This window comes from Arvicola amphibius, chromosome 1 (genome assembly GCF_903992535.2).
Source record: "Arvicola amphibius chromosome 1, mArvAmp1.2, whole genome shotgun sequence".
Lineage (NCBI taxonomy): Eukaryota > Metazoa > Chordata > Mammalia > Rodentia > Cricetidae > Arvicola > Arvicola amphibius.
The window spans coordinates 96,887,130-96,959,218 of record NC_052047.1 but is presented as its reverse complement, the minus strand read 5'-3'; the positions used below and the strand labels follow the sequence as shown (position 1 = coordinate 96,959,218).

Below are 72,089 nucleotides of genomic sequence, written 5' to 3'. Positions count from 1 at the left end.
ACAGAAATGGCATGACTACTGGGCTGTGGTGGTGCATGATTTTAATATCAGCACTTGGGAGGCAGAGGCAGGCAGATCTCTATGAGTTCAAGGCCATCCTGATCTATAAGAGCTAGTTATAGAACTGCTCTGGCTGTTATACAGAGAAACCCTGTTTCAAAAAACCAAAAAGGAAAAAAGAAAGAAATGGCATAACTGAGGGACAAAATGAACTTTGGACATCTTGCCCATTTGCTCCCAAGGAAGGGGAGATTTCCAGATTTTCTGTGAGAAAACCTGGTGGTACTATTCATAGACCTTAGGAGACTGAATAGCAGGATGAAAGCAAATGATGGATCCTAAGATGCTCTAGAACCATATCCCCAGAGACAGCAATCAACAGCTCAACTGAGGGGAAGAGGTAGACAGAGCCTCCCTCCCAATACCTCCAAGACAATCGGTGTTTCCGTCTTCCTGATCAAGGCACAGGTGCCTGAGAGGGAAAAATTTCAAACCCCAACTAGCACTTAAATGTTATGATTTTAATTAAGAATGTAGCAACACTGGATTATAAAAATGTTACTACAGGAAAATCAAGCCAATGCAATTATTACATGCTATAATATAAATAAATTTCTTTGAGGAAAAATCCCAAGCCTGAGCCATAGTATGAAAGTGAAATCTATAATAGAAAATTCAAAATTGGAAGATACAATATCTCTTTGTGACCAAGTTTTCTCATGAATTCAAACAGCTCTAAACATGTTTTAATTTTAACAACAAAAATGAACTCTAAATCATTGAAACACCCAAGAACAGAAGGGTTGGTCATGGATTTACTTGGTAATTCGCTATGTATTTCTTCTTAAACAATTCTAATTTTAATTGACACACACACACACACACACACACACACAAATCTTTTTTGGTTGAAGAGTCTTGAAACAGAAGTTTTTAAACTGTTGGTGCCAATGTTAATTAACAAAAGCAATGTGGAGTTTCCTCAAACTTTAAATTGTTACTCATACTTCTTTTTTAGCAATTCTCTTTTAAAGAGTCATTTGCTTATTTATTTATGTGTATGTCTATGTGAGTGTGTGTTCTTGTGTTTTCTATGCTTGTGTCTGTAGGCAGAAGCCAGAATCAGGCTCCTAGTATTTTCTTCCACCACAGTCCATTTGCTTCTCTTAAACAGGGTCTTAACAGGGTCTTTCCCTTAATAGATGAGTATTTTCTCAGTTAGGCTGAAAGTGAGCAAGCCTCAGGTGCTCTTGTGCCAGCATCCCTTAGCACTGAAATGATAGTTTGTTTGGATGGCACTAGGATCTAAACTTTAATCCTCCCGAAGGAAAAGCATGTACTCTTAACTACTGTGTGATCTCTCCAGACTCATTTTTCTAGAAATTCGTGTATTGAAAATATTCAAAGGAGGGAAATAAGGATTTCAAATAGATACCTATCCTTCTTATTAACAACAGACTAGATATGCAACCTATTGAAAATGATTAGGAAATTCTTATTATCTACGACAAAGCTGAAAATCAGTTACTAAGATAGCTGATAATTAAAAATGTGTCAGATGCTTAGTGATTTAAAACAATTATCTTCTTGTTCATGTCAAAATTGATGAATAACTTTTAAACTAAAATAGAATGTAGAGTGCAATCATGAAAAATGGTTCTAATAGACTGTATGAAAGGAACACATCTTCACAATGGCCTGGACCACCTTAGATTTATGCAAGTGCTACAAGTGGAAATGACTCCATCTGAGGCTCATAAATATTATATCTAGTTATATTTTCCCTTAAATGATAGGACTGAGGACTTTTAGAAAGATGTCTTAAATTACCTTTATCAAACACTCAGTTGGATTTGTGAATTTGTGTTTTACTGAGTGGAGAAAACCTTGTGATTTCTGAAACAGATTTTCAAGAGGTTGTATCTATGCTGTATCATCAAACAAGACAGATATAGTCCAACTCCAAGATTTTTAAAAGGTCTTTGATTCCAAGATTAGTACTGGCAGAAACAGCTTCACCTTGGAAACTTGTTCTTCCTTATAGAAACCAGATGATTGCGTAGGGGAAGAAAAAAAAACGTGGAATCCTAAAAATGAAGACAAAAGCATTCAGAAATTTTTCCCTGCAGAGGTCTATTAAAGAATTTCAAATGCTGTATTTTGAAAAGCAAAACAAATCTGTGACTTCTGGTATCTCCAGTTATGAACTAGTTTAAGCACACATTCTGCAGATTCTCAATTTGTCCCCAACGCTGTGTGTTGGGGGGCATACAAAATGGGTGGAGGATGACTGTTCCCTCAGCTCATTCTTTCACTCCCTGAGCTGATCTGCAGAATCCATGAACGAGTCTCATCTACACAGAGATATCTTCTATAGCTCCTGACCTCAAGTCTGATCCTTGTGTAAAGTGCTACAAGGTCCTTAGCCGTACTTCACTTCATTTAACTTGCATGAGGCTGTACTTTAACTTGATTAGAATAAAATGTGGTATATCATATTTTATAAAATCACCATGGAGGTATATTCATTACTGGTCTGTCTCCCTTTCATTCTCTACTGAATCTACAGACTCTACTTTTCTTTCTAAAATGGGATGGATTTTTTTTTTTTTTAGTGAACATGAAGAAAATGAAATATAAATACCAGTTAATAATCAAGGCTAGAGATCAAGATGGTTTGGACAAGATTTGCTCTTCAGAGACACATATGTAAATTCTGAGACAGCAATGGCAGCAGCCCTTGATTTATCACTGACCACAGTAATTATTGAGCATCCAGTGAAGCTGACCTGTAGACAAGGGCTGGGAACAGGGGACAGAAATAATGCATTAACTCAGTAAAGAGAGTGGACACTGGCTGTGCTCACTTTGCTGGTATCTGACTGAGGTGGAAAGATACACGCATAAAAGGCCAGTAGCCTCACACATGTACAAGGAAGTGTAAGGATGATGTCACATGCTAATCACAAGTGTGTCATGGTCATGAGCAACATTCCTTAGAGGCGATCAGGGCTTCCTTGCATATCTTAAATCTACTCACTTCTACCCTGGAAATTAGTACCAAATTTCCTGTCTGGAAACACACACACACACACACACACACACACACACACACACACTTAGTCTGGCTTTTATGAATGATAATTCAAAAAATCACTCTGGGCCAAGTTAAAATGGCAATAAAAGATATAAGTGGAGCATAGAAGCACATTCAGTCAACGTGGTAAGGCACTTTTGATAAAACGGAACTAGAAAAAATTGCTGTAAAGGAGGGGAAATGAGGCCTCCAGGTGTTGAAAAATTATGAAATCATCAATAGATAATAAAGTGGCATTTCATAGCAACACCTATAGAGGAAGTAACTTCAATGTCTATATTAGACATTAAGAACTGAAAAGTAAATGGTACCAATAGATAAATAAAGAGGTCAAGGTAGAAATTTATAAAATAGAATAATGGATGACATTATGTTCCCATGCAATTAGGTAGGAAGGTCATAAAAGTATAATTGATCTGTAGTAAGTTTTATGGGTCTCACTATAGGTTTGTTGTGTTCATTTTTACCAGTTTTTATCTCTGTAGCAGTTGTTGCTGAGATATCAATATTTACCAGTGACTAGGCAATTTATAAAGCACAGAAATTTATTTGGCATTGAGGTGGGATTTCTGTCTGTATGCTGTGAATGTATTTTATTACCAATGGTTGATAAAGAAGCTGCTTTGGCCTATGACAAGGCAGAATAGAACTGGGTAGGAAATCTAAACTGAATGTATGGAGAAAGAAGGCAGAGTCAGAGAGATGCCATGTATCTGCTAATGGAGAAAGACACTGGAATCTTACCAGTAGGCCACAGCCTCATGGTGATACATAGATTAATAAAAATTGATTAATTTAAGATGTAAGAGCCAGGAACACACCTAAGCCATTGGCCAAACAGTGTTGTAATTAATATAGTTTTTGTGTGATTATTTGGGTCTGGGAAACAAGGAAACTAAAGTGCACTCTCCTTTTACAAGTGGTGCTTACCATCTGGCATGGATCCCCCTTAAAATAAGTGTAAAATTTTGCCTGGCGATCATGTCTTAGACTTTAATTTCCTTGCTTCCCAGACCCAAATAATCACACAAAAACTATATTAATTACAACACTGTTTGGCCAATGGCTTAGGTGTGTTCCTGGCTCTTACATCTTAAATTAATCAATTTTTATTAATCTATGTATCACCATGAGGCTGTGGCCTACTGGTAAGATTCCAGTGTCTTTCTCCATTAGCAGATACATGGCATCTCTCTGACTCTGCCTTCTTTCTCCATACATTCAGTTTAGATTTCCTACCCAGTTCTATTCTGCCTTGTCATAGGCCAAAGCAGCTTCTTTATCAACCATTGGTAATAAAATACATTCACAGCATACAGACAGAAATCCCACCTCAATGCCAAATAAATTTCTGTGCTTTATAAATTGCCTAGTCACTGGTAAATATTGATATTTCAGCAACAACTGCTACAGAGATAAAAACTGGTAAAAATGAACACAACAAACCTATAGTGAGACCCATAAAACTTACTACAGATGGGCAAGACTGGGCCAAGGGAAGATGGGGAGAGAAAAGTGTGAAGGGGAGAATGGGGGGAGCTCGGAGGAATGGGGTGCTTGGGATATAGGAAGGGTGGATATGGGAGCAGGGAAGCATATATCTTAATTTAAGGAGCTACCTGAGGGTTGTCAAGAGACTTGACCCTAGAGGGGTTCCCAGGTTTCCAGGGAGACGCCCCCAGTTAGTTCCTTGGGCAGCTGAGGAGAGGGAGCCTGAAAAGGCCAGTTCCTATAGCCATACTGATGAATTTCTTGCATATCACCATAGAACCTCCACCTGACGATAGATGAAGAAAATGACAGAGCCCCACATTGGAGCACCGGACTGAGCTCCCAAGGTCCTGATGAGGAGCAGAAGGAGAGAGAACATGAGAAAGAAAGTCAGGACCGTGAGGGAACCTCCATCTGGCGACAGATGGGGAAGGTGACTGAGCCCCACATTGGAGCACTGGACTGAGCTCCCAAGGTCCTGATGAGGAGCAGAAGGAGCGAGAACATGAGGGAGAAAGTCAGGAACGAGAGGGGTGCGTTCACTCATGGAGACGGTGGGACAGAACTAATGGGAGATCACCAACTCCAGTTGGAATGGGACTGATGGATCATGCGACCAAACCCGTCTCTCTGAATGTGGCCAACAGCGGGGGCTGACTGAGAAGCAAACGACAATGGCTCTGGGCTCTGATTCTTCTGCATGGACGGGCTCTGTGGGAGCCTTCTCAGCTTGGTCGATCACCTTCCTGGACCTGGGGGGAGTTGGGAGGACCTTGGTCTTAGCATAGAGTGGGGAACCCTGATGGCTCCTTGGCCTTGAGAGGGAGGGAGGGGAGGTATGGGTGGAGGGGAGGGGAGGGAAGGGGGAGAAGGAGGGGAGGGAAGGGGGAGGAGGAGGGGAGGGAGGGAGGAGGAGGAGGGAAGGAGATGAAGGAGATGGAAATTTTTAAATATAAAAAAAATAAACCATGAGAAAAAAAAAAGGAGCACTGATGGCTGTTCCTGAGGACCCAGGTTCAATGCCCAGCTCTTACTGGTGGCTCACAACTATCTGTATGTAACTGCAGGCATAGGGGGTCCAGTGTACCCTTCTGCCCTTGGAGGACAGCAGGCATGCCCAAGATACACAGACCTATGTGCAGGCAAAGTACTCATATATATATAATAAAAATAAATAATAAAATAATTGGAAAAGTAAAAAAAAAAAAGTGTAAAAAAAGAGGGCTTCTAGATCCACAAAAATGAGAGCCAAGTGCAGCTTCTCATTTGTCATATTTCTTTCAGACAGGATCTGTTTGCAGGCAGCAAGCAGAGCCACGGCTCCTTTAAGAACCAGCTTCCTGGTTCATACTGGCAGCATGGACAGTTCTGGCTTTTTCAGGAGGTCCTTCTACAAAGCACTTATGGTTTGTGAACAGAGTCCTAAAAGTTGCTTAATCATGACATAGACCTGCTATATCCCTGAAGCTGGGGTGGTGAGCATGGCTCGCAGAGGCATTAAACATACCTCTGCCATGTTAGATGGAGTGGAGCCAACAGGCAAAGCTGCAGCATTAGTCATAGCCACGCCTTCTTAGCCTTAAAAAAGAAGTGCTCCTGGTCAGAAAATGATTACAGATTCAGAAAAAATAAAACCTGAAACAGTTCAGAATCTGTTTTAAAAATGTACATCGGCTTAAGAAAACAGAAAGGAAAGTGGATATAGGCAGCTATAGAATGAAATAATTTTAAAAATAAATAAAACAAAGTCATTAAAGAGACAGTAAAAATAATATAATATAAAATCATACAGTCATATATTAAAGGAGTAAATATAATAAAAATGTTAAAAAGTAATAAAGTAAAAAATAAGCCATATCAATATGGAAAATACAAAAAAAATTCTGAACTATGTATATTATTGTGTTTTCTTTGAATTTTTTGACTGTTTATGAGCTAACTGAACAGAGACATTTGATTCTAGGGCTGCTAAGCTAAACAAACACAAAGGTATCTTGACTTCAAAATTTGAGTCTAAAGAACTGTTACTTTGGAAAAGAGGTTCTGCTTTTATTTCCAAAGAAAGTGAGAAACTGTGAATTTCTTCCAGGCTAATTTGGTTTGATGGATCAAGATCCCCTGAAAGGTCTCTGTGAACCGTAAAAATACTTCGGCCAACAAACAGAAGGAATCAGTTTGGAGAAAACAATACCCAAATTTCCAAACTGATTGTTTATAAATATCTGCTTTCATTTAAAGGGGGTTATGATACAGAAATGAATACTTTATGTTGATATGGACTTTGATGTATTAAAACAAATTGAAGATCAATTTTGTTATATGTATATTTCTAGTTTTGTTTAAGGTATTATATTTATGCAGCTCATTTAAAAATGTAATATATAATTAAAATTTTTGGATTAATAGATAGTTATCTAAAATAGTCAAGCTTATAGTCATATTAGTTAGGTTTCCTAGATATACAGAGACATATTTTAGATTGATTCTTCAGTCCTTTCAAAGCATTCTTCAGGCCTTTCAAAGACCTACAGAATATGGTATTTAAAATGTTATAAGAACTTAGACTTTTCTTGGCACTGAGACATGTCTGCTTCTGGCAGCACCAAGTAATTCAGAGGGGTTGATGGGCATTGAAGAAACTCATGGAATTTGCCTTCTATGTGACAGGGCTAGCCATTTGGGCAAGAAACTGCTCTTGTCTGAACTACTTGATGGTATGCTGTATATTTTGGATATGCAGGACTTACAGAAAAATAACTGCTGAACTTGCCAAAAAAAAAAAAAAAAAAAAAAAAAGGTGAGATACTCCTGCTTCATGAAAGAGGTTGCCAGACATTGTGCGGGATACAAAAAGAAGTGACTGATAAACTGCCCATATAGATAAAACAGCCTTTCGAATTTCCTGCTCCATGAAAATGTCCATCAAATACTATAGGCCTGTCGGCTGAAGATGAATTACCTACATGACAGAAGAACTTTGGGTGACTGCCCAGACAGTAAAATGTGTCTTTCAGTTCTAGAGTTTTGGAAGCTGCTTACAATAAACTTCCTGTTTACTTTGGTAATATTATATCCTTCTGTGTTCTTTGATGGAGTTGAAGACAGATAGTTAAAGTTATAGTTTTCATTAGTTATGATAAAACATAAATAAGATATGAAACTTTCCAGATGCAAATAGACTAAATATTGAAAGTATAATTCTTGGATGATATCAGTTTTGTTACATGTAATTTTACTATGTTAAAGTTAAAACTTTCCTTTTAATTTAAACAGAAAAGGGAAGATGATGTGGGATTCCCCTCTGCATACTGTGAATAAGTTTTATTACCATTGGTTAATAAAAAAGCTACTTTGGCCTATGGTATGGCAGAATAGAGCTAGGCAGGAAATCTAAACTGAATGCAGGGGTAGAAGGTAGTGTCAGAGAGATGCCATGTAGCTGCCGAAGGAGAAAGACATCAGAACCTTATCAGTAGGCCACAGCCTCATGGTGATACATAGGTTAATATAAATGGGTTAATTTAAAATGTAAGAGCTAACTAAGAAAACATCTAAACTATTGGCCAAACAGTGTTGTAATTAATAAAGTTTTTTTTATCATTCAAGTCTGGGCAACCTGAAAAACCAAAATCTCTTTTTACATGGCATATTTCTGAGCCCTGTATGTACATTTTGTCAGTACTTGTCAGCCCAATGTGAGGGTCTTGTTGAGTTATTACATGGTGTAGTGTGTGTCAGGCTGAGGTGTAGCATATAGGCTAGCTTGGTTTTACATGACTCACTGATGTCATCCATAAAGTTCCATTTTTAATACCTTACCTAGTCCAAAATAAATGCCTAAAACCATACAACTTATATACAACAATGTGCAAAATTACTGTTTAGTTTTCCTAGACATTGATTTTGGATGCTCCATTAAACCATAGCCAGAGATAGAAACTGAGGGTTGTAGTTAAGTGAAACCTGAATCCAAGAAGTGCTCATCCCAGTCTTTGCACTGGTCTCATGATTCACATGCAGTTCATGGTGGAGTGCCGACCTCCCTGAGTCCATGTTGTCATGACTCAAGAAAAGCTTTTCAGTGATCGTAGAACACAATGTCTGGAATACAACTTCAGCAAAAGTTTCTGGGAGACATACTGTTCATTCCAATACAGATAAGGTTTTCCAGAAACATACCTTCATAGGGTTTATGGTAATCAATAGATTGTTTATCTACCTTTAATATTAAATGCTCAATGCTGGTAATAACATCATGTTTAATAAATAATGTCTCATGCCAAGAGACAGAAAATGAACTTTAAAGTAAAAGGGCAACTGGTAATTTTAAAACAACCTTTGAACAAATATACTTAAAATTAGCAAATACTAATTTTGTTGGGACTTTCATATTTGTGATTACATTCTTTATGTGTGATTTTTAGAATTTACAAAAGAAATATCAAATTATAGCAAAGGGCTAATTGAGCTTTAGAATGTTCTCTAAGGAAAATGAGTAAGTGGCCCAACAAAAAACAATATCTGTCTATTCATATTATGGATTTTAAGAATAAAATGAATGAACAAAAACCATGTGAAAAATTTAACTCATAAAATATACCTCTTCACATACCATTGTTCTGAAACAATTTAATTTTATTAATATAAGCTTTAGATAAGCTTTGAAAATAGAGCTATTGATTGACATAAGTTCATAGGAGACCTCTTAATGTAAAGAACACATCCATAAGCAAAGTGTACATGATTAAAGAAGCAGGGTAGTCTCTTAACACCTTTCACTTAATATCTTCTTCTAATGCAGCTGGTTACAGAGGAAAGAACGGGAATTGACTTTACAAACCCACCAGGATTCAGTTAAAATAAGTGCAATAGAACTGAATAATTTGACATGTGAAAATTACAATGACATCAAATTAAGAAACTTTTCTCACAGCTATACATATTTCTAAAATGAAATGAATACACGTGAGAATGTGTGTGCCAGATTCAGATATGTTTACAAGAATACTAACTCCCTCAGTCTAGTGTTTACAGTAATAAACTGGGTTGTTATATAAACAACAAGCAATTTTAGTGGAAAAGAGTGTGTCATACCATCACAGTGCTAAGTTAAAATACATATTTATTTGTATTTTTGTGCAATATAAATCAGTCTGAAAACTCCCTAATGTCAATGTCATTGACTCCGTTCACACTGTCATCCAAATTCAAGTGCAGTTATGACCTAACAAATAGTCTTCCCTTGGGAAGGCAATGTTCAAAATATATAATTCTTATCTGATTCTCTCCAGGTCTATATCATGCTGATTGTAATTTCTGAGTTCAATTATAAGCAGTTTTCTCATGGAAGGAACAACATTTCCCAAAGTTCCTGGAAATAGAAGAACGATTACCATTCATGACAGAGAAAATATTAAATAATTTTTCAAGAAAATCAATTTGTTAGTTCACTAATATAGCATCTTATCTAGTAAGGAAGAACATAATACTGCCTTTCAATGAATAGAATATATTCAGGTAAGTGTTGGGAGTTTTCAGTACTTTTCTAATGAAGATTTTACATTATGATTCTAAGTTCAGTAGATCTTAGAGAAACTGTATTATAAGATTTTATAGAATAGCCAATGATAACTCAATTCAGTCCTAAGATCCTATTTAAAAGACCAGCTCAAAGAAAGTTGAGTGCAGATGTATGTGTTTCATAAAAACTTGATGTTACTCAGGCATCAGAGAGAATGCTATCATTTTTCTTAGAGGAATAATCCTTTATTTATGAATTTATAAATGTCCACCTTTCAACACATCTCAAAACTATTGGACTTTAAGACTAGATAGGCCTATGGAAAACCAAATGTTGTTCCACCAAAGATCTTTAGCAATAAAATGACACCTGATGACATTCTGCTATATTCTTAGGTCAGTGCCCTATTCAGCCATCATCAGAGAAGCTCCTTCCTGCAGTAGATTTGAACTAATACAAAGATTCACAGATGGACAATATTCAGAGAGTGAGAGTCATTGGAAAACTTAATGCTAAATGTGAGGTCTCCATAAAACCTATTTCCTCCTTGGGTCTCAGTAAACTGAGAAAGGAGAGGTGAAAAGATTGTAAGAACCATTGGGGATGGAGGACACTAAGGGAATAAGACACTGTAGACAGAACAGGACTGATGCAGATATGAATGCACAGGTACTGAACAAGTCTAACCCAGATGGGAACCCAGGACTGTGAAAGGAAACGGGCATAAGCCCCATCCCAACCCAGATACCGTCTCCAGGTGCTATTGGCTCACAAAGAAAAAAAATTAGTTATCGCTCTTAGAGTCTCATTGAGTATACAAACTCACATAAGAGTGTGCCCCATGCCCTAAGTAGATGTCCAACACAAAATGAACTCAGTAGTATTATTGGAGGGTATTTTATTTTAATTTTTTGTCTCATAGTGTTTTGTATAGTTGTGGGTTTTTTCTATTTTATATTATAATTTCTGGTTTTTTATTCATATGGGATTTTTGTGTGTGCAAATACATGTATCTCTGCATTTACATATATTTCTTGTGCTTTTTCTTTGACTCTATTTTCTTCTGTTTATTGGTTTGTTTTGTCCTATTCAGGGTTTTGTTTTTTTTTTTTTTTTTTTTTTTTTTTTTTTTTTTTTTTTTTTTTTTTTTTTTTTTGTCTCTTCCACACCTTTGTCTCTTAAATGCCTGTTCGTTTCCTAATGAGAGAGAACAAGAAGAGGTATGGATTTGGGTAAGTGGAGAACTAGGGAGAAGTTAGTATTTGGAAAGTCGCAGAATATATTATATGAAAAAATTCTACTTTTCAATAAAAAAGAAAAAACAAATGATGGTTCCTCAACAAAAACACTGTAAAGGTGAAATAAATACCTAAGCATCATGTTATTTTAATACAAAATTTTAAGGCAAAAAAAAAGAATTGGCATTTGTTTACTAATCCTATTCATCCCCTAAATTTTTATCTGTATGTGATATTTCCAGTACCAATTGTCAAGTCTAACAGTGGGAGGTGACCAAATACAGACACGGTGTCTATTTTTATATCTTCTTGTGCTAGCTCTTGGACTCTAATGCAGTTGTCTTTGCTACTTCCCAGAGTCAAGTCAAACTAGCAATTTAAATTGAATATATAATTTCATAATACCTACCTTAGTCTAGTCAAGCTGCTCGGACAAACTGCCAAACACCAAACAGCTTATGAACAATATGATTCTTTTTTGTTCAATATTAGAGGGCTCCACGTAGCTGGACCCTCATGAGACCAAATTGTCATAGCATACCTTTCTGGTCTTTGAGAAATATACTAACTTCATGGCTTCCACCTACAATATCATCAACTCAGTAATACAGTTAAAGTACTAATAAGAATTGTCACATAAGCTAGTCTGAGCTTCCAATTTTAGAAAGTTAGACCATTGGTAGAGGCTCATGCCGATTTCCCTTTGGGCAATTTTAATTATTATTTAGTATTTCTCACATTCTTAATGAGGTTTCTGCCTCTCTTCTGCAGTCACTAAAGGTGGATAATGATTTGAAACTTCATTCCTGAATTCTGCCTTCCTATGAGCTCTAGGCACTGACTCCCCTGTCTCTTTCTGCTGTTGCTCTGAGGCTCTGCTTTTGCCCATGGAGTATTTTACTTTGCACAGGATGTACATGCAGACCCAAGGATAATATTCAGAGTAGTTTCATAGCTGTATCCAAGAAGATTCAAAAGATTGAGGAAAAGGCAGGCAACTTCTGCACCAACGTGATAAGAAACTGGAACCAAGATTAGATATAATAATGTACAGCTTGGAGCCACATTGGCGATTAGCACACCTGGAAATGGATAAAGCCGGATGGGTGAAATTGTCTCTAAAGATTAGCTCACTCTAAGCACTGTCATTTCAGACAGGCCTCAGTTTGTAGGGCTCATTAACACACATTGCAAACACCGCAGTCATTGACATGACGTCATGTTTAATTTGACAGGATCTAGAATCAGCTAGGGGAAGAACCTCAGGGCACAAACAAGGGGCTTTTCTAAATTGGGCTGCTTGAGGTGAGAAGAGCCACATTAACCATACGTAGGAGTATCTTGTTGGAAGTACAGAAGTGAATGGAAAAGGCAAAGAAAACCAAGCACCAGGATTCATCTCTCACGGTGTTCTCAGTCTTGATGCTTTTCCCTGTTCCTGTCAGGACTGCCCTAGCATAACAGGGTACATCCTCATTGTACCTAGAAAGCAAAATAAATGCTTACTTTCTTAAGTCACTTTGGACAGGTTTTGTTAGAGTTAGAACAATAACTAATATGCATGTCTTAATGAGGAATTATCATGGGCAAATATTCGTTAACTTTTCATGTCTGCAATTCAGTCTCTGTATGGAGGTTTAGGTTAAAGTGGGAAATTGACTGCTACTCCAAGAAGGTAACAGTTAAAGTGTTCTGGGTTCTAACCATGGCTATAACTGATGCAAACTGACCATCCTCTGGTCCTAACTCACATGTCATGATGAGTCAAGATGTTGTTCATGTCTTTGCACAAGTATTTTGAGCAAAACTGTCCCTCGAGGTAGACAAAGGTTAGAGTGATTATTGAAAAGGAAATAAATGAGTGAACTTTATTTCTCAGCAGATTTTAATTATAGGTTCTTTATATGCTGGGTTTTGTAATGGCAGAGAAATATGAACATCCTTGAAGTCTGCAGATGCTAATACACACTTAGAGAATTTCTAAATCTTGCCATTTTTCAAATTCTGACTGCATAATATATTTCTGGCTGACAATTATGATCTAAACATTACAACAGAAAAGATCATAATGAATCCAATCTATTTAACTGATGTATTTCAACTCCCTGTGTAATAAGGAACTATATTTAGACAAAGAAACTGATTGTAAAGATGTGGGAATAAATGCTGTTTTGAGAATAAAACCACAGATGAATACTCTACAGAGGCAAATATATTTTCTTCTCTTCATGTGTAATTTACAATCTAATTTAAACAAATAATCACATGCAAGTAAAATTAGAATTGTGGCTCTTTCAAAGTGCAGATGTATAATGTCTCTATTATTACAGAAAAGAAAAATATTTCTTCCTGAAAATACAGGAAAGATATTGGCAGGAGTGCAAGCCTTAGCTGAAAATAAAGGCACATCATTGGTGAGAGTTAAAGATAAGCATGAAGATTAGAGTGAGATTTTTATTGTGATCTGATGAAAAATATATTAGTTGACAGAGGCAAAATGCTTTATCTCTTTATTTTCAGTATAAAAGATATGTACTTCAGAGAGCAGGATACTTCCTTCAAGAGAAAGTAATGGAAGCTATCACCTAACTTATTGTAGACCTTTAGATGGATTTCTGGAATTGGATTCCATACTTTATGTTGCACTTTGTAAATACTACATAAAAGATATTGAGATGGTCTACAAGTGCTTGAAGAATAAGAAAGCAGCCTAGACCTTAGAAATCTAAAATAATCAAGTGTTGCAGAGAATGAGAAGAGAAGAAGTGTCTGCTACACTCCCTAGAACTAGTACCTAGACACACACTAAAAGAAACATAGTATCAGACAGGAAATAGCCATCATAGAAAATTAGGTTTGGTCTGTCATCATACCTGAAGCTCTTGGAATCCTTTCCTCTGCTAGATGCACCATCTTGCTGTTTTGAACACCAAAGACACTGGTAGAATTAATGCCTGTGTTTTATGCTGGGGTAGTCGTGGAAACCCAGTTAACTTATTCCAATATGGGAGTATGAAGCCCAGGAGCTTTGTTATCTCACGAGACTGACATCTGTCTGTCAGATCCTTGAACTTACCTTTTCCCCTACCACCACTAAATCTGTCTCACAAAGTTAGCTTTGCCTTGGATTTTTAGATAAAAACATGGCATTTTATGATAAACAGTAAAATATGAATGATAATATCCCCTATATTATTTGTTCTTGTATGACACAAAAATGACAGACTATGTACCTGAAGAAATGACAATAATATCTCCCTTCAGGGGTCTGGACCAGCATGTGATATTTTACAAGGATTATAACACGCAGAAAGTGGTCACTCTAAAAAATCATTATAGATTGATTTCTACAATTTATTCCTCAGCTGGGGGGGGGGGCGGACAAGTAAAAGTCTTAAAATTGCCAAAGAATTTCGTTAGTACTTTTTAAAATTAAGAAGAGGCTATAGAGATTATCTAATTAATGTCCCACTTAAATTTTTAGCCCTATATAAATGCTTTAAGTTGTAATACAAAAATATCTTGAGGGACCAATTTCTCAGTGAATTTTTATGTAGCTTATTATATCAGGATCTTTGGTTGTAAAACAGTGTATTTCTCTAAAGAGTCCCACCAGCAGGAGGAGAGCTCAGGTCACATAAAATGTTAGGCCTCCTTCTGCCATTCTTCTTTCCCAGGCTGAACTTAGCCTCACTCATTCATATGTCTGGTCTAGTCTATTTTCTTTAAATAAATATCATTTAACTATACAGTTGCTGAAAAATGTTTCCCTGTGAAGATACCATTATAGCAAAGATATTTTTATCACTGTAGAGTGTACAATGGCTCTGCTGAATAGGTTGAGTCTTTAAGTGCTCTCTAAAGACTCCTTGGTATCCCAAGCTGAAGAGAGTTGGGGGAGAGGTGAGAGGTGACTGGGTCACAGAGTTAATTCAGCCACTTTGCCAGGGAATTAGAGACCCTATACCAAGAACCATGACAGATGCAATCTCTTGTCCTGTGAGAACATAAGTGGACAGGTATACCCAAACAGAAAAGTTTGCCCTCACCACACTCCAAGTCTGCCAGTGCCTCCATTCTGGAATTCCCAGGCCCCAGAACTGTAGAAATGCTTGTTTTCTAAATATCCCATCAGTGGCGTTTGCAAACACACCACAATCACATCCTACATCACTGCCACTGAAACCTTTCTCCCTTCTCCCATTAGTACTGAAACCAGGCCTCTGCATTCAAGAGCTAATCAAAAGCTGTAAACACTCAGACTGTTGCGGGATTTTGTGTTTATCTACTCACTTTACTTAAACATAAATGTTGGGGAATATTATTTCTGACTGCTGTTTAGGCTTTTTGTCTCAACATTTCCAATTCTCTTCTGTCAAGTCACTTGCATACACAGGGGATCATGAGAGCAGTCAACGGCTAAAGACTGTAACTGCAAACCTAGGATAGTTTCTCTTGAAGACTCAGTCACAAAAGCAGCTATGCCTTCTTGTTCTGCTGCACTGTGGAAGGGTCAGCAGTGGCCAAGCCCTTGCAGACTCTCCTTTCTCTTCCTTCCAGATGATGTTTATTCTGTTGTAACAAGAATTCAGTTCACTCTTCACTGATCAAAAGGGTCTGCCGTGTTTTGTGTTGTTTGAAGATCTGAGCTAGTCCTAAATAGCAACTGTGTAAGTGAAACAGGCACCAAGTCAAGAGTGGGACAAACGCATTCTCAAAGTCTGTGCTGTGGTAGAGGACTGGCAGAAGTGCTGTAAAGATGATGACAGGAGATGTGGAAGAGCTCAGTAGAAACCCAGTTAGTGAGTCTTCATGTCTTCCCTGTGTCAGTGGCTAACCGACCTTGAAGAGTCCAACAGCTTCAGAGTGCTTTAGTTTCTTAACTTTGGCATCAATTAGAAATGACCCTATTCCTTTGAAAGTTGGTCCACAGTGAACAATATTCTGTTATAATAAATTCTGGTTTAGTATGTATGTGTGGGTATGTGTTAGGGGAAAATTGCAGGTATGGGCAAGATTCTTGTCATATTGAATAAATACATTAAAGAGCTCATTTTTAGTTTTCGTTTTAGCTGTGTGTGTATGTGTGTATCTGTGAAAGTGAGTGTAAGTTCCCCAAAGAGGCATTTGATCCTCTGGAACTGAAATAGCAGCAATTGTGAGCCAATTGACAAGGGTTGGTTCTGAGAACAAAACTTGGGTCCTCTGAAAGAACAGCATGAACTCATAACTGCTGAGCCATCTCTCTGGGCAAAGGTGCAAAATTTTATATACCGTTCTCTGCTGGCTACTTTATGTGTGAGTGTGTATGTGAGTATGTGAGTGTGCATATGTATGTGCTTGGGGTTAGATGGTTGCAAGGAAGGGAAAGTGTGTTAGTGAGAACCAAGACTTACACAGTATATTTTAGAGTTAGGAACACCCACACATACTAACACACACACACATACACACACACACACACACACACACACACACACACACACACACACTGCCCTTTATCTGTACATTGTAGAAGCAAATGTTTGTCTATGACTTGAAGGAAAATGAAAATATAATTTCATATCCCATTTAGATATAGAAACGTAAATAAAAAATTAACAAATTTTATACTATTTAAAAGTGAATACTGATTGAAAAATTTCATTCATTCAGTATGATAAGAATTACCTAAAATACATTGGTAATTATGTTAGGACACCAGGCTCACTGGCTCAAAGCTTCTGACATTCTCCTGTCTCTGACTCCCATCATGCGCTGACTTTATGTGGGGTCTAGGGATTTGAACTCAGGGTCTCATGCAGGCATGGCAAACATTTTTTCCACTGAATCATCTGCCTCATCCAGTCTTCCATATTTATGAATACTATTTTCTTCTTAATCAATAATTTCCAGACACTACCATAATAAGTTGAATGAAAAGAGAAAAAGTGATTAAAACCTACCCACACATGAACCAGTCTCTGCAGTTTTCAGAAATGAACATTCAAATACCACGGGTAAAATTTGAAGAAAACAAATGGTAGAATTTAAAATTTCCTATAGATAATATAAGTCACTTCTTAATAAGCGTAGTCATACCTTAAAAACATATACTGAGCATATTAAATTAAAAAAAAAACAGATGGAATGTTTAAACAAAACATTCAGTAAAAGTAGGACAGTGCACTATTAAATAAGTCAACTGAAGATAAATAGCTAACAAGTGAAGAAGTGAAATATGCAAAAACCTACTAAAGGACTATGGTCAGATGGGAGAGGTCTTCTCGAGGCTTTGGGTTGTCCTAAGAGAAAGCAAAGGAATGGTGGAGGGGGGGAGGCAGGGAGCTATTTGACGAGGTACACAGATGCTTCCAAAATACAAAAAATAACTCGTTAGAAATCATGAAGTTATAACGAATGCCAGCAAATGAACCCAAGAAATCATCTCCCACCTGTTATAACAAATAATCCAAAACTAAAACCAGGGAGGGAATTTAGCAAAATAACTCTTCATAAAGACATCCTAACATCAAAGAAAGTAAGGTCATAACATACTGCTCAGGAGAACTGAGGGAAATGAGACAAACTTGGGAACAGGCTTTAGAAAACCATTTTAAACCACCAAACACCACCTACAAAAGTTAAAATGTTCCTGATAGCTTAACTGAGCTTTAATTATATAGAAAAAATAGAGTGACTATTTTCCTGACAGAATAACTCTGAATGGTCACATGGTAACTATTAACTCACATGTTATTAAAGGCCAAACAGTCAAGCCATTGCATTATCATCTCTACCCTTCTAATGTCAAAATATACAGCTTACGGCAATTGACAGTTAAATTTTCAACCCACCAGATGCTGATGGGGATAATCCCCTCTAACAAGGCTATTGGGACCCCTAACTCTAAAAAACGTTTATCTCTGTCTGTAATTTATATCTTGTGACACTTCATTTCTTCCCTAAGAATAGCCTTGCATATATTCCCACTGCTTGTGTTTATCTCATGAAAACATTCCATCTACTGGGCACATATACATCTGTGAATGGTCAGGAAGATGACTTTTTATTTATCTGTATAGTTTGATACACAGAATATATACTAAGACATGCTTCATAAGTAGAATTATTTGTCTCATCAGGACTGTAAACACTTAAAAGCCTGTTTTGGTCTTTCTACTCAGACTAACTGCACAAAATTAGCTCACTTTTACCTCAGAGAAAGTTCAAACTAGACTAAAGGCTTTCTTTAAACAGATCATAAGTTCAAAACTTTAGAGCTATGCACAAGGTCAGAGCCACAGGTGTTCAACTAAGGTTGCTACACAAAGCACACTAAGAAAACCGTGCCAATTCTCCACTTGCCAAGTCTGCTGACAATGCACCTATGTGTCAAAGTTCATTATTGGGCTCTGTGCTCCCTGTCTGGACACAGTCTTACCCCTGAAACCTTTCAATCCTTATTTTGTTGTGGTAAATGGCTTGTCTCCTTATTGCTTACCCTAGGAAAGTGCATTTGGCCAATGAGAGGTAACTGTTAAAATGTTTGTATTGCTTCAAGTCTCATGCAAGAAAGACAATTTTTAGGCTAGAGGAGAAGAATCTAGGAGGAATTAGAAGTAGGGTAGAAGAATTAGAGCACAAGAACAAGAAGAAATAAAGAGACTTATTTAGAACAATAGCCTATGAGAGAATCCATTTGCCCTCAGATACCCCAAGAAAAGAAGTTCCATTTGCCTTCTATAGCATTTGATCTGAACCCTGAAGAGAACCTTGGGGCTGGACCCCAAAGACCCTTGATACTTCAATGTCTATCATTTGAGATGGAAATGGCTACACAGGGGTGGGCACCCAGCCCCCTTGAAACCTTTTTGTTACTGCTTAGTGGCCCACAAGCTTGAACCAGTGCTTCTTTTGTGGGCATGGGTGGGATGATAACCACTGGAGCGTAAGAAAAATCTTTTATTATCCATAATTGTTTTATGTAGAGTACAAGGTTGTGGGTTTATCCCATACACATAAAACCTATACTGTGCTGTGATCCACCTCAGCCATCCCTAAAGGTTCCCTTATGGTATCTAAGTAGTGCCAATATTTGCTTTAACTTTCAACATCTGTAAATTTAGTTCGACATTTATTTTGTAAGAAGTATTGACAAAGGCACCAAAATAATCCCAGCAAATGAAAATACTTATAGATAAAAATTAATTAATATGAAACATGTTCAGAGTATTTAATCTCTAGGAAATATTTAAAATCTCAAGGATATAACACTAAAATTCACAAGAAAGTCCCCAGATTCAAAACTAATTGAACCAATAGAAATAAAGCTAGAACTACCATGTTGTGCAAGAAGATTGCTCAGTAGGAACACCCTCACGGACAGAGAAAGTCTAAGTAGATGCTTTAGTCAGAACTCTTACTCCAAGAAAAGAACCACTATACAACAAGTTTGGTAGCAAATATGTACATGATTACTAGTGTTGTTTACTCATAGCTCAAACTATAATCTAGATACAATAAATGTATGTACAATGATGGTTCAGAGGAAATGTCACAGGTCCTGATTTTCCCAGTATGTGTTTGAGTTTCTATATACACATATAGTACAGAATTCACTTATATCCTGAACCAAATTTTCTCTCTCCTCTTCCTTTTGTCTCTGTCTCTCTCTTTCTTTCTCTCTCCTCTCTCCTCACCATCCTTCTTTCCCACCAATCAATCAGCAATAATGAACTGTTGTTAATAAAGGGGTCATATTATTTTCTTTGTATTCCATATTTCTGAACAGAGACCAGTACTTAGATGTTAAAATTTTGCATAAGTTCATGTTAATTACAATCACCCACTTGGTTTCAATTAATTCTTATCCACTGTTATGTCTGATGCAAAATCATTCCATTTATCTCTTTAAAAATAAGCACATAAAAACAGAAAATTGCTTATAGTTGTTCATATGTTTAGTGTCTAAACTGCTGGTATCACTTAAGTTAATAACAGGTGTGTGAAAAACATATACAGCAACTTGAATAGTAAAAAACACCAATCCCATTCTGTAAAACAAACTGCAAGCTACTTTATTTATTTATTTATTTATTTATTTATTTATTTATTTTGTTTTTTCGAGACAGGGTTTCCCTGTAGTTTCTAGAGCCTGTCCTGGAACTAGCTCTTGTAGACCAGGCTGGCCTCGAACTCAGAAATCCGCCTGCCTCTGCCTCCCAAGTGCTGGGATTAAAGGTGCAAGCTACTTTATAAGAATAAAATAAAATTCATGTTGACTTTGTCCTTTTCTGTGGGTGTAAGAAAATTCCAATAATCCATATATTTTTCTAGGCAATGGTTTACTTATGGCTTTCTTCAGTATAATAATATCAAAATAAGATATGTTTTTCTAGCCAACAAACCTATTTGTTGTTCAGCTAGCCATTTATTAAATTTTTTGTTTTAATAAATTTAATTCCAAAGCTCCCTTATAATTTTAAATCAGTTCCTCCCCAGGTAGTTATTTATTACAAATATTTAGCAATATATAAAGTTGTATGTTTTTCTGGTAAGTCCATTTTCTCCACAGAGAACAAGAATATTCCTCTCTTATAAATAAATCTATTTCTTTCACTCAAAAAAAGATGTGAAAGATGAGCCAATGCATATGACCAAGCTGCTTGACCTTGGGGTTCCTCAGCCTCTTCAGGTACTGGTGAGCACAGCAGCAATGTGAGCTCCTTCCCACCCAGTTGCAGACAGAATTCTAAGTGGCTTCTCTGACATCTGCCCTGCTGATAAAGGCCTTCAGCATTTCCTCCTTTGGATGACAAGCTGGACCTATCAAATCAATGGGACTTCGTTGCTGTGGTGTTTTATGCTATTTGACAAAAGTCAAGGTATCTAAAAACCCTTAGCAGGATCACAAACCTGATGATTTAGATTAATGAGGAAGGATATTGTCCTGAGAAGCTGTAATGACAGGGAAGTCTTTCAACAGAGATTGAACCCTTCCCCAGAGAAGCAGAGAACTGAGCTCTTGATTGACAGCTGGAAATAGTGAGCTGTGAAGACTAGTGGATGCTCTCCTCTGAATTTCTTCCCTCTTAGATGCCAATCTAAGTTTTTAAAATATTTTTATGACACATTACAATTCCAATTTTATTAAAAGTTGAACATGAACTCTACAACATGGACGGGCTCACTGTGAGCCTTGTCAGTTTGGTTGCTCACCTTCCTGGACTTAGGGGGAGCTGGAAGGACCTTGGACTTAACATAGTGAAGGGAACCCTGATGGCTCTTTGTCTTTGGAGAGGGGTGGAGTGGGGGTATGGGTGGAAGGGAGGGAAGGGAAGGGGGAGGAGATGGAAATCTTGAATAAAAAAATGAGGGAAAAAATTAATTTCACATGCAAAAAAAAATTTTATTAAAAGTTGAATTCCTAGTGATATTTCTAGCAACTAAAACTGCCACAGAAGAGTCAGATGATTATGAGCACATGTGTCTCTAGAATGTAATTTCAATTCCTTGTATTTAAACACAAAAAATATTTTTTTGAGAAAAGAAAGAAAAAATATGTCACGGGAAAATGACATTTTCAAGAAGTTGTATATTTTTAATTTATTGAAAATTCAATTCAAATCTTTGCAATTTGCCTGTGGAAAAATGTTTTCTGGTTTGGTTTAGTTTGTTTTTTAAAATTATTTTTTTTCTTATTTTTAATTATTTTTTTCATTTATTGTGCATACGAATCACATTTTCCCCTTTCTCCTCTCTTCCAGTTCCTTACCACTTCCTCCTACTTTCCCCTCCCCCATCTAATTCTCTTTTATTCAAAATGGGTAGGACTTCCATGGGTGTCAACAAAGCTTAACATATCAAATTGAGGTAGGATTGAGCTCCTACCCCTTCATCAAGGCTGGGCCAAGCATCCCAGCATGATTCTAAAAAGCCATCTCCTGCACCAGGAATAGGTCCTGATCCCATTGCTAGGTACCACACAAACAGACCAAGCTATACAACTCTCACAAACAAGCAGAGGATGTAGGTCGGTCCCATGCACGCTTCCTAGCTGTCCATCCACAGTTCTTGAGCTCCCACTAGCTCAGGTCACTTGTTTCTGAGGGTTCCCCCTTAATGATCTTACTTGCCCCCTTGCTCTTACAATCCCTTTTCCCTCTCTTTAATTGGACTCCTGGAGCTTAGCCCAGTGCTTGGCTGTTGATCTATGCATCTGCTTCCATCAGTAGATTGATCTCTGATGAAAATCAGGGTAGTCACCAATCTGATTACAGGAAAAGACCAGTTCAGGCACCATCTCGACCATTGCTAGGAGTCTTAACTGGAGTCATCCTTATAGTTTCCTTGGCAGCAGACATAAAAACAGAAGGTGGATCAATGCAATCAAATTAAAGACCCTAGTATAAACCCACCCACCTATGAATATCTGAATTTTAACAAAGACGTCGAAAATATACAATGGATAACAGAAAGCATCTTCAACAAATGGTGTTAGCATAACTGGATGTTCCTATGTAGAAGAATGAAAATAGATCCATATCCATCGCCCTGCACAAAACTTAGGTCCACAAGGATCAAAGACCTCAACATAAATCCAGTTACACTGAACCTAGTTGAAGAGAAAGTGGAGAGTAGCCTTGAATACATTGGCACAGGAGACCATTTCCTAAATATAACACCAGTAGCACAGACACTAATTTTCATATTTAATAAATGGGACCTCCTGAAATTTAAAAAAAAAAAAAACTTCTATAAGGCAAAGGACACTGTAAATAAGGGGAAAAGGCACCATACAGGATGGGAAAAGATCTTCACCAACCGCACACGAACAGAGGGCTAATCTTCAAAATATATAAACAACTCAAGAAATTAGACATCAAAATATCAACAAATCCAATTAAAAATGAGGTACAAATTGCGCAGAAGAATCTCAAGGACTGAGAAACATTTAAAGGCTTTTTCACCATTCTTAACTATCAGGGACTTTGGAAGGTCTGATGCACATGGGTTCAAAGGCATGCTTAAAGAACTATGCTACTACTTCATGCCCCTTCTTTAAAGTAAAGGTGCTGTGACTATTTTCCTAGGGAGTCTATTCTATTCATCCCAGAAGGAAGGGATAATGGCAGGCCAAAGATACCATTCTATCAGGGCCAAGCTAGATGAACCTGTAAATGAAGGGCTCTTTTTCCCACCTCATCCAATAGCTTCTTCTAAATACTCATTTTAATTAATGTCAATTAGTTAATATTAATTGCAAAATGTTTGGCCAAACAGTTCAGGCTTATTACTAACTAGCTCTTACTTTTTAAATTGACCCACTTCTATTAATCTGAGTTTTTCCACATTATCTAATACATCTTGGTCCTCCCATATCTGACTGGCACCTCCCAACTTGCCTTTCTCCTTTCTGTCTCTCAGTTTGGCTTTTCTGTCTGGCTTTATTCTGCCTTGCTATAGACCAAAGCAGCTTTTATGATAAACCAAGGAGAGCAACACTCATTCACAGCATACAGAAGATTTATCACACAGCATAAACTGATGGATTTACAGAAGATATGGGGGAGCTTGGTGACCTCAATAGCAGCATTAGGGAAAGGCTACCACAGTATGGTTGTACCTCACAGCAATCTGCATTATTGCTCTCAGGTCCCAAAGCAATTCAGCACAAATGACTAAATGTGGTGCCTATTAAAGATACCAAAATGCACACTAGCAGCCAGGCTCTGCAAGCCTCATAAGTGTCTATTACAGAGACCTGACTCGTCTAAGCATTTCTCACCCTTGTTCTCTGCCCCATCCCCTACTTTAAACCTCTCTAGCTTTGTAACTTTGCATCCCTGTTCTGATTCCTGTAAAAACCTGCCATATATCAGCCAGGCATTCTCTTTGTCCTCTTGCTTCTCTTTCTCTCTTGCTCCTCTGCTCTTGGCTCTTGGTCCCTCTCTTTGCTCATTCTTTCTTCTCTTCCTCTCTCATTTTCCCAATCTTCCTCTCCTCGCATGGCCTGGTTCAGTCCACTGGCCATTTCAGTCTACTGCGCTCTCCCTGCTCTGAACTCTCCCAGATGCCTCTGGCTGTGCTCTCCCTCATATCCACAATAAAAACCTTCTCAGCCACCCAAGAGCAGTCCTGTCCTCATCATTCAACTGCACCGCCCTTTTCAGCTTTAAGGTGGATCCACTGAACCCTCCTCAGCAGCAGTTTAAACCTTAATAAAAACACAAGCAGGCTCCTCACAGGCCTTGTGCATTTCATGAGTCTCCCATAAGCCACCTGAGCCTCAAAAAGAAGGAATCAGTTACACAGTAATGACATTCTCTCATGATGTAAAGTACAGATCCCAGAACATTCTGTCTTTGTTACGAATATGAGATTTTCCAACTCAGCTGCATAGGTCCTTAGAAATCACAGAGACACTTCACATTTCAGGACAGAAACAGGGACGTGGAGCACAACACAGCATTCTGAGGTAGGAACTTCTAGGCTCACTTCAAATTCACCCAGATTTTCATTTGGTTACACATCTTACTATTTCTAGGTATGGTTTAATTTAAATAGGAGTCTTCAGAGCTTAGAAATTTATAAAAATAGAGACGAAGGAGCTCGGGATTTCAAACAGGTTCATGGTGTAACACTATTTGAGTTTTAGTAAAACACCCACATGACCTTGTGAAAGATTGATCACAGGTAGGTTACGTAACTACCAGATAAACCAGTTCCCACAGTTAGGACAATCCCATCCAGACATGAAGTGGAGGAGGTAATGGAAAATGGGGCTCACTGAGGAAAGGGAAATGCGATAAACATCAGAACACACAAACTAAATATAAAAAAAAATGCTGGTCTAAATACACATGAAAACGGTGCTTAAGGCAGTGTATCAGCACTACTTAGAGGAAGAAGCAGTGGAAGATGGAGGACAGGCTGGGCAGCTTGTAAAATGTAATGCACTTATGTATATTTCTAGTGTATGCACGTATCGTGTGTATCACATGCACATGAGGGAATATGTATAAGAATCTTAACATTTGAGTCATGACATCTGTTAGTTCTCTTATTTCTCTGTTAAGTTCTGTCTGGTTGACCAGTCCATCGAGGAGACTTGGGATGTTGAAATCTTTTACTATGAGAGTGTGGTATTTGATGTGTGATTTACGCTTTAGAAATGATTCTTTTATGCAAAATTCAAGATGTCATTGTTTTTTATCGCTGAGTAGTATTCTAATATGTATATATTCCACACTTTCTTCATCCATTCTTCCACTGAAGGACATCTAGGTTGTTTCCAGGTTCTGGCTATTAGAAATAATGCTGCTATAAACATAGTTGAACAAATGCTTTTGTAGTATGATTGGTCATCTCTTGGGTAAATTCCCAAAAGTGGAATTGCTGGGTCCTGGGGTAGGTTGATCCCGAATTTCCTGAGAAACTGCCATACTGCTTTCCAAACTGGTTGCACAAGTTTGCATTCCCACCAGCAATGGATGAGTGTACCCCTTACCCCACAACCTCTCCAGCAAAAGGCTATCATTGGTGTTTTTGATTTTAGCCAATCTGACAGGTGTAAGATGGTATCTCAAAGTTGTTTTGATTTGCATTTCCCTGATAGCTAAGGAGGTTGAGCATGACCTTAAGGGTCTTTTAGCCATTCGAACTTCTTCTGTTGAGAATTCTCTGTTCAGTTCAGAGCCCCATTTTTTAAATGGGTTAATTAGCATTTTAAAGTCTAGTCTCTTGAGTTCCTTATATAGTTTGGAGATCAGACCTTTGTCTGTTGCGGGGTTGGTGAAGATCTTTTCCCAGTCAGTAGGCTGCCTTTGTGTCTTAGTGACAGTGTCCTTTGCTTTACAGAAGCTGCTCAGCTTCAGGAGGTCCCATTTATTAAATATTGCTCTTAATATCTGTGCTGCTGAGGTTATACGTAGGAAACGGTCTCCTGTGCCCATATGTTTTAGAGTACTTCCCACTTTCTCCTGTATCAGGCTCAGTGTGTTCTGATTAATATTGAGGTCTTTAATCCATTTGGACTTGAGTTTTGTGTATGGTGATAGATATGGATCTACTTTCATTCTTCTACACGTTGACATCCAGTTATGCCAGCACCACGCAAATGGATGGAAATAGAAAACACTATTCTAAGTGAGGTAACCCAGACCCAAAAAGATGAACATGCGATGTACTCACTCATAATCGGTTTCTAGCCATAATTAAAGGACATCGAGCCTATAATTTGTGATCCTTGAGAAGATAATAAGAAGGTGAACCCAAAGAAAAACATATAGTCATCCTCCTGGATATTGGAAGTAGACAAGATTGCCGGGTAAAATTGGGAACTTGGGGGTGGGGTGGGATGGGGGCAAGGGGAGATGGGGAGAGAAAAACGTGTAGGGGAGGATGGGTAGAGCTTGGGGGGATGGGATGCTTGGGATATAGGAAGTGTGGATATGGGAGCAGGGAAGCATATATCTTAATTAAGGGAGCCATCTTAGGGTTGTCAAGAGACTTGACTCTAGAGGGGTTCCCAGGTATCCAGGGAGATGCCCCCAGCTACTTCCTTGTGCAGCTGAGGAGAGGGAGTCAGAAAAGACCAGATCCTATAGCCATACTGATGAATATCTTTCATATCACCATAGAACCTTCGGAGATAGAGACAGAGCCCCACATTGGAGCACCGGACTGAGCTCCCAAGGTCCTGATGAGGAGCAGAAGGAGGGAGAATATGAGAAAGAAAGTCAGGACTGTGAGGGGTGCGTTCACCCACTGAGACGATGGGACAGAACTAACGGGATATCACCAAGACCAGTTGGAATGGGTTTGATGGAACATGCGACCAAACCAGACTCTCTGAATGTGGCTGACGGTGGAGGCTGACTGAGAAACCAAGGACAATGGCGATGGGCTTGGACTCTATGGCATGGACGGGCTCTGTGTGAGCCTTGTCAGTTTGGTTGCTCACCTTCCTGGACCTGGAGGGAGCTGGGAGGACCTTGGACTTAACATAGAGTAGGGAACCCTGATGGCTCTTTGGCCTGCAGAGGGAGGGAGTAGGGGAATGGGTTGAAGGGAGGGGAGGGAAGGGGGAAGAGGAGAGGAGGAGATGTAAATTTTTAATAAAAAATGAGGAAAAAAGATTTTGCTTTTTCCATGGTTCTGAGGCACTGGTCTTTGATATGGTTATGTGCACGTCAACAATAAACATTAACTCAGGATTTTTTAAAAAAAGAAATGTTTCTTTTACATATGTAGGTGGTCTTGTATTAGGACATAGATATTCAGGATTGAGTCTTCATCTTGAAGAATTGTTCCTTTTATGATTATAAACTGTCCTCCATCTCTTTTGATTGACTTTAGTTTGAAGTATAATTTTTTAGATATTAGGATAGTTACACCTGCTTGTTTCTTTGGTTCATTTTATTGGCAAATCTTTTCCCTTTATTCTTAGATTATGTTTGTCTTTGAGATTGAGGTGTGTTTCATATACACAGCAGAAGGCTGGATCCTGCTTTTATATTCATTCCCTTAGCCTGTGACTTTTTATAGGTGAATTAAGTTCATTGATATTAAGAGATATTAATGTATGTATGTACTCTCTCATAAGTAGATACTAGCTGTAAAGAAAAGGATATTAACCCTATAGTTCATGATCCTAGAGAAGCTAAGTAACAAGGTTAACCCTAAGAAAAACATACATAGATCCACCTGGAAAGGGGAAATAGACAAGATTACCTGACAAAATTGGGAGCACGGGGGTGGGGAAAGTAGGGAGGGCAGAAGGGGAAGACAAGGGGAGAAGGGAAGAGGGAGGAGATCCTGAGGGAATGGAATGAGTTGAGGTGGAAGAAGGACAGAGATAAGAGCAAGGAAAGAGATATTTTGATTCAGGGAGCCATTATAGGGCTAGCAAGAAATCTGGCACTATGGAAATTCTCAGGAGTCCACAAGGATGACCATAGCTAAGACCCTAAGCAATAGAGGAGAGGGTGCCTGAACTGGTCTTGCTTTGTAGTCAGACTTAATAACTTAAATATCACCATAGAACCTCTATCCAGCAACTAATGGAAACAGAGGCAGATACCTATATCAGAGTACTAGACTGAGCTCCCAGAGTCTATATGAAGAGTGGGAAGAGTGAGAATTTGAGCTGAGAGGCCAAGCCACAATGGAGACACCCATTGAAGCAATCTACTTGAGCTAATGGGAACTCACCAACTCCAGCCACTGGAAGGTAACAGCATAGGTCCAAGCTAGCCCCTCTGAATGTGGGTGACAGTTTTGTGGCTAGGGCAGACTACAGGGCCACTGGCACTGGGACCAGCATTTATCCCTACTGCATGTACTGGATTTGGGGGAGCCTATTCTCTTTGGATGGATACCTTGCTCAGCCTGGATATAGTAGGGAGGGCCTTGGACCTTCCCCAAAGCAATGTGCCTTGCCCTCTCTGAAGAGTTGATGGGAGGCGGGTGGGGTAGAAGGCATTAGGTGGAGGGGATGGGATATGAGAGGGAGTGGGAGCTGGTATTGGTATGTAAAATGAAAACAGATAGTGTTTTCTTTAAAAACAATAAAAAAGTGAAAAAAAAGAATCTTAACAAGACATGATAAGAAGATTGTGCATCAGTGTCAGCAAGAGTTATTGCTCTCACATCTAGTGTTGGTCATAGATACTATGAAAGCAACATGACTCTAGATTTTTTGTTCTAGTTTCATTGCTGCTTCTGTGATGAAAGACTGAACAAGATCAGCTGTGAAGGCTCAAGTCTATCATCTCAGCTAAATCACAGCAGGAAATCAAGCAGCCAGTGTCAGCACACCCACCATCAAGAGCAGAGAGAAACACATGCTCCCATGCTGCCTGCTTGCTTGATTTCGGTTACTTTCTTCACTCTCAGATGGTTCAGGTCCCAGTGTGTGGAATGGTACCAGAAAGAATAAACTAGGTCAACTAGCGATCAAGGGAATCACATCAACATGCCCACAGGCTAGTCTGATCAAGATAATTTCTCAGTACAACAGTTTTCACATGTTGACTTTTAAAAAACTCACACTTGTTGGTAGTGCATACCTTTAATTCTTGCTTTCAGGAGGCAGATGCAAGCAGGTATCTGTGAGTTTGAAGCCAGGTTTGTATACAGAGCAAGTTTCAGGACAGCCTCCAAATCAACACATAGAAACTCTGTCTCAAAACAAAAACAAAAACAAACCAAAACAAAACAAAACTGAAAAACAAACAGCATGTATCAATCATGCCCACATTCATTGGTGCTATTATCTGAGATAGGGCTTTACATTGTAGACCAGTACCAGCATGTTCATCTCAAGTGCTGGATTACATCCATCTGCCATCCCAACTGCTTCTAACATATTATTACTATTATTATTATTATTATTATTATTTATTATTATTATTATATCACTGTAGTGTGGATATGAAATAACCTTAAAGGAATTCTGTCTGTCTTTCCTCTTTTTCTTCAACCAACCATGTCCACAACTACTCTGAAAGTCAGAGGGGGTGTTGATCATCTCCTACAATTTCTCTGTCCAGCACCTTCAGAATCTTAGTGTAGTCATGATGGGAGCGGTCACCTCAGATTGTACTTTCACTAGGAACTCATGTTTGTTTCTGACGATGCCCTTACTGCCAACTCAACTGGTTTGGCTGTGCAGATACGTACATTCCCTGACACCATTGCCATACATGTTGCTTGGGTGAGTGTTCAGGTCAGTTCATTTGGATATGATTTGAACAGTTAAGTATATCCATATTCACACAAGTGCTTATTGATTAGGACCATACTAGTGAACTGCAGCGGTGCTCACATTCCACATTGGGAGCAGTCAGCACACATCCCTGAAGGCAGAATATTATAGGAGGAACTTTCAGTAAGCATATATGATTTTAATTGCCCTACAACATAATTCCTACTGGTTTACCAGACTTCCTACTGAGAAAGAACAACCAGGAGCTCCAATTTGTGTCAGAAAAGGTTAAAATGTTACTTTTTCTCAGGTGAACTAACAGTGGGAGAGCTGAGTGGTTACCATGGCAACAGAGGTGACAGCGCACCCTCCCCTGGAGACTATTGAGGACTAGCTCTCCTAACAGAGGTGAAGAGAAAGGGGCTCCAAGCACAAGTTCACTTGCCTTCCTTACAGACTCAAGGCTCTGAAATCAGAAACTATTCAGTCTGCTATGAAAAACACAAATCCCTGCCCTAACAGAGCTAGTCCATGCCGCCTTTCTCTGCAGAAGATTTATTTCTGCTTAGGCTGTACCTTTCTCTCTCTTGTGAGTGATTTTATTTGTAGTATTTTAAATTTCTCAATCTGTCTGGAATATTACTGGGTCAAGGGCATGGATATACTACACTTACAGTGATTTTCACAACTGATTGTCAGGGACCAACACACAGTTTAGCTTTGATATGTTATCTACAGGCTGCTTTTTGATTTTATGTACAAATGACTCTGCTTTCTAATTACATTGAAATCTGATCTCTTAGGATCTTATCTGAGACTATAAGTTATGTAAAAGTCAACTGAGGTCTATTGGCCTGATTTTAAAATTAAGTTGTCTGTTCTACAAGTGGTTCGTTGCTCCACTCATTGATCTGTTCTGTATTCTTTTTCTCATATTTTTCCTTGTAGCCACTTTATTTTTCTACAGTTTTCAATTGTATGAAAATAAATGAACCAATCTGTGATACCGTATACTTTGCATAGCTATTGTTTTGCTCATATCAGATAAAGTTATTGTGAAGAGATCTTATTATAAGCCATCTTGCTAATTTTTTATTGCTTTTGTTGCTGAAGCAGCTTCACCATCCTTAACGTTAATTTTCTAGATCTCGTCCCACTTTTTCTGCTTTTCTTTGCTTCCTGAGAAGACCTGGTGCTGAGGGCATTTGTACTTCACATTGTTTTTTTTTTTTTTTTTTTTTAACTATGAGCAGTTTAAATTGGGCCACTCAGCATCTGCGGCTTCAGTCAGACATGTTGGGATCTCTTGATTCACTCCAATCTGGAGGGATCTTTGTGCGTGAATGTGCTTGATGGATGAATGTTACCCTCAAGTTCAAGTCTGCTGAGAGTGTATAAGAAAGATTAGTTTGGTCACTAGCTCTGCACGTCACTGCTGGAGTGATCATGTTTCTTTAAATTGACAGTCTAACTTGCATTAGTTAATGTGAAGACAAGCTGTGTTTCTGTACTTGGAATGAAATTTTTCTCATAACATTAGTTTATTCTTTTTACCAGCATGTTCCACTTTTGACATTTTTTTTTTTCCTCATGGTTTATTTTTTTTTATATTTAAAAATTTCCATCTCCTTCCCTCCTTCTCCCCCCTCCCTCCCCTCCTTCTCCCCCTTCTCTCCCCTCCTTCTCCCCCTTCCCTCCCCTCCCCTCCACCCATACCTCCCCTCCCTCCCTCTCAAGGCCAAGGAGCCATCAGGGTTCCCCACTCTATGCTAAGACCAAGGTCCTCCCAACTCCCCCCAGGTCCAGGAAGGTGATCGACCAAGCTGAGAAGGCTCCCACAGAGCCCGTCCATGAAGAACAATCAGAGCCCGGAGCCATTGTCCTTTGCTTCTCAGTCAGCCCCCGCTGTTGGCCACACTCAGAGAGACGGGTTTGGTCGCATGATCCATCAGTCCCATTCCAACTGGAGTTGGTGATCTCCCATTAGTTCTGTCCCACCGTCTCCATGAGTGAACGCACCCCTCTCGTTCCTGACTTTCTCCCTCATGTTCTCGCTCCTTCTGCACCGGACTGAGCTCCCAAGGTCCTGATGAGGAGCAGAAGGAGAGAGAACATGAGAAAGAAAGTCAGGACCGTGAGGGAACCTCCAGCTGGCGACAGATGGGGAAGGTGACTGAGCCCCACATTGGAGCACTGGACTGAGCTCCCAAGGTCCCGATGAGGAGCAGAAGGAGCGAGAACACTTTTGACATTTTTAAAGAAATCTTCATTTACACCCATATTTAAAAGAAGTCTTATTTCTAATTCCGACTTCTCCAAATAATGGAGTAAAGGGTCTTATAATACAATGAGAAGATTTTGGAAATTTTCCATAACTTAAAGGTTGAGAAATATTTACATTAATTTTATTTGAGTGATTTAGAATTATTCTAAAGCCGGGCGGCGGTGGCTCACGCCTTTAATCCCAGCACTCAGGAGGCAGAGGGCAGAGGCAGGCGGATCTCTGTGAGTTCAAGACCAGCCTGGTCTACAAGAGCTAGTTCCAGGACAGGCTCCAAAGCTACAGAGAAACCCTGTCTCGAAAAACCAAAAAAAAAAAAAAAAAAAAAAAAAAAAAAAAAAAAAAAAAAAAAGAATCATTCTATTACATAATTTGGTTTTCTTTGTTGGTAGATTTTATGCAATTGTATTTTAAATTACATAAAGAGACTCAGGTTTTCTATTTTATCTGACACATGCTTGCAATTTACTCTGTCTATGGAAATGTATTTAATTTAACAGAAGAAATTTTAAAATATCCATTTATTTACTAATTTATTTCTTTTTCTTTTAATGATTCTATATTATTCTGGCCTCTGTTATTGTTGAAATATACTTAGTAGCTGGCAGCTCCTTCTTTGTGTGTAGTGTTTTTCTGCTGAGTATACTCTGAAGGTTTTCATTTTGTCTCTGTTTTCGCACTTGTACTATTACATGGAGAATTTTGTTTGTATGTCCGTTTACTCTTTGTATTAAAGCCTTCTATTGGTTTTAGAAAATTTGAAGATTCAAAATTGTACTTAGCTTTTCTTCTTTACTTTTCTTTTTTTCCATGAGACTTAAATTGCACGTGTATTAGCATGTTGCAACAACTGAAATGTCTCTTAGAATATTGCATTCTGAAATACACACTTGCTACATCTGCCAGATTATACTGCCCACTGTCTTTCTAATATTAGTAGTCTTTTAACTTCTTATATCGTTGTAATTTCTCAAAAGATTAGTCTGCATCTAATTTTTATCTAATTTATCACAACATCTTTATAGTCCCAGTGTGCTGTGTAGCTTTCTATGTTTGTTTATTTTGCTGTCTCCCTAGTCCTAAAATAACAGGTATTTCTCATTCCAAGGCTTAAAAATTAGTTGGCCAGTTTTCGAAAAGGTAGTCTTTATTCATGACTGAGGCTGAAAGATCAAGCTGTGTTTCTCTGCTCTCCCCATTAGAGAATGATAATTAACTCTTTTATTAATATGCTGTAGGTAATTTATCAGTGTTAATGAACAAGTCAAGTTCAAACTGATATAGAGTCTGAGGCTATAGAAATGCACATGTCTCTGCCTTCCTATGTTCTAAGCACATTGTTGAGCTTTCTTTCTTTCCTCAGAGGACTGTTTGGAGAATCTCATTTCTTTTCGCACAGAATCAGCTACAGTCAGGACATGATCAGGCACGATTTTCTACCCTCAATGCATCTCAAAGAGGTTCTCCTTCTGTATTGACTCATTTTAGCTCTGTGGCTTAATATTTTGCTTGCTTTCAGAAAGGGCTTCAGAACTGATGCTACTTTACATGTTGTTCATGGATGCCCTCTCCTGCTACACAATGCTTCATGTTCCTGCTTACGGTTTGTAGTAAGTTGTAGATTTCAAAACTAGATCTGACATCTTCATACCTCTATAGACACCTACTAATTGGGATTCCTTTTCTTTCAAGAAGCAGGTTAGGAGCATTTTCTATCCATTTAATTTCATGTTAGCTTTAATAGTAGTTGTATATTCCCACTACTTTTCCTTCTTGGATGGAATATTTTAGACTCTCATAGAAAACCTTGACCATTTATCACCAATCCTATTTAAAATATCAGAAATGAAACTCCAAGTTTTATTCTGTCTCCAGAGAGCAATGAAAGAGCAAGCTTTTTCTCCAAGTTAAATTAAGATTTCTGTTTAGCTTCTCAGTCTCTCAGGAGCCACTTCTTTTTTATATATATTTGGAAAAATACTTAAGTAGGAAAAGTGTTTCCACACCTGAGCATTTTGAGACTTCAAGTCTGCCTGGAAATAACAGCCAAATAAATCTCTTTATCCTCTTATGTCCTCAAACATAATTTTATACTTCTTTTCAAGCTTCAGTAGCTGTTCTTAGTGAGAAGATTGTTCATGGGAAGTTATTGTGTTGATTCCAAGTCAATTGTCATGCACCTTTAAATAACTTTGGATCCATCTTGTTCTATGGAGACATAATTACTGCAACTTAATGGGCTATTGATTCTAAAAGGCTAGAACACATTTCATTTTAATCATGCATTTCTGGTATCAAAATTGATATACCAACTAGCAAAGGATGGACAGTAATTGATAATAATACTTGATATATTAGCAATAAACCAAAATAACATGTAAAACAGACGTTGCTTAAAAGAGAATAATAAATATCTTTGATTACCACATTCCTGGGTGAGGTGTGTAGCCAGGCTACAAAAAAATATCACAACCCCTAGTTCAGCCTGGCCAAGATAACAAAACTGCCTGTGTAAAAGCATTAACATACAAACAAATCAAGGATGTAGCTCAGTGAGACTGAGCTTCCATATGCATGTGTGTGTGACTCCCATCACAAGTTCCCGTTCATATAACTGGAGCCCTACTGAACAGTAGTGAAAGCACTGGAGAGACACACACTCAATATTAAAAGAGTGAGTTCAAGGCAGAAGATGAAACACCAGAGATTGCCAAACTACCTCAATCTGAGAAACAGGGAAGATGGAATCTCAGGTGAATCTTCAGAACACTGGAAGGCAGTGCTCAGAAAGACAGGTAGACAGTGATCAGACAGGGAGACAATGATCATACGGATAGACAGTGATCAGACAGGTATACAGTGATCAGACAAAAGACAGTGATCAGACAGTAGACTGTGATCTGGCTACCAGATGGCGCCTTAGCTGTGTCTATAAAGGACACATAATGGAAGAACTGAAGAACATTACTAGTTTGGGAAAGCAAGGAACATGAGCACATTCAATTAGATTTAACCATCTTTGCCTTCACTGACGGCAACAGAGAGAAATTGAAATCTCAGAGTAGGATAGAGTCTATCAAGTCTAGAGTAGTCACAAACCTGACTTAAAATTAATCAAAAAACAAAAATAGAAAGGTTAAAACATATGATTGGAGGATCCTAATTTTTTCTAAGCATATTCATCATAAGTTAGATCCTTTTCTTGGAAATATTCTGTATACAAGTCCTATTCATTTTGTTTACTTGTTTTGACAGTGTCTTGTTTTGTCGGCCATAATAGCTTAAACTCACAATTATCCTGCCTCAGTCTCCTTAGGGCTAGAATTACTGACATATGCTACCATGCCCACAGGATCACTTTCATACTAATAGAACAGGAAGAGGGATGCAAGGCATTTGGGGATCATTTAATCAGTTCTGGGGTCACTGTGCTTGGAAAGTAGGATAAACAATTGATTCTTTCATGTGGTCCACTAGTCACAAAGATATGATACCTTGACTCTAGCTTTAATTTGGGATACTCCAGATGTTTAGTAAGAGTAATTAGGAAAGATAAGGTCTTGACAGCTGCTGGGAAAATTCAGAAGGGAATTCAGGGTCTTTATGGTTGTCCTTCATTGACATAATTAATATGCAATGTTATCTCTGTCATCAAGTATTCCATTGATTTAATTACAATTAGTATGTACTGATCAATAACTGCCAGTCTACAAAGTAATAGAAGGAATGTTACACTAGAAATGTAAGAAAGGCCAAATATTGAAATAAGCTGAACAGTGTAATCCCAACAGTATAGGCAAATGATGTCTTGCAAAATTATACAGGAAGGAAATATACCATAGCCATCTCCAGTCATGATTTCTGGATTTTTGTATTTATCTTCATTAGAGCTTCTGGGCCTTGCCTGGTGTTTCTAAGCAACTGTGATTTGTAGTTCACACCTGCCTCACTACAGCCTCAGAAATCCTAAAATGGCCTCCTAATGCTGATACACAGCAGACTTTACTGATTATAATATTCAGGTGCATAATGTAGATATAATGAAGATATTTTCTGAAAAGATTGTGTTTGCTGATTCTACAACTTGTTTCTCTCTGGTCCTTTACCAGATGCCTCTAAAACACTTACCCACCCAATGCCATCCATCAGCTAACCTTGGAGTCCATGACTCCTGGGGCACTATGTGCCTTCCAGTTCCTCAGAGATGGATGCATTCTCTCAGATAGTGAAGCATTCAGGCCACTTTGTGTTTCTCTGTTTCCTTAGTGGTCAAGGAAGCATGAAGGCTTGACAGTACAATGGTTCTTAGACAATAGTCTTTTCTACCCTGTATGACGTTCAAACTTCTCTATATCTTGACAACAACAACAACTATATTGATCTTGACCATTGCCATTGTATTCTGTTTCTGATAAATGTATAAAAAGTCTGATTTCTTTCAGTAAAATTGGCACAGCCTCAGCTGTGACCTCTCCAACTTGGCCTAATTTCATTTCTTGAGGCCACATGAGGTGACCTTGGCCCAGTAAGTTAACACAGGTGGTTACATTCATTAAGTTCCATTTAAAATATATTTAATCACAGCACAGAATGTTCATACTTACATAAAATAAAATGTAACAATGGTTCAGTCATCATGATCATTTACTACTCCTGTAGAGTACTTAGTCTTGGCTCCTAGCACTCCCTGTGTGTGACACATAACTCTAATCCCAAGAGCTATGATGCCCTCATCTGGCCTCTGAAAGCACAAGGCATACATGTGGTACACATATACACATACAGAAAAAAAACATTCATACAATTAAAAATAAAATGCATTAGTCTGAAAAAAATTAATTTAATCAAAATGTATACAGCATGAATTTTACATCTGTGAGGGTAAATTTGATTTTCTACTTAATCAGCTCTAGAATCCACTAGGAGCTCTGCTCCTGACTATGCTTAGGGGTTGTTATTTAAAGTGGATTAGTCTCTAGCATGCTTGGGAGGGCTTGTCTAAAGTAAGTTAGTCTCTAGCATGCTTAGAATAGGTTATCTTGATTAGGTAACAGAGGTGGGAGGCCTGTAATCTGGGCAGCTCCAATCATGGGCTGGTGGCCTTGAGCAGCACCATTCATGCGTGCTTGCTCATAGAAAACATGGACACTAAGCTGACCAATGCAGTGCATCTCTTTCTGCTTCCTGTTAGTGGAGGCAACTTCTACGTCAAGCTCTTCTGTCACCATTACTTTCATGCAGGACCCTTCCTCTGTGAGCCATAATCATCTCTATTCTCTTTAATTTGCTTTTAGTTGGGTATTTATTCACAGTGATAGGCAGGCAACTATGCAGTTGGCATGGCAGAAGGCTTCACTGTCGCCCAGCTGCATTGCTGCCTTCAGGTAGTTCAAGTTCTTTCTCCAGTTCTTACCTTAGTACTGTTCCAGAGCATGGCCGTATTTCACACTTTACCAATTTTATAAGTGCAATTCGATGGCAGTAAAATGGTCATATTAGGAGTTACCATCGTCATTACCATCAAAACTCTGTATATGATAAAGAATAACACTGAATTTCCTTATGGATTATATTACCTCTTCTCTCTTCCCTATCTGTTATGTCTGGGTAAGTAACAGCCTATTTTCTGTTGAAATAAATGAGGCTCTTTTCACTTTTCCCTTTAAGCATTCTATTTTTATGACTGACTGATTCTTAAGGCCCCAAGGTTTCATTCATGTTATCCTATGCCAAAAATACTTCCTTTTTAAGGACTGGGCACTGCCTCTTTACATCCAAGCACCAAAAGTGTTTTGAAGATATCTGTCATTAACCTCTTACATTAGTTTTATTTCATTTTGGTTAGTTGTTCGACATAGTATTTCACATTCTTATTGGCTTTAAAACTCTGCATTTCTCATAAGACACAAACAACTTGTGGGCATCTTCAATCCATCTACACCGTTTGTAGAACTTAGAATGTCCTCAACCCATTTGTAGAAGCTTTCTTTTCTCATAGCCTCCTTCAAGGCAACCTTTGACCTTTGTTCTCTGTAGCAGCCCTGATCTCTCCTCCTGTGTCTTTGTTTAAGCTGCTGGGGGAAAAGGAAAGCTGAGGGACTAAACACGGCCTTTGTCTTTCTTAGAGAAACCCTTTCAAATTGTGTCCTTCTTGTAGTCTAATATTGATCCATCTATTAGTTCTCTTATCTGTGTTCCATAGAGGATAAAAAAATTCATATTTTAACCTCATCAGTACTCAGACACACAAGACTTACTTTAAAATACATACTAAAAACATGGCACTTACTATAGAGATAGAGGTTATTTTAAATAGTTTTTTCATAGCCCTTGATACTGTACTAAGTTATGATATGGAACTATATTCTCTCAAACTCATATGCTGAAATAGTTTATTGTGGAGCACTTTCTTTCAGGTTTGCCATGGTTATTAGAATCTTGAAATCACAATAGCTGGGCTAACCCACAGGACACTGAAGACCAGACTTTTTCAGCCTTTGTGCAGATACTCTGGTCATGAGTTTGGAGCCTTCATGAGAAGATCATACCCTAATAAGAAAAGAGCGTGATCCCTTACCCTCTATGTTTGAGATGCATAAGAAATTTTCATAGCAGGAAACAGAGCCCACTTGACACTATATCCACAAGTACCTTGATCTTAGACTTCAAAAACCCGCAGAGCCTAGAGCAATAAATTGTTTGCTCTTAAGTCACCCAGTCTACAGGATTTTCTTACCACCACCTGCACATGCTACACAGTAGAGGTGAACACCACTGAGGGCACCAGGTAAAACTAAAACAACATCAAGACAGGGATACAAATCAGACCCTATTCATAGGCAACACTCATCAACTAGACCCCTGTGTGCACTTGTACCCTTTCTGGCCTCCTTCAAGCTCATTTAATATTCTGAAGTGATGTAGTCTGTAGGCTTTCCATCTTATTGAGTTTGTTTCTTCTAGTTTTCTTTCCTTTCATCTTGTAATTATTATCATCTGCCCTTTATTTAATCATTTCCAACTTACAGTGTATAAAAACTTAGAAAGATTGTGTAATGCATGTTCTCTTGGATATATTTCTCATACTTATAAATTTAAATTTTTGTTTTGTTGCTAAATGTTTCACAATCCTTAGTTTGGCAATTTGTTGATGCTTAATTGATTATTTTAGTTCATTTTTATATTCTCGGTTTGTGGTACATTTATAAATAGCTTCTACTTATGACAAATTATATATGAATTTTTATCATTATTTATTAGTATAGGAAAATTTTCCCATTAAAGCATAAATTGATATTCTAATTTTGAATATATATATGCATCTCTTCTTTATTCTTTACCTTTCCTTATTTTTTAAAACTTCCAATAGCTGTCTGATGAGTCAAGAGAAAGTTCACAGAGCGTACTGCCCTTTTTACCAAACTGTATATTGAAGTGCTGTTGTATTTGGTAATTGTCGGTTGAGTCAAATGGGTTAGCTGGGCTAATTGAAGTCCTACTTTTCTCCACTGAATTCAGTCTTTTACTCAGCAGGTTCACAATAAATTATTAATCCTATTGAAAAGCAATCAATCTAAAAACCCACAGACTTCATGAAGGGTTTAGTGTTTGATAGACCAAATACAATTTTTCTTGTCCAAGCTGCTTTTGTTTTCTTAGTGATTTTTCCTGCTATCAATATGACAGTTCCCATTTCACTGATCAGTTCCCTCCCCTTGAATTATTCATTTCCAGTCGGGAGTGTTTATTCCCTGTTAGACGAACAGCACGACAGCAAGAAGACATCTATCTTCTTGTCTTTTTCAGAAGATTTTTGTCTTATGTGGTATTGACCTGAGAGAGAAAATAGTGCTGTAAGGATGATTAACTAAAAAGTAGAATCAGACATGCTTTGTCTAGAGTGGTCTAAACAAACTGTAGTGTTGTTTGAGAAAGTGTCCATAGGAGCAAACTCTCTAAGTCAGTGATTCTGAACTCTCTTCAAAAACAATCCACACTTGCATCACTAAAAGTGCTCATTTCATGCTTATTCAACCATGTTTACATGGTTTACATCAGGATAGAGACAGAACATTAAACTAGAGATTGTGCCATCTTAAAACCAGATATTATGCAGTTTCAAAACCATCAGTTTGATGAAGATCCAGGAGGGTCCTAGTAGTCTGAGGCCACCCTGACCTGGATAGTATTCTCCAGGAAATCCAGAAGTACACAGAGTCACTGCCTCAATGCCCCTCCACCCGCCTGAGAGGCCCAGATATGCCTCAAGGGGAAGGCTTTGATCCCCCTTGTGTGATTATTGATCATCTAAAATGAATCACAGCTCTTCAGTGGTCATATCTCCTTCAAAGTATAATGTATTAGCTATAATTTGTAAAATTCTGACAGATATCTGCTATGTCTGAAAGGCAAAACTCACAACTCACAATACCAACTATGTACAAACTTCCGTAAACAACATTGATGCCTTCAGAAGTAATAAGAAAATATAAAATACATTCTATTATTATTGTTATTATTATTACTATTATTATCTATTTTTATAGATTTGCTATTTTGAGCATTTTATCCTTCTTCCTCTCCTTCCTCAAACTCATCCAATGTTTATTCACCCTGCTCCTACTTAAATTCATAACCACATTTTCTTTATATTCTTTTTTTTTTGGTTTTTTGAGACAGGGTTTCTCTGTAGCTTTGGAGCTTGTCCTGGAACTAGCTCTTGTAGAACAGGCTGGTCTCGAACTCACAGAGATCCGCCTGTCTCTGCCTCCTGAGTTCTGGGATTAAAGGCATGCGCCACCACTGCCCGGCTTCTTTATATTCTTTTTAAAATTTATTTTTATCCTTTATTACATGTAGATTTTTTTTCTCATAGAATATAATCTGAATACAATTTCCTCTCCTTCTTCTTGTTCCAGTTCCTCCCCACCTTCTCTCTCACCCAGATCACTGCCATTCTGTCTCTCTTTAGAAAAGAATGGGCAAAGTAGAATGTAGCAGAATAAAATATAATAAGATAAAAAAATCATATTATAATTGGACAATTTCAGGCAACAGAAAAATAAAAGAAGCCGAAGAGAAGTCACGAGAATCAGAGACCCACTCATTTGCATGTTTAGGAGTGCCACATACATCCTAACCTGAAAGCAATAGTGTGTATGCAGAAGATCTGGGGCAGACCCATACAGGCCTTTGACCTGCTGCTTAACTCTGTGAGTTCCTAAGAGATTTTCTCAGTTAACTAGGATGACATTGTTTTCCTGCTGTACTCCATACCATCAGTAGCCCCTGCTCTTGTGGAGTTATCTGAATTCCCAAGGAGGGGGGATTTACAGCTCTGTGTCCCAATACTCCCCCCCCCGTGTGTGTGTGTGTGTGTGTGTGTGTGTGTTTGACTGTGGATTTCTGTATTGTGTCTCCGTATTTGTTCCCATCTGCTGTAGGAGACACCTTCTCTGATGATGAAGGCAAAAGGTACCAATCTATGAGTATAGCAGAATACCATTAGGTGTCATTTTATTGTTACTGTTTTTTTAAAGGATGGCAACATTTTGTTCTTCCTTGTGTCTCTAAGCTATCTAGCCTCTGCTTCTTGGTCACCCAAGCAGTGTAGGGTATGGATGCCCCTGGCAGAGTGGGCTTTAAGTCAAATCAGACATCAGTTGGTTACTCCATCAAAGTTTGTCCCACCATTGCTCTAGGGACATAACTAGATCCTCTGAATGTGGGTGACAGTTATGTGGCTTGATCTGTGCAGGGAGATGGCAGGGGCACCAGGACCTGCCCCCAGTGCATGAACTGGATTTTTGAAGCCCACTTCCTATGGTGGGATACATTGCCCAGACTCTATAAAGGGGGAGGAGCTTGATTCTGCCTCAACTTGATGTGGCATGCTTTGTTCCAGCCCATGGGAGGCCTGCCCATGCTGAAGGATGAGTGGGTGAATGCTGAAGGGAGTAGATGGGAGTCGTGAGGGACGAGGATGGGAGGAGAGGAGGGAGGGTAAACTGTGGTCAGTATGTAAAATAAAGGAAAGAATGTTCATTAAAAAAATGAGAGAAGGAAAAAGCAAATGATCCTGTGTGTTTTTTTGTAAAGTGTTTTTGGAGGTTCAGCATGTATTAGGATTTGGTTAATACATTAAAAAGATACAGAGAGACAGACAGATGGAAACTGAATGTCACAGAGAAAGAGAGAGAAAGAGAGAGAGAGAGAGAGAGAGAGAGAGAGAGAGAGAGAGAGAGAGAGAATATGGGTTAAGATATCTTCATTTTCAACAGCAAGGAAGTTTATATTTCCACTAATGATGTACAGCGCTGTCTCCTCCTGACCATACCATCAATTCCAGTGATCTTCTGTAAAGCTCAATCTGACCTGGAATTCATGGAAATTCACCTGCCTCTGCTTTCCAAGTGCTGGCATGAAAGTTGTTTTTCATCCCAGCTGGCTATTCCATTGATTTTCAAATTAAGTGTGTCCATGCATCTAATAGGAGATTTAGTATATTCTAAGTCAGCTTTCAGACATGTTCAAAGTTTCTGAATAAAAAACAATTTTACATAATAGAAACTATCAGATTATACCAATGTTGATTTCATGATAACTACAAAAATCATTTTAATATTCAATATTTAATTTTATTTATGACATATTCGATGCCTGTTAAACTCTCATTGACTGAGAGTGCTTTGTATTTCATTATATGGTCCTCAATGTATATATCTCCTGTTCAGAGATTTCAACCTGTCCCCAAAAGTTGAAAGTACTCTTTATTTACTTCAGATAGCCAAAGGGCATCACTTATTCTAATTTTCTAAAATAACCTTATTAAATTATTAATTTAAACATTTTCATATATCTCTACCTCCACACTTTGTTTCTATGTTGGTTAACAAAAAGGTGATTTAAGAACCATCTGCTATTTCATTATTAAAAGTTATATATGAAAGTATTAAAGAAGTTTAAAAATTGTCGATTATACTTTAGTTTCATGGCAGCTATGACTGACTGAGCATGAGGTAATGAACAACTCAGTTCTCTGTCAGGTCAGGGAAGATGCTGAACGGTGACTGATAAGACTGCTGAGCAAGACTCCCACGTTCTTCCTCCTTCTGTGACTGATGAGACTGCTTCTCTCTAGGTGTCTACAGACCTGCGAGACTCCCACGTTCTTCCTCCTTCTGTGACTGATGAGACTGCTTCTCTCTAGGTGTCTACAGACCTGCGAGACTCCCACGTTCTTCTTCATTCTGCTTTTCTTTCCCCACAGCACAACCAGTCAGTTATGCACTGGGGATATGGAATGAACGAGCATTCATCAAGGCTCTCCCAAACCTTTTTCATTTCTGACTAGAATGTGACAAGAGGAAGCACTTGGTTTACAATTCCGTGTGAATATATTGTGGGGACCAGCAACGATAAGCTGAGTATGGACAGGTCACCCAAAGGAGTTCACTTCTAACTGTTATCACCTGCCAGAATAGAACTCAGCCATAGGTAAATTTATTAAGAGGCCTGAGTCTCAGTAGTTTACCCTGAAGCAATACCTGGTAGAAGGAACAACCACAATCTGAGATTACCTGACCACCACCCAAGAACAGACCATTCAAAGGAAATGCCTAGCATTTCAATCACTGTAGATAGGATCACCTGGCAGCACACTCATCAAGACAGCCCAAGACAAATGTCAGCCAATCAGAGGTCCTAAAACCTCAGAAACCCCTCACCTCCACCTCTACTACTACAAAAACCCAACTCTAACTGAGCTCGGGCTCCGGTTATTCCAACACTGTTGGACATGTGGAGAGACCTAGTTTGCAAACTTGATTAAAATAAAGGCTCTTTGCTTTTACATATGGAACTCTGTCTCCTTGTTGGCTTTTTTGGGGCCTTTGCGGATTTGGGCATAACATTATATTACTGGTTTCATTATTGTTCACACTTGTTGGGAAATGTGGGTTTATGATGCTGAAATTTTAAGGTATTTTATAGATTTACTTGTGTAAAATTGAAATTCTTTGACTCTGTTCTTTAGTGTGCTACGGGAATGGTGATATTCAAGTATCTCTCTGAAGTTATATCTTTGATGAAAAGTTTAAGATCTTCCTAATATAACACTTGATATGTAACTCCAGCCTTTATCATGCAAAAATTCACTTTAAAATAACTAAATTATTTGCAAAACACCTTCTTTATTCTCACAACTTGTTTCTGTGAATGACAGCACAGAGATAAATGATGGGTTCAAATAGACTTTAACATAGGTAACAAGGCTCACTTCAACTTAGAAAGGTTTCCTTTTTCATATCGCCTTAAGCCTTAAATAACTATTTGCAAAGAACGACTTAATTAATATATCCGTCTGCTCTTCAGAGAACAGCCTGTGTCCCCAAAAGCTGAAAATATTGTTTATTTTCTTCAGATAGCCAAAGGCTATTAAGACTTGGAGTTTCCCCAAAAAGGAAAAAGATGCACCCACAAGGGCCCGGGTGCTCAGCAAGTTCAAGCATAAGCTCTGAGGCACCATAGCTGTGCTGATTCCTTTCCACAGACCTAATTACCACTTCTCTTTACTCAGAATCCTCTCACCTTTATGCAAATGAGCCCCAGCATCTGTTCTCTCTACTCTTAGAAAGCTTTTATACACTTAACAGTCTGTGGGCTAAACCTGCTCTGCAAAAAATCCAGGCGTATCAGTATTAATAATCTCTCATGAGCATTTACACACATTCTATCAAACAGAAAGTAAAGAAAGCTCATTTCAATAGTCCTATCATATAGAGAGTGAATAAGGAATTAATCCTACTTTTACCTGTTACTAGACTGTGAGTCCCTCTCAAAGATTGAAGGACATAAATACATAGTATTCATGTGGAGGAAGCCCTAAAAACTGATCATTCTGCTAGCCTTGAGAAACATTTTTGTGGCTCCAAAAAATAGGGAATGTACTGGTGACCAAGAACCCATCTTTTGAAATCATATGAAAATATCATCCCTGAAAACAATAGTGAAAATACTCAAAGTTAAGTAAGGAGGAAAATAAACTATCACAAAGATAAAGCACCAAAGTCAGATATGATAAGGACATGGTTATCAGCCTAGCTTCATCAGCTAGTCCATTATCTGTGTACAAATGTAGATGTACATTTGCATGTGTGCATGCGAATATGTGCATATGTGCCTTGTGTGCCTGAGTATGCATGCATTGTATATATGTTTTTATTTGTGTCTATTTACATGTATATGTCTTTATTTGTGCATTTGTATGCATGCATAGTATAAAAAAAGTTTATTTGTATGTATATTTGTATCTATGTGTGTGTACATGTGTATGTGTGTTTAGGAGTGTCTTTGTGTATTTGAATGTGTATGTGTGCATTGTATATAAGTGTGCATTTGTATGTATATTTATATCTATGTGTGTGAGCATGTGTATGTGTGTTTAGGAGTGCATTTGTATGTGTGCATGTATATGTATGTATAATTGCATACATGTTTGTTCTATATTGGCATATTTGTGTGTATGTGTATGCATGTGTGTTTATGGGTTTGTGTGTATTTGTATTTGTGCATGTATGTGCATATATTTATATATGCATAAATGTGTATTAACAGTGTAGATCATGTATGTATGCATTGCTTTTTGTGTATGCATGTATTTGTCTGTATGCATATTTATATAATGTATATAATTAGCTAGGTTCCCCCCCCCTTTGAACTCATGTTTCTTCCCAGATAAACAAAGTTGACTGTTTGTTTGAGGTTCTGATTCCTTATTATAATGTTAAAAATCCTTGTGCACCCTTCCCATGTGTTGTATCTCAATCTTCTCAATGTTTACTTTCATACCAAGGTTTTCACTTAATTCCATCACTTTATTTACCATGGCCTGTAGCTCATTTGGACTTTCAGCAAGTAATGCTACATGGCCAGCAAAACACACATTATTGATTCGTATACCACCTATCTGCATGCCTATCTTCTCATCCTCCAGGGTTGTTGTAATTATTAATTCCAGAAATATACTAAAGGGTAGCAGTTAAAGAATGCATCTCTACAACATTCCTACAATGATCTTTAACTGGTCACTTAGTTCTCCACAGACTTTAACTGATGTAAAGGTATCTTTAAAGGCATTTTCTAGTATTGTTATGATTTTCTCTGGGTACCTGTATAACCTCAAAGTCCTCTCCTCCAAATGCTATCAAATGCCTCCTGACATCCATGTAAAAGACATATAAGACATCAAGAGGCACTAGGAAGGATTTGGTCAGCAAGATTCATAACGACAACAACAAATTACAAGTATATGAGACACTTGTCTTGAGCTGCCTCCGAAACCTGAAAAGTAAAATGCTCCTCAGAAGAGAAGCTGAATGTGTTTGAGATGGTGTGTCTCAGGAGGATTCTAAGAGTCATATAAAGAGATGGGCTGTGCAATGATGACATTAAGAAATAGCTCCATCTACATAAGGAAGTAAACTACGAGACACAGCAAGGGTGCTTGAGATACTCTGGCCATGTTAGGATAATGAATGATAGCATATACCAGAAGATAACACTCCATGGAGAAGTGCATGGGATAAGATGAAGAGGAAGGCCCAAAAAGCACTGGATATACAGCATAAAAGAAGACAATGGAATTTGGGTATGACAATAACACAAGTTTCTGGGACTTCCCAGGATAGGAACAACTGGAGAAGTGCCATAAACGACTGCTCATGCATGCTTAAGCATTGCTGGGGCATCAATGAAGACAATGATATGTACATGATTGCATTTTTACATGTAAGCCAGTGAAGGTAACTATCTTTATGGTTATGAATAATAGTATGCTGTTTTCTGAATCATATGCATACATTTGTGTATGTCCATGCTTATGTGAATATATGCATGCATTTTCACACTTATCTCTATGTATGTATGTATAATTATGCATGTGTGTAGGTGCTTATGTATTTGTGTGTGTGACTTTATGGATATTCATGTACATGAATGGGCATTTGTGGTTTTGAATATGTGTATACATTGTACATTACAATCTCTGCAATTACACATAAACAAACCCCATAATGGGCAAGCAGGTGAAACATGAGCAAATTAATAATGTAGGATGAAATGACATGACTATTGAGACAAGCAAGGCAACACATGAAGAGGACGATGGCATCATTTCCATGGTGATGGTTTGAATCAAGACTTTTTATCAATGTGACCTTAACTTGAACAACATCTGACTAAAGACATTACCACCTGCAGTATGTGGCTGAGTGGATGGTACCTTGTTCCACTGGAACAAAAAGAATGAGTTCCCATGTACATTTCTTATTGATCACCTATTAATTAATATTGTCTAAAAATCTACAAATACAACTTAGAGTTTGAGTTCTTAGATACTATGTAATCTAGCATTATCAAGAACTTATAGTTTTGCTTTCTCCGTTACTTGTCCTCCTCAGTGCTGGATATGCTATTGGTCTTTCCAACCCACAGATACATTAAAATTTATACTAACCAAAGGTAGAATTAGTGCAAAAGTATTCCTACATAATTATCTCCTCATTGGAAGAAATTACTCATTAAATATTGTTATTCCCTTAGTACTAATTATATGATTTTCAATTATGCAAACTCTTATAGAAGAAGAGATATGCATTAAGCAAATAAGTTATGAATAACTAAATTGTTATAGCCTTTCACCATAATAAAACAATTAAAATTTAAATTAAAGCAAAGTGAAATGAAAATACAGTTTTATATGCATAATGCAAACTAGCCAAATGCAGCTATTTGTAAATAAGATGAGAGGGAAGCATGACTGGGCTAATATGTGGCAGCATTATATTTATAAACCTCTTTCTAATATAAGAATATAAAATGCAAAAAGAATGAACTACTTAATAACTCACTAAAGTTTTTATAGTCATATAACTGTTGTAAAAATCAAAGAGAGCAATTGCATATATGTCATGTCAGTGTATAGTTAAGTAAGTATAAATAATATGAATGATGATCATCTTTTAAAGAGATGAAGATCATACTTTAAGTTTTCATATAGGAAATATTGTATTATTGGTCATCTGCACACACCAGCAAAATTAGTACAGAAAATTGTGTATCTCAGGGATGAAAATTCATTTTGCTCTGCTGTATTAGAGTTGGGTATGGTAATGATGGAACAAACAGTTGATTAACCAGCTGGTGGTCCTGCAGAACATTTTCTGTACTCAAGGTTTACAGAGGCGCTCAATCATGGTCAATTACTTTCTGAGTTTCTACAATTTAATGAAAGGAATTCCTAGACCTACTAGTACACCTTTTTGACTAGAATATAATCACTGCATCTTATTTTTTTGACATGCACTGTATATAATCTGGAAGTGATTCCTAATATCAGATTTTTTTAAAAAATGTGTTTGTGCTTTTCTTTATCAAGTAAAATGCCTCCCTTTTAATGGAAAAAGCTTCCATACATTCAATTTTATCCAGAAAAAGTCATTAGTCAAAGGGTTTCTAGCTACAGGTCTCACTAGAAATGCAGAAGGCTGAAACAAGAAACAGAAATGAACATTCACAAGTTAAAATTGGATTTCATGTAGAACACAATCCTCAATCAATTTTCTTTTCTCACTTCAACTAGCTATGACCTTTCATCTCAATATAGAGGCATGAGTTACAATAACTGATACAAATGAAAACATACTGTTTCGATGTTTCTTTTGCCTGGCTGGAGATTGAACTAAGGACTTTGTCTAGGCTGTTCTAACCATCATATTTCCCAATTTGCACACTATTAAAGAAAAATCTTACTGACATGTCAAAAGTGCAGTCACCTCAACTTGAAAACAGCAGTGTTCATTAAACTTAAATGAGTTTTCTATGGTCACAGAAGTAGACTCAGTTTCTGTCCTCAGGAGAACTTACCTTGATGTATCACAATCCTCTGTGTTTTATCAAAGCTTCTTAGTAACTTGTAAAACTGCAATAAAAAATTGAGTTAAAAGTTTTATATATAAATATATATACTTTATCATCTATTGGTATATATATAATTTATTGTACATTGGTCTGTATGTATATATATATATATATATGTATATATATATATATATCCTGTAGATCATCTGCAATTCCCCTACCATTCTTCTATATCCTATATTTATTATATAATTCTATCTTCTATAAACAATCCTTGAATGTGTCCATCTATTTTCTGTCCTCCTTCTGTCTTTCTCTCTGTCATGTGTCTATCTCTGTCATCTCCTTTGAATCTCACTACAACGTTCCCCATGTGAATTTGCTTTTGGGATTTTATCAACTGTTCTTTACTATAATAACTTTTCCAATCATATGCTAATTCTAGTCTCTCCCAGTGTACACTGTTTTGACATAACTTTTCCCCATATTTCTAAGACTGTCTAAGGCACATATATAGCATGCATGTCAGGTAATTAAGAAGCCATGTCTTATTTCTACAACAGCTATGTCTCTTGCTTCATGAAAATAAATTTATGAATGAACGTCTAGTTTTAGTCAGAAAAAGCCATTCTTTCAAAGATTTCTCCTAGCATAGTTCATTAGAAATACAATGTGAACCCTCGGTCTTACACAAAAACGGCAGGAATCTAAGAGATGTTGAGAGTGGGAAAAACAGTGTTCCCAGAATGAGCATATGACCAAATGGTCAGTGTGAAAATATACATATAAGTAATGTTATACAGATGGAACAGGTTGTAGTTAGGAATATATATATATATATATATATATATATATATATGCAGATACTTAATACACGGAATAACAATTAATGAAATCTGGGCCATGAATTTGAAAAAGCTCAAAGGGGAATATATGGGAGAGTTTGGAGAGAGAAAGGGGAAGGGAGAAATGATGAATTATCATTTAAAACAGAAACAATAAAAACGTATGAAAAATGCAGATAATTAAAACAGCAACAAATACATTTTGTTATTCAGACATATTACCACTGCAGTACACACCAATTATAATTAGAGGATAATCGCTTTAATACATAAGCCTGAAAGTATGAGGTGCAGAAGTGTATTTGATCAGAATTACTGACTGTCTGGGTGGCTGTTGTTTGATCAAATAAGCCACCTTATTTGCTCAGAAGACGTGTGTCGATGCATCTCCAAGTATCTGAACTTTGAAGTTTAGCAGAATAATAGCTTTGTTTTCAGGAATATATTTTATGTTTAATAATGCAGTGTAAAGGTCACATTTTCAGATGCTAAGTCACAGAATGTTCAGTCTAAAATTTTGACAAGTTTGACCTTTCAGGAAAAAAAAATGTACATTCATGTGACCATGGATGGGCTGTGGAAAATATGTCTTCACTCATTTTCCAGTTTTTTAATACTCCCTAAATTCGTAGCTTACTATTATACAAATGGTTCTAACACTACATACTTTTAAGGTCAGTTTCTATACCTAATGCAAAGAGAAAAGGCGGTTGATAGGATTGTTTAACTTTCCAGCACTCCTTGTTTCTACAATTGGTAATGAAGAACAGTAGTTTACTCTTCATATCTGTTCGTCTTTGTACCATGTTAGTATTGCTTAGCCTCAAGACAACACTCACAGGACTTCCACTAGGTTTTCTTTTCATGATCCTGGCCTGGAAAAAAAGCCAGGACAGGTCCAGAGACTATATGTTCATGGCAGCGGTATGTGCTGGTTAGTTATATCTCAACTTAACACGAGCTAGAATCACTGGAGAGGATGGGATCTCAATGTAAGAGCTGGCTGAAAGAAAAGCTGCAGGCATTTTCTTAACTAGTGACGGACAACAGATGGCCCATCTCATTGTGGGTGATGCCACCCTATGCTGGTGGTCCTGGGTTTTATAATAAAGATGGCAGAGCAAGCCTTAAAGAGCAAGCCAGTGAGCGGCACCTATCCGTGGCTTCTACATCAGCTCCTACTTTTAGGTTCCTACCCTGCTTGAGTTCCTGTCCTGACTTTACCTTGACGATGAACAGTGATGAAGAATTATAAGGCAAATAAATCTTTCCTACACCATTTGCTTTTGATAATGGTATTCTATTCTAACAATATTAACTCCAACTAAGACAAGATATGAAATGAAAAGTCTGTGATGGAGAAGTGAAGAAGTGATGATGAGAATAAAGTTTTTCAAGTACAAGAAAATCAAGGTTAAAAAGAAGATGTCTGGGGCTGGTGAGATGGCTTAGTAAATAAAAGAGCTTGCCACCAAGTCTGACTACCTGAATTCAATCCCTAGGATCCACATGGTGGAGGGAAAGAACCACTTTTGACCTGCGACTTGCACCCACACATTGTGGGACAACACAATGCTTGCATGCAAACACACACACATATGAATACACAATAAACATATTGTTGTAGTTGTGTTTAGTGTTGCAGTGATGAAACATTCTGATAATAGTGACTAGAAAAGGAAAAGCTTTATTTGACTTTTGCCTCCACATCTCTGTCCATCACTGAAGGGAGTCAGGGTAGGAACTCAACCAGGACAGCAACCTGGAAAGAGGAGCCAGGGAAGAACACTGCTTACTGACTTGCTCACGTGGCTTGTTCAGCATACTTTCTTAACCATCTCTGGGACTACCATCACAGAGAAGGAACCACCCACAATGGGTTGAGTCCTCTCTCATCAATCACTAATTAAGAAAATGCTCTAATGGCTTGTCTACAGCCTAATCTTATGGAGGAAGTTTTTCAATCAAGGTTCCCTCCTGTCAGAAGACCATAGCTCATGTCAAGTTAGCATAAATCTACCCAACTGGTGTAAATAATATAGTTTTAAATTTTAAAAAATAAAAGTTCTAATGTCAGAAAGTTTTCAGATTAAGACAGTAGTAAAGCAAAGAACTAATTCTATCTGAACAGAGTACAAAACGAGTCCATGTGCACAAGCGTTATCAAGGACTAAAGAGACAGACAAGAGTTACCACAGAACTCAGACTTTCTATCGCCTGCTGGTTCCCTGGTCAGCTTTTCTGTATGACTTCTTACCCACCAGAGATTTTTCTCCTCACTCATCCACATACACATTTCTTGTCAAAGGAAAGGAAGCTTTCACTTTCCTTAGAGGCTCAATGTAGAAACTCTAACAACTCTCTGCATTTTAGATAGAAGTTCCCACACCTTCCCAGCTGCTCGTACCCCATTACTGTAATCTGAGGAATTAGGTCATCAATACACCGAACAGTTGCTATGCCACCACAATGTCAGTCTCTGAATTAAGAAGAAAGTTCTAGAAATGTGCAGCAGAGGTTCATGTCCTGCAAGGAAGCTCAGGTAACAGGAGGGTCCTCAAAGGGGACATCTTCTACTTCCTGTGTGACATTTCACATCAGGTGATTAGTAATATATAGAAGGAATTAAAAGAAACCAGAAGGAAGATGTGAATAAAGATTGATATGTGAAAAAAGAATAAAATTTTTAAATTTATATAAAATAATAAGATACTGCAATGAGGAAAGCTTGCTGCTGAAAACAATAAAGTAATAAACATGAAGCTGATTTATTTGCACTTTTCTGAACCTTACAACATTTTCTAAATCTCTATCCTTAAGTAATAAGTCTGTGGAAATGACTGGGTTACTGATAGATTTCATACAGAAAAGTTGAGCCTCAGTTAAGGCATATATAACAGAGTGCTGAAAGAGTTTTGAGATTTTAAAATAAAGAATTAATACATAAAACACCAAGGGAAAACAGGGCAAATACTAAGATTAGAAAATTATCAAGATCTCCCACTCCACAGTAAAAACTGAGAAATATCCTGTTTTTCTGCTGCAGGAGTCTGTGTGCCACGGAGAAGCCTAAAACCTTGGAATTCAACCAGCATAAAATCTCTTCAATTGCCTCTCATAGTCACACTTAAGCTGTGTTTCAAAGGCATCCTGGGAAAATGACAGACTGGATTGCAGTCCTTGTTCAAGGTCCAGGAACACTGAACGCAATCTCTGAATCCTCTAAATTCACGAACTAGTAGTTCCACACTGTTCACAGAAAGGCTAGCCAAACACCTGCTACCTCATCTTTTCAGAACCGGATGAAATAAGTATCCAGTTCAGCCGTCCTGCTCAGAAGTAGGCAGAGTAAGAAAGTATCATTAGCTACAATTTGAAGAGAACTCTACTTTCTTTGGTGACTAAGAAGTAGGAATTGATTCATCTTCCCCACACTTTAGAAAGCAAGCTCAGGTGTTGTGGCAGTGATACCGCTGAAAGGACCCTGGGGAGGAGACCCTGAATCTCCTACTTTTTCATACCAGGAGCCCCTTGTCTGTTTTTCACACTTGCTAAAATTCAACACACCCTGCAGCTTCTCTGAGCCTAGATTTCCTTGGTTTCAGTAAACATATCGCTTAAGCTAAAGGACTTTTCCCATCTTGACTGCAGCATTTTAAATGTGTGAACATTTCATTTCCCTAGTCACAAAGCTGACTAATGCTCTTATGTATGATTTTTGCTTCTCTCTGAACTCCCCAGACTTCAGTTCTTTATAAGGGTTAGTTTAGACTCTATAAATAGAATCCCATGCATTTCTATGTGCATTTGACATTGAAAGACACAGTTAAGTTAAAAAAAAAAAGTCAAACTTCTCAATTCCATCAACACATGCTTTTGTGAATTTCCCATAATCCCCTTAGCACTCAATCTTTGCTTGAAAATGTGACGAAGTGTGGTTAAATACCCCAGGATGGGAGCTCTTTGCTGCACTGATAAGCGCTTTTGCAAATGATTTTTAAAATTGCTTTGCAAATAGTAAGTCCCACTTTCTACCATAGAGTGCACTTCACGGTGACACACATGGTGCCTACTCTGTTTTTTACTCTGTCACTGTGGTCTACTTTGTGTCTTGGCCAGTACCACAAACTGAGCCACACATGCTTCTGTAATGGAAACAAAATAACTTAGACTACATATTAGGGTTTCTGAGGAGGTTAGGGATAAAAAAATAAGGTTCAACAAATAGAACATACACAATGCATATCAGTTTTTACAATCATATCTGTGTTTCATTTTTGAGCTTCATACCATGAAACTGCATTCTTGAGTCAGAATAGGTCACTGTCTTTACTCACATCACGAATGAGAAAGGAAAAGTGGAAATGTCTGCAAAGCATGTGTTAAAAACTTTAATAAGGGGGAGGCCGCGGCGGCGAAGATTGCGGACGGGAATGCGGGAGAGGAGAAGCTAGAGAAGCCGCAGCGAGCCAGAGCCGCTGGAGGACCTGAAGAAGAAGCAGAAAAACCTGTGAAAACTAAGACTGTTTCTTCCAGTAATGGAGGGGAAAGTTCCAGTCGCAGCGCTGAAAAGCGATCGGCTGAAGAAGCTGCAGACCTCCCAACAAAGCCTACAAAGATCTCCAAGTTTGGATTTGCCATAGGTAGTCAGACGACAAAGAAAGCATCAGCCATCTCCATCAAACTTGGATCAAGAAAGCCTAAGGAAACAGTTCCAACTCTTGCTCCAAAAACCCTTTCAGTAGCAGCAGCTTTCAATGAATATGAAGATAGTGAGCCTGAAGAAATGCCTCCAGAAGCAAAGATGAGGATGAAGAATATTGGAAGGGACACACCAACATCAGCTGGACCAAACTCCTTTAATAAAGGAAAGCATGGCTTTTCCGATAATCAGAAGCTATGGGAGCGAAATATAAAATCTCATCTTGGAAATGTACATGACCAAGACAATTAAATGAAGTGTTTTGCGATTGGGGTGTGGGTGGGTGCAGTTAGAAGGAACAGTCTCCTTTTGTAAAGAATGGTGTAAGACTAGCTTTGGAGCTGTATTTTCTTTTCCTTTTTCTTCTTTTTCTTTTTTTTTTCTCTCATGGTTTATTTTTTTATATTTAAAATTTCCATCTCCTCCCCTCCTCCTCCCCCCTCCCTCCCCTCCTCCTCCCCCTTCCCTCCTCTCCCCTCCACCCATACCTCCCCTCCCTCCCTCTCAAGGCCAAGGAGCCATCAGGGTTCCCCACTCTATGCTAAGACCAAGGTCCTCCCAACTCCCCCCAGGTCCAGGAAGGTGATCGACCAAGCTGAGAAGGCTCCCACAGAGCCCGTCCATCAGAAGAATCAGAGCCCAGCGCCATTGTCCTTTGCTTCTCAGTCAGCCCCCGCTGTTGGCCACATTCAGAGAGACGGGTTTGGTCGCATGATCCATCAGTCCCATTCCAACTCCCATTAGTTCTGTCCCACCGTCTCCATGAGTGAACGCACCCCTCACGTTCCTGACTTTCTCCCTCATGTTCTCTCTCCTTCTGCTCCTCATCAGGACCTTGGGAGCTCAGTCCAGTGCTCCAATGTGGGGTTCAGTCATTTTCCCTATCTATCGCCAGATGGAGGTTCCCTCACGGTCCTGACTTTCTTTCTCATGTTCTCTCTCCTTCTGCTCCTCATCAGAACCTTGGGAGCTCAGTCCGGTGCTCCAATGTGAGGCTCTGTCATTTTCTTCATCTATCGTCAGGTGGAGGTATCTTTTTTTTTAAGATTGAGTGGTACACTAATAAATGAAAGTTTGAAATTAGAGGTAATTTATGTTTTATATACAGATTTCAAGACATTTATTAATTTTGCAGTTTCATGTGATTAGTTTCCAAAGGTTACAGATAATAAAGAAATCAGAAGTGGTACCTTTCTAAGAATTGCATATTTTTTTAGACACAACTATTAGCACATTAAGAGGGAAGCCAAAAGACACTGTCTACTTAAAACTGTGAGCAGTTCCTCTCCTGTGTCCACTCCCTAATTACCTGAACTGTCTGGCTACCAGGAGCAGCCTTGTAGAGAGGGAGTATTGGATTGAGAAGACAATGTTCCTGAACTATCGACTGAAAGTAAATTTATATAAAATTAAAATAAATAAGCCTTTTCCTATGGGCACTTCATTTTGTTTTGGGTTGTCATATACTAGTATTGCATCGCTATCAGTGAGTATAGACGCTTTGCTCTTTAAAAAACATTTTTTTTGTCAAAAATTCTTATGTGAAGTATTATTAAAAATAGCCCACTTCACTTTAATGGAATTTGTCTCCATTCAGGAGTCTTCAATGAACACTATTTGCTACCAAAGTAAATCAGTATTTTGAATGTGCTTCTCTTGGTTTTTATTCTAGTTCCTATAAGCATTTCCACCAGAACTTGAGGCAAATCATAAGGAAGCTGTTTCTTTTAAAGTAAAAAATCCCACCAAAAATATAAATGTACATACTGCTTTAAGTATTTGACTGGTTTTTATTTTTAACAGGTTTAAATACCAAAAAAGGGGGGAAAGAGATTTAACATTGAAGACAGATAAGGCAATGAACTTTCTGTGACTTTTGAAGCATTTAAGTTACTAACTCATTAGCTCCAATTTGAATTGAACTCACAAGATTTATTTGTACAACTCCATGACTTACTTTAAGTATATACATATTGGCCAGTGGGTTCAAAAGCACATTTTAATGACTGAAATAAGACAGAAAATGCTTCTTCAAACACATGTTCATTATGAAGTCTCTCACATACTCTTAGATTTGTGTATTGCTGGTGTTTTTTGTATTTTTTATTGTATATGGGCTTTTTTAATGTGACAGTTAATGCATCTTTAACAGTCACAGACAAAATAAATGATGAGGGTTCCTTGAAAATTACAATGTTGACTCTGGAGGCAGCTTCAGTGGGTTTCATTGGTGGTAGTTATTCACTAAGCATTTTTAATGTAATAATTTCCAAGAAGCAGCCTGCAAATATTTGTAACACTTTGTTCACTGTATTTAAGTTTACTTAATAAGCCCCAAGTAAAACAATGGAAATGTACATAGCACTGTTAGTTCTTACATGGTTTAAGTATATCAAGATACATAAATTTAACTTTTATGTAGGCAAACTGTTCATTTGTCCATTTTACTGTTTGTTGAAATAACATCTCTCCTACATATTTACTTGACTCAAATGACATTAACCTGAGGTCAAGGTGAGGAGAGAGAGATGACTGAGCTGAATGTCTTTACTAAAATTACAATAAATTTTGTCAAACTTGAAAAAAAAACTTTAATAATCATCAGGAAACAGTCTCAGAAAATAAAATATCATTTATTAACCTGAATTTTGTGTCTTTGACACTTTAAAACTAAAAACCACAAAGTGGCTGTTTGCCTCAAAAAAAAAAAAAAAAACGAATTTTAGTTACACAGTGATCAAGCAATGGATTCAAAGGGATTTATTTTGAAATAAATATGTATTACTGGTGGGAAAAAATCAGCATTCTACTAATAAAGTAGTTGTCTTATTGCTGTCTGTAATTGCATTAAATGTTATTTTTTGGTCAAATGATTCATGATATTTAATTCAAATGTCTTTGTAGGAAAATAGACAGAAAAGCAGGTATATGGGTTTGATTTTTTTTTGTTGTTTAGCTTTGATTTTTTTGTTTGTTTGTTTGTTTTTTGAGACAGGGTTCTCTGTGTAACAACCCTAGCTGTCCTGGAACTAGTTCTTATAGACCAGGCTGGCCTCAGACTCATAAAGATTCACCTCCCTCTGCCTCCCGAGTGCTGGGATTAAAGGCGTGCACCACCACCACCCAGCTGGATTTGAATTTTAATGCTGTGGTATCTATCATAGGAGAAAATCATCTCCATAGTCATGACCATTATGCCACAGATCGTATTAACTAGAACTCCCATGACCCACTGATGGCAAGGGGTGTGATTCTGTTTCTTTATTAGGAAAGAAAAATATAAAGGAACCAATGTTTATTGGCTACACTATGCACTTTTTATTTAACTAGCATAATCAGTGAAGAAGGAAGTGAAGAAAACATTCAAACTGCTGCGTTCCCTAATTCATGCATGACTAGGGATTTAAAACCAGGTGGCTCTAAATACAAACCCTACAGTGTAAAACCAACTTGTTTTTTTGCAAGGAGCCACTTGTTTGCCCTGATTACCCAGAACTGAACCAATCACTTAGAGACTGTATTAATTAAATCACTGTTTGGCACATTAGCTTTAGTTACTTATTGGTTAATTCTTACACCTTAATTTAACCCATTTCTATTTACCAGGTAAAATTTCCAACATCTGCTTCTGGCAGCTGTCTCTGGCAGATCCATGGCATCTCTCTCTCTCTGACTCAACTTTCTTTCTTCCAGCATGCCATTTAGTTTTTCCCACCTACCTAAGTTCTGCCATATCATCAGGCCAAGGCAGTTTCTTTATTCATTTATGGTAATCACAGCACAGAGAGGGGACTTCTACATCACCTCCCCTTTTCTGTTTAAATGAAAAGGAAGGTTTTAATTTTAACATAGTAAAATTACATAAAAGAAAACAGGTATCAAACAAGAATTACAGTTACAATATTTATATTTATCTTTTAACATAACTAAGAAAAACTGTAACTATAAATTCTTCAACTCCATCAAAGACTTCAGAAGGATATAACATTACCTAAGTAAACAGGAATTGTATTGCAAGCTGGTGGGTGAGACTTATCTGTATTCTGCCAATCACGTTTTAAATAAATGCTGACTAGCCAGGTAGGAAGTATAGGCAGGTCAACCAAACAGGAAGTAGAGGTGGGGCAATGAGAACAGGAGAATGCTGGGAAGGAAGAAACCCATTCTCCCCAGTCCTGCCCAGACCATGGAAAAAGCAAGATGTGACCTACCTCACTGAAAAAGGTACCAAGCCATATGGCTAACATAGATAAGAATAATGGATTAATATAAATTACAAGAGTTAATAAGAAGCCTGAGCTAATGGGCAATCAGTTTATATCTAATGTAGACTTCTGTGTGATTCTTTGGGGCTAAACAGCTGTGGGAACTTGGTAGGAAAGAAACCCCAACAAGCCCAGCCCTTCATGTTACAGCAGCAAATTCCATAACTCTAGAAATGACAAAGACATCTTGCTGCCTGGACAGTCACCCTTAGCTTTTCTATATTGTTGGAGCATCCATCCTCAGCCTACAGGCCCATAGTATCTACCAGACTCTTTCATGAAGCAAGAACCCAGAAGGACCACTCACTTTTAGTCAAGTTCAGCAGTCATCTCTCTGTGGGTACTGCATGTCCAGACAAGAGCAGTTTCTTGCCTAAATGGCTAAGGAGCCTCTTAGATGCCCATCTTCCTCTTGAAGTTATTGGTACTGCCAGGAGCAAATGTGTCTCAGCATCATAAAAAGTCCTAAGTTATTAAAACATTTTAAATGCCATATTCTAAAGGTCTCTGAAAGATTTGAAGAATACCTATCTAACTGAAATATATCTCTATACATCTAGAAAATCTAACTAATAGAAGTACAAGGTTGACTATTAAAGATGACTCTATTAATCTGTATTTCTTAATTATACATTACATTTTTAAATGAGCTACACAATCATAAAACCTTATTCAAGAGCAGAAATATACTTATAACAAAATTGACCTTAAATTTGTATCACTAAATCAAGATTCATACCAATTCAAATCTCTATAGCATATCACCCTTTAAATGTAAAGAAACATTTATAGATAATATTTGGGAATATGGGCATAGATTTGTTCATATTGCTTCCTACTGTTTGGGACTGCTCTTAATCAGATCTTTCATGGTGTATCCTGTGCGTGAGGTTCATCTCAGTCAGTAGTTGGGCAAAGTAATTATTTGAGGGTGTTCACTGGGACTTTTCAGGAGAGCATGGTCTATCATACCGTATTGGTCTAGAAGCAATCCACAGGTTCTCATATTCTGTGAAAACAAAAGAAGAACCTCTTATTTCAAAGCACAATACCCTTAGACCCAAATTTTGAAGTCAAGATACTTTTATAATATACATGCTGGTTTAGCTTAGCAGCCCATAATGTCTCTCTGTACTTAGCTCCTTTACAGTCAAAAAATTCAAAGAAAACCCAATAATATACATAATCCAGACTGTGAATTTTCCATCATTACATGGCTTATTTTTCTTTTCTCCTTTAAATCTATGTCTGTACTCTCTCTCTTTAACACCTTTTATTAAAAAAAAATTGCTTCTTTTTCAACTCTTTATACTCTTTTTCTTCTCTCTCCCAAGCCTACATACATTTATACAACACTGTGACATATTTAGAGGTCTTTTATGTCTGAATCTATCCTTATTGCATTATCTGAAATTATTTACTGATCAAAAATATTTATTAAAATGCTAAGCATCTTGGTCTCAGTGGCCCTGGGTGATGGCTCTGCCTCTCTCAGGCTTTAAATATGGTGGAGTAGTTCACCTCAGCTCTAGGATTTCCGGGTGGGAGTCATCCTTACCACCTAAACTCTGGGTAGCACCATGCAGCATATAAATCTTTTTTTTTTTTTTTTCTGAATCAAAGCTAAATCCACCATATAGCACATTGCATGGCCTGGAAATATCTCTGTGTATGGCAGCAGGAATCTTCCATGCTTTCCTGCTTGTACATGCCTAGTAGATCTGATCCTGCCACCTGCCCAAATGGGGAACGCTGAGTCATGGGCATGGTCTTAACAACTTTCCTCTCAGCCCCAAGTGGGCACACAACACCTGAACCCACCAATGCCATTAAAATGCTCCATAGCCAGAGTTCGCACTGGTAGCATAGCCAAGGAAGCTGCATTTTAAAACTGTGCAGGTATTTTTCTGCTGTGGCTAAATCAGGAAAATCTCTCTTAAAGGAGTTACAGCATGCTGCCAGCAAACAGCAAGAAGCTATGTTAAACTCTGTATTTTTGTGTCTAGAATTTCTTTTCAAGCTTTCTCAGGTTTTACATGGATATAGTCAACCACGTTGGAGTGCCAATTGTAACAGAAGGGCCTGCTTATTTTGTTGCAAGGAGCCACTTATTTGTCCTGGCCACCCAGAACTGACATACTCAGAGACTGTACTAATTAAATCACTGCTTGGCCCATTAGCTCTTATTGGTTAATTCTTACATCTTAATTTAACCCATTTATATTAATTTGTGTATCATCACGTGGCAGCGGCTTATTGGGTAAAATTCCCAGTGTCTGTCTCTGGCAGATCCTTGGTATCTCTCTCTCTCTCTGACTCTGCTTTGTTTCTCCTAGCATTCCATTTAGTTTTCCCCGCCTACCTAAATTCTACCCTATCAACAGGTCAAGGCAGTTTCTTTATTCATTTATGGTAATCACAGCACACAGAAGAGACTCCCACATCACTACAGAGGTAGATGGATATCAATGGTAGAACACTTGCCTAGCATGTGAAAGCTCTGACTTCAACCAGCAGCAGCACAAATACAAAAGACAGAAACAAAGAAACAGTGGGCTTTTGTAGGTATTATTCTGCTTGAATTGAATGGAATTACTTAACAACAATTTGCTTAGCCCTTGCTATTTGCCATAAATAAACGAGCATTACTGAGGCATAGTCAAAGGATACATTTAATGTAAAAAGCCAAGAATAAAGGATATTTTATGTGAAGTCTAGTATTTTGAATTCAAAATTTGTAGAAGTCAAAATTCCTATATTGTGGTGACATTCTACATATCCAACCCAGAAATCTTGGAGCCACTGCCTCTATTTCATCCTTTAATTTTCGTACTGAGATTCAAACCTAGTTCCATCCTAGGCACAAAACTATATTTCAACTCTTTGGAGTCAGCCTCTATTCTTTCTTTCACCGAGTCCAGAAATTTTTATCATTATTACTCAAAATACACAAACATATGCCGTCTGATGGACACTCATCTTGTTGTAACAAAGCACTGAATTTGTAACAAATACCAGGGTCAGTTACAAATTTATTCCACATTCCTCTGTTGTAAAGGACAGTTAACAGCTTTGCTTCACAGGATCATTAGGGACATGAATAAGATTGTTTTTGAAAAATTATTCACATACTTGTCTATTATTATTTATTCAGTTCTGTGTGTGACCTCAACAGTACAATGAGTTTAAAGTACGTTAATGAAATCAGCTTTTATAAAAACACATTATTTCTAATTCCAATAACTGTAACAGACCTTAACAGATAAACAGAGAGCAAATATGTCAGTGGCTGTAGTGTTCCTCTGATTGTTCAATTTTTCTTTCTTCCAAATAGCATGATTCAAATGGAAGGGAAAATGATTATAGTAAGTCAGTTCTTCCTATGTAGATTTTCAGATGATGTATTGTTTACCACACTAAAATATGAAGTTTAAGAAAAATGAGCATAAGTTTTCAAAATTGATAGCCTCCATATGCCTAAAGAAACCCTCCCAGCAAGTCTGTCCTCACCAGTTCGCATAGGATAGCTACTTCAATACAAAATAACAAAGATAATAAACTTACTATTATTTTGTTTACTTTTGAGATGATAAAACACAGAAAATGGTGCTAAAGTATATGATCCAAACATCTACCAATTTATTTATGAGAAAAAAATAAAAGGCATAGAGTCCAATGCCAGGCCTAGCATGTCACAGTTGGTATGAACAGACTTGAACACCTGGTGTTCACAGCTAGTGGTCCTCAATGCCAGGCCTAGCATGTCACAGTTGGTATGAACAGACTTGAGCACCTGGTGTTCACAGCTAGTGGTCCTCTAGTGCATGTGTGATATCATGCTCTTGAAGTCAAAATTAAAATTGTTGCCTGTGAATTTTTAGGATAAATGGATGCCGAATATGAACAATTTCTCCACATACAGAGTACATAGTATTGTATTACCTTTTATTATGTCAAAGTGATATATAACATTATGGTTCAGGTATAAATCTCATTGGACATGGTATTTAATCAGTCAAATGTACATTGAATTGTAGCTAGTATTTTACTGAGATCTTTTGTATTTATATTCATCAGTAATATATTAGAAACTTTCACCCTTTTGTTTATGAAATGATAAAGCTCTTTATATGATTTATTATAATTAATCTATCAACACAAATTACGTATGTTCAAATATTTGATTTTGCTACTGTAGCTCTTTACTATTTTTTAATGTCATGGCCTGTATTTCTTTCCTTTTTTCCTAAATAGGATTTTAACTGGTAATTCCTACTCCATGTTGGCTGGCAAATATGAAAACAAATAATATGTGTCTAGACAATATAGGAATTATAAATTTAGCTATTGAATTGGTTTTATAATTGATAGTTTTATCTTACACATCTTCACTATCCTAAAACTTGGTCACATGGGCCCTGAGTTCTGCACAACACCAATTTATCTACCTTGTCATTTTTATTCTTCACTTCATTTGTGTTGCATTTTTTCATTTTATCACCAGTCAAACTATTTTTAGCCACAATATCAAATAGGCACTGCAAAGTGAAAGACTGAGATATGCAATTTAGAAATCTGACAAAAATATATATAGCAGTAGACCAATGGCAAAGTCCACACACAAAATAGGTATCTAATTACATGCTCAAAATAGCCTCCCTGTTGAGACATCTTGCTCTCACTTAACCCAAAGCCTGTATTGACACTTGCCTTGAACAAGATAGCCTCTGTATGAGGAGAACTTTAGCCTGGGCCATAGAAGATGCAGAGAGACTGTGTGAAATGAAATCACTCTCATGGGGCTAACATTTTTTTGAAATCTAAGCTCTAGGTGAAGCTTTAGTCTGAAATGCTTGTCAAAAGCGATGGGATGTATTTTTGCTGAGTGTCACCAGGAACAAAAATCCTCTGTACTTATGTGATTGGTCTGGACATTTATCTGGACAGAAGTCTGAATAGCTCTCAAATGTCTTGACATACTTTATTAGAACAATTTGGTATGAATGAAAGGACTTAGTATTGAACTAGCAGACTATAGCCAAAATTTCCAGTGACGTGCTATTCACAGTGACAGGTACATACAGAAATTCCATTGAAGCAAGTAGAATTAATCTATGTATGGTGCCACTGCTGGTTAAATAGTGGGGATATATTATTGAAAATCCAAGAAAGAGAACAAATTCTAATAGGATTATATGAAGCCCAACTACTATTTACCAAACATGAACATAAATGTGCTTTCTTCCAGCCATGTTTATTTCTTTCTCAGGGACTCTAATGGAAATTCTTAATCTGCATGAGGCATTCCAGATGCCATTTCACATACTGCTGTTGTTCAAATACCCATTCTTCCATTGATACTTGAATATTAATATGAATATTCTTTATGACAGCTGCTAGAAGGGTTGGCAAATGGATCATTTCAATATGTGACTAACTCTAAATGCTCCTTTGTAGCAGTTTAAGGGACAGAATGTGGAAGCTCTCCCTATGGATAGAGCTTTAGGTCAAGTGAAGCAATCATTGTCTGAAATAAGGTATACTGGTGCACAGATGGCAGGAAAGAGTTTAATAGGTCAGTAAGGACTTTTTTATTTATAGTTTATTTGCTTATTTCCTTTGTTCAATAACAGAGTACACATGGTATGAATGTTGAAAGCTATGCAAAATTTAAATGCCACCAAATATTTAAGATAAGATTCTTCACACATTGAGGAATTAACAAAGGAACCTTACACTGAGACTCCCACATGCCCCTCTTCCTGAGACTATTTCCAGTTGCCTGTTGTCAAGAGATATTTGTCAGATCTTTTGTCCCTGACAGGTAGCCCATCAATTCTCAGTAGAATGGATGCATTCTGAAGGTACTGGCTTGTCTTTCTTGTTGCAAGGCCTCATCAAACATTCTGAGTTCACAACATAATCCTGCACCATATCTTATGAGAGCAATGGATAGATTGTGAAAACAGATGTCAATCCAAACTGTGAGACTCTCTTCCTTTCTCATACTACTTAGGGGACCCTGAGTAGTTTGATTTGTGGGACAGAAAGATAGTCATGCTTCTAATACAGAACATGACAATAACACCACTGGATACAAGAAACTGGGCACCCAGGATGTAGCTCATTTGGCAGAATGATTTTCTCCCCAGGTTGCTTTTGATGGTGATATTTAACCAGTAACAGAAACTGTAAGGCACATAACTTACCTGTTGATAGACTGCATGGATAGTTTGCTCCAGGGATACGCCCGTCTCTGCTTCTCCAGCACGGGGACTACAGGTTCCTGTACTGTGCAAGTCTTTGTGTAGATGAGTGTTGGGGATTCAAACTTAGGTTGTCATGTTTGTGTAGGCAACACTTACTTGCTGATCCATTAACCTAGTCTCTGTTGTACATTCTCTAAACAATGGATTTGTACTGTTTTGGATTTCTGTGTTCTGAGTGACCTACCCACTAAGCATCTGTAGGTAGTGAATAGTTCAGCTAGAAAATAAGTAATATTTTAAGACTTTTGTAAGAAACAATTGTTATTGAACTGTGATGAACTAGAAGCTAATTGAGAACATAAAGAGAAAAAAAGTGAAACCTCAATTCAAGCCAAGGAAAAGGCTCCGTGTAAGACTATCAACTTTTATTTGAAAATACCATTTGTTTTGTGTTGCATGGTGTGAGAACTCTTGCTAAGAGAGTGTAATTCTACAGTGTCTCTCATAATCTAAAATAAATTGTCCTGTCATCGTACACTTTTTGACTTGGTAAGATTAGACTGCAATCAATACCCATGTCACTGTTTGGAGCACTCAGTTCCTTCAAACAGTTATTTACAGCCGGGCGGTGGTGGCGCACGCCTTTAATCCCAGCACTCGGGAGGCAGAGGCAGGCGGATCTCTGTGAGTTCGAGACCAGCCTGGTCTACAAGAGCTAGCTCCAGGACAGGCTCTAAAGCTGCAGAGAAACCCTGTCTCGAAAAACAAAACAAAACAAAAAAAAAAAAAAACAAAAAAACAAACAAAAAAACAAAACAAAACAAAAAAACAGTTATTTACATAGGATCTCTTTCAGGAAAGCTTTACAAGTTCAATTACAACAGTTGCTTTTTCATCAGGTCTGCAGAGCATGAATTTAATAGTGAGAACCAAGTCGCTGCCAAGCCTTAATTAAAAAAAATCAAGTTAAAAGCTCCTCACTGATATTCCTGACCATTCTCTAAAACTAAGATTTCCAAATACAGAAATTATTTCCATATATACATGGCATGAATTTGAAGAAAAAATTCTAAGTCATAAAATAAGTGATTATTTTGAAAATATTCTGAAATAAACAGGTTTTTTATGTAATTCAAGTTCTTGCTTGATTTTCTAATCAGTTATGCTTAATGGTCAAATAATAAAATATTTTATAATGTAGTCCAATAATTATTTAATCAAAAGTAATAGAGCTGATTGGATTATAAATCATTGATTTTGAAGAATCTCATTTTTGTTGAAAAATAAATTTGTCAGTTTTAAAATATATGAGGAATGATAGAGGTTAAAGGTGAAGTATCCTCACACAGAGATTTTTTTTTAATTCTAGTACATCTGTTGATGACAAGGCTCTTTTCTCTTGAATAATAATTTTTTGAATTCTGTAAGATATTATAATGCTAATACCTTATAAGCCTGAAATGCTTAGATGTATTAACAGATATTCTTTATGTGATCTTGAGTAAGTTAAGGTAATTTTGAGACTATTTATTTTCCTTTGCCTTAAAAAGATTAATAATTAGGTTTACTAAAAATGTTACAGGCTTTAAAACTCATCATACTATGGTGGAAATGCCTGTGATCTGAAGGGTAGAGATGTAGATCAGAGGTAGAACACTTGACAATATTGTGCAAAGTCCAGTTTTTGGATCTCAGTAACATGCAAGGGGAAAGTATGATAAGTCTTATAGGAATGCATCTGAATTTGACAACTGCCCATCACCATTTGATTGAGCAGGAAATTTATGCATTTTTTTCTGAATGATATTACCTCTTCCTTTTTCCTTGGACACTGGCCAACATGACTTTTTAAAGGATGGATATCATCTACTGAGAGCAGTATGATTTTCATCTGTTAAAAACACTGGACATCAGGACAAAATTCTGATCCTGAAAAAAAAAAAAAAACAAAAAGTGTTTTTTTCAATTTTCACTTCAAATTTTGTTTGTGCTACTTTATGCATTTCATTTTATATTACCACACACATAATGAAACAGGTTTTATAAATATAACTTTCCAGGGTCCGAGCCTAGTTCTATAGCAGTTGGTTTACATTGTTAGTTTATTTGGAAAATTTATTCCCCTTTCACTCAATCTCATGGTCACTGAATATGTGCTAGAAAAAGAGGAGTGAGCCACATAAATCAACTTTGTTTCTAAAATGTAAATATCTCTCTAGAAAACAATGGACTCGTGAGTGGAAACCCTCTAGACAAACAACCCATCCTTCCTCTCCCATTCCTCTCATATGCACAGAGGAAGACATTGTCAACATGTTTCACTCTCATTCTCAGGCACACTGGCATGGATGTTTTCCCCATAGGGCTGTTTTCCCAATGCGGAAATAATCAGTAATATCTTCCAGAATGAGATACATCCTGAAAGGATTTGCTCATCTTAAAGATCACCTCATCCTTTTGAACACTAAGGCATTTGTTACAAGGTAGAAACTAACCATTTCTCATGGCTTTTTCTCTGTTGTGAAGTTTCATGATTATTATCGAGACATCAAGGAAAGTTCTAGAAAACACAGTATAAAGCAGATTACACTTACTAAACAACCTTTTGTTACCTGTCTAGATTGACTACAGTAGCTATATATATTTATATCAAAGATCTAAATTCTTAGAAAAGTAAAAGAGGGTGATGTAATTATTCACAAAATTTTCCATTCTTTGATTCTGTTTCTGAACCCTTAGATAACAAGACAAAGAAAAGCAATCTAAATATAATCAAAACAAAAACAAAATGAAACAGAAAGTCTTTCCAATGTGAAGACCACAGAAAGCATCTGTTACAGCTATGCTTGTATGTGTGGGTGTGTGCACTTAAGAACACATCCGTTGAAAGCAGAAGGTGGTCTCATATCCCTTAGAACTGCAGTTATAGGCTACTATGTGCTGTCAGACACGGGTGTTGGGAATCAAACCTGCATCTTCTGCAAAAGAGGAAAAGATCTTAACCTTGAGCCATACCCAGGTGTCAATTTTAAAGACCTGGATGGACATTCATTGACTATATTCCACACCCTGAAATGTCTTAGAAATTTCTCTCACTCCACTGTCCAATAAAAAGTACATGGTATGTGCTTACGTCACATACACACATTTGTTTAAAATGATACATGACATGAACATGTATTAGTGTAAAGATACCAATGTATTCCTTAGACATTAGCGGAAACACTGAATATGATATATATCATTAATTTTATGGTATTCTTTTATTTGAAATAACATAGACAAGTAATAAATATACTTTCCATAATTTGAGTTTGTAACTATTCAGATTTTTCTAGCAAGTATCAATTCATTATCACTCAACCATAAACCAACCATTTTTTACTAGGTTTTATGACACAGTTGCTAACTGTCAGCCTCCATATACCCCAAGATTACAGTCAACATGACCCAACACAAAATTATAAAATTAATTAAAACATTATGATTTTATATTTATAGGTTTTTTTGTAACTCAGTTGTATGGTTTGCAAGTATGAGAAATAGCAAGTGTTAAAATCTCAACTGACTAGACAGGTCTGGGAGCCTTTCCTAGGCTTCTTGACTTGAGACTTCTAAAACTTCCCAAGATGTGTAAAAACAGCCAGATTTTTCTGATGTACTACCCTCCTGAAGAATGCTTCTTTTAAGCAATAGGAAAGTGAATGAGATCCTGAGTAAATGTGTGTTGTTGGCATGAGCATGGTATTTCAAAGATATCATAGTCTCAGACCCATGGAAATGACAACGCCTATCCCAGGTTAGGCTAAATAAAATGGCATGACCTCCCAGTGGTCTATGTATGGATACTGATAGAATGTGCACAAGATACCAACTGTAGGTTCTTCTTCCTGTTGACTGCTTCCTGAGAGTGTTGCCCTACAAGACTACAGAGATGAGATAACTCACCCCCTTCTTCAGCTGTAGTTATTAAACCCACCTCCTCATTCAAATCTATATAATATACATGCTGAGTTTCCAGGTAGCTGTTTTGCCTCCAACTGAGTTCATATCCCCACCATTATCCAGCTTTTCTGTATGTGTATCTGTTGTTTCTTCATTTCCTGTCAATCTTAAAGCCCTGCAGTTTTTAGCACTCCTCCAGTATCTGTGTGGCTCCTTTAGTTCCTACTCATAACATCTAGGAGACACTGGACTTAAAACACAATATCTCTGTTGAAGTTTGATCTATAGGCTTAGTGTGGTGGAAAGTGTCTTCCTAATACACTGTTCTCTAGTGTCTGGTATAGCCAGCCTTTCTTTGGTCTGTCAGCTCCTGAATAATGACATGAAGAACTATTAGTAAGTATGAAAGCTTAGCCTTAGCTTAAGCTTGCTCTCAACTAGCTCTTAAAATTTAAGTTAATCTGCTTATATTAATCTACAGTCTGCCACAGGACTCCTTACCTCTCCTCAGTACCATACATCCAAGTTCCTCCACATCTGGCTGTCCAGTCTCCCATGCCAGAATCTTTCCTAGAGTTTCTTCTCTGCCCAAAGAAGTCCTGCCTGTCCTTTCCTGCCTATCTATTGGCCATTTAGCTCTTTATTAAACTGATCAGAAGGTGTTTAGGGAGGCAAGGAAGAACAGATATACATCTTCACATGATCAAATATCCTGCAACATTTCCTTTTTTGTCTAAATTAAAAGGAAATGTTCTAATTCTGACACGGTAAAACTATATGCAGTAAGAACAATTACCAAGTAAGAATTATATTTATAATGTGCAGTCCATTTATATTTGCTAACTTAGAAAAAATACTCGATTATCTATCTTTTCTTGGTGAGTCCAGAGTTTTATAACTAAATCACTTTCTATCATCACTTGTATTGCCAATCTAAAATTATCTCTTTAGATTTTAAAACATTTTCTTAGAAAAAGAAGTTAAGTTTTTATGTTTCTCAACCTTATAAACTTTACATATCTTTTATGTTTCTTTTCTGAATTGATAACAAGGAAAACTGTTAAAACGCTACTATTCTTCAAACCCTCAGAGTCCTGAGAAGGATAAAACATTACCTGAGTGAGTAGAAATGGCACAGAACAAGCCCTTTCCAAACCTATAAGACAGAGGCCGCTGGCTGCCGAACAGTCACCCAAGTTTTCTTTGCCACATTGGTGACAACTATCTTTGGGTACAGGCTTAGAATATCTATCAGACTTTTTCTGTCAAGCCAAAATTTTGAAATGACTGACCTGCCTTGGATTGACAGAGTTTGGCAGTTTATTTCCTTTATGTGCTAGTTGTCTAATTTGCGAAAGCATATTATCAGCACCAAGGCAAGGAGAGACAATTTATTATCCAGTGGCTAGTTGCCACATTTAAAACAAACTCCATATGCAGATTCTTTAATGCCCATTACTCCTCTGAAGTAGATGATTCTGCTAGAAGGAGATGTATCTCACTTTCCTGAAGACCTTATGCTATTAAAACATTTTAAGGTCATATTCTGTTTTCTGAAGTGTCTGAAGCATACCTATCTATCTAAAATATATGTTTAACCTTTAAAACATACCTAACATGTCCAGAAGTTTGATTGTTATAAATGACTAACTACTAACCTGTATTTTTTAATTATCCTAAGCAATTTTGAATAAAAGTTTTCAAAGACTAAGATGCTAAATTGCATTTTAAATGTACTGCATCAATACAATACCTTAAACAGGAGTGGAAACATATATACAGTATGTTATAATAAAAATAACCTTAAATTCACAAAACTATACAGAAATCCATACCACTGTCAAATATTTGAGACTAGTAGTTACTTTTTAGTAGACATAATAACCTATCCTTTTATTCTATCATCCTATATTCCCCTTTTGTTTCTTGTCATTCACCATTCTCATACTTTTTTAAATACCAGATAGAAGAGAAAGGATAGAGGAAAGAAAAAGAAAGAAAGAAATCCCTTAATGTAATCTCCTTTGGTTACCTTCCTCCCTGACAATGACCAATAACAACTTGCAACTAACTTCCCCAAACAATGAGAAACATCTATAATATCCATAGCAACATCCAAACATCCAGACTGGGCAGCTAAAACCACCCATCCCACCACTTGGGAATGTGTATGTCATGTTCTCTAGACTGCTTCCGGTTGTACTGGAGACAGTAACAGCATCTTTAGGAACCTTGAGAAAATTGGGATAATGGTCATATCCTGGGACAGCTAGCTGTATCATTTGTTATTCATTCCCTATGTGATGAGAAAGTGTAGGACTTAACTGAAGTCTTGGCTGAAATAGTATGTGAGGATGGACTATCTTAACTAGCCACATTGCAGTTGTTCTGGATACAGATTTTTAAGGCAACTGCAACAGAGAGAGGCAGGACCACCTTGTGACTGTCTTCATTACTGTTTGGTCTGGGTTTTTTTTCTGAAAAACACATAGACTTTAAAGGTAACATACATGTCTGTATTAACATAAGTATGGAATGTGCAGTGTGCACAAATCAGCTAAAGATAATTCTCTGTTCTATGTTTGAACAGGCAAAAGGCATCTGTCAACTTATAAATGTGTTTGAACTATATATTGTAATATAAATCTCCATCCATGTCATATGAAAGAGTGCCATTTAATAATAAGTCATGAGTATTCTATAGTAATAAAATTTATCTTGTCCCATGTAGTCTCAGAACTATTCCCAGGTGGGAAGATCAGCATATATGTCATTTGTCTTATAATTTTTCTTTGTTTTTTTCTTCAAGTCTGTAGCCATGATTTTCACTAAAATCTGATCTTTATCAATTTTGAAGAAATCCAAAGCTTTCTGTCCCTCATGGCAA

At 37.5% G+C, this 72,089-nt stretch overlaps 1 protein-coding gene across 1 annotated transcript; it reads left to right on the top strand.

Moving 5' to 3' along the window:
• Positions 1 to 29,951: 29,951 nt before the first annotated feature.
• On the top strand, positions 29,952 to 55,049 carry LOC119814437 (PEST proteolytic signal-containing nuclear protein-like). Its single transcript, XM_042055418.1, has 2 exons — positions 29,952 to 30,047; positions 54,481 to 55,049. Exons 1-2 carry the CDS (start codon positions 29,952 to 29,954, stop codon positions 55,033 to 55,035), a joined length of 651 nt encoding a protein of 216 aa, XP_041911352.1. The 3' UTR covers positions 55,036 to 55,049.
• Positions 55,050 to 72,089: the final 17,040 nt, after the last annotated feature.

Bases quoted from the DNA above. Each gene is read 5' to 3' on its own strand.
- LOC119814437 (XM_042055418.1), top strand. From the start codon at position 29,952: ATGTTTGTTTCTGACGATGCCCTTACTGCCAACTCAACTGGTTTGGCT. The intron at 30,048-54,480 runs GTGAGTGTTCAG...AACTTTAATAAG, and splicing joins TTGCCATACATGTTGCTTGG to GGGGAGGCCGCGGCGGCGAA.